General features: G+C 47.6%; 3 protein-coding genes across 5 annotated transcripts; 2 read left to right on the forward strand and 1 right to left on the reverse strand.

The window, feature by feature from the left end:
• The first annotated feature begins 304 nt into the window (after positions 1–304).
• On the forward strand, positions 305–32,798 carry COPG2 (COPI coat complex subunit gamma 2). The gene is made up of 24 exons (XM_063309479.1): positions 305–447; positions 5,104–5,156; positions 7,166–7,246; positions 10,665–10,736; positions 11,219–11,298; positions 12,741–12,816; positions 14,126–14,218; positions 16,385–16,471; positions 17,725–17,882; positions 18,944–19,077; positions 19,361–19,428; positions 20,472–20,660; positions 21,386–21,481; positions 22,851–23,094; positions 23,418–23,493; positions 25,665–25,768; positions 25,882–26,007; positions 27,043–27,105; positions 27,365–27,504; positions 29,448–29,619; positions 30,416–30,513; positions 30,845–30,983; positions 31,687–31,785; positions 32,464–32,798. The coding sequence occupies exons 1-24, from the start codon at positions 411–413 to the stop codon at positions 32,592–32,594; spliced, it is 2,616 nt and encodes an 871-aa protein (XP_063165549.1). The 5' UTR covers positions 305–410; the 3' UTR covers positions 32,595–32,798.
• Positions 32,799–33,995: 1,197 nt separating this feature from the next.
• Positions 33,996–46,576, reverse strand: MEST (mesoderm specific transcript). 2 transcript variants are annotated; one of them, XM_063308489.1, is made up of 12 exons: positions 46,554–46,576; positions 45,612–45,766; positions 44,199–44,278; positions 44,018–44,095; positions 43,433–43,569; positions 42,495–42,553; positions 42,038–42,078; positions 40,880–40,950; positions 40,460–40,561; positions 38,212–38,288; positions 38,043–38,106; positions 33,996–35,384 (listed from the first exon to the last, which is right to left on the reverse strand). In XM_063308489.1, the coding sequence occupies exons 2-12, from the start codon at positions 45,763–45,765 to the stop codon at positions 35,267–35,269; spliced, it is 981 nt and encodes a 326-aa protein (XP_063164559.1). In that variant the 5' UTR covers position 45,766; positions 46,554–46,576; the 3' UTR covers positions 33,996–35,266. The 2 variants fall into 2 exon arrangements, with proteins under 2 accessions (XP_063164559.1, XP_063164560.1); XM_063308490.1 differs by lacking the exon at positions 46,554–46,576 and adding an exon at positions 46,453–46,475.
• A 2,789-nt stretch (positions 46,577–49,365) lies between these two features.
• CEP41 (centrosomal protein 41) lies at positions 49,366–65,326 on the forward strand. Of its 2 annotated transcripts, none has more exons than XM_063308697.1 (11): positions 49,366–49,433; positions 52,690–52,753; positions 54,649–54,696; positions 57,429–57,490; positions 58,348–58,417; positions 59,759–59,900; positions 60,829–60,980; positions 62,149–62,216; positions 63,842–63,956; positions 64,155–64,376; positions 65,132–65,326. In XM_063308697.1, the coding sequence occupies exons 1-11, from the start codon at positions 49,401–49,403 to the stop codon at positions 65,269–65,271; spliced, it is 1,116 nt and encodes a 371-aa protein (XP_063164767.1). In that variant the 5' UTR covers positions 49,366–49,400; the 3' UTR covers positions 65,272–65,326. The 2 variants fall into 2 exon arrangements, with proteins under 2 accessions (XP_063164767.1, XP_063164766.1); XM_063308696.1 differs by having other exon boundaries at positions 49,367–49,433; positions 52,687–52,753.
• Positions 65,327–69,308: the final 3,982 nt, after the last annotated feature.

Genomic DNA, 69,308 nt, shown 5'->3' on the forward strand with positions numbered 1-69,308 from the left:
ACCTTGGCAACTTTAAGATGTCTAGACTTCAACTCCCAGAATTCCCTGGCCAGCCATGGAAATTCTGGGAGTTGAAGTCCAGCATCCATCTTGCTAAGGTTGAGAAATCCTGGCATAAACCAAAGGCCACCTGCAGGGGGCGGCAGTATCTCCACCCAAAAGCCGCTGATCCTGGAGCCGGAGCAAGGGGGCGTGGAAGAAGGGAGCGCGGCTCTCGCGCAGGAGGCGACATGAGGCGCGTGGGTGACGTCACCAGGGAGGCCGGTCCCACCGCCGAGCGTCATCCCCGCGAGCCGCTGCCGCTGCCGTATTGGAAGGTTGGCCGAGCGGCGAAAGGGCGGGATTTCCTGTCCGCGGTACGAGCGTGGAGGCCGGAGGGAGCGGCTAGGAGCGAACCGGCCGCTGCCGCCATGATCAAGAAATTCGACAAGAAGGATGAAGAGTCTGGTGAGAGCCCCTGTCGCGGGCCCGCCGCCCGGCCCGACGTTAAGCGCGGTTGCTAGGCAGAGTCGGGAAGCCCCGCCAGTAGAGGGACGCAAACCCCGTTGCTCCCTGAGCGGGCCGTGGCCCGCCCCGTGGGCGTGGCCAATAAATCCTCTCCTGAGGGGTTCGAAGCAGTTAGCTGATCTGGATGGGCGGGGCCGGCCGGAGGAGGAGAAGGCTGTTCCGGCTTAGCAGCCTCCCCCCCCCGTGTGCTGCCTCTGAACCCCCCTCGCTGCGCACATCTGGAGGGCGCGCCGCAGCTGTTTCGGGGCAATGCAAGGAGGGGGTGCAGGTGGGGCCCTCTGGGCCGAGGGGCTCCTTGGGGCCCAAGTCAGGATGCCTGGGTTGAGCGTTGCAGGTGTTTCTCCTGCGCGTGTCTGAGGCGTATCCCTTAGCAGCTGGCAGTCATCGGGAAGCAGAGTAGAGACGACCCCGAAACAGATGGGAAACGCAACTGGAGGAGCGCCTGTTTGTGCCAGGGGCAAAGGTGCGCCGGGGGAAGCTGGGGCTCCCAGTCCTGGCAAAACTGCGAGGTGAACGGGGCCCGAGGCTGGGTAAAGACCCACAACAAGCCTAGTTGCCTTGAAAATCTAGTAGGAGAAAACTCAGGATCTAAATCAGTGTTTCTCAAACTGGGCAGCTTTAAGATGGGTAGACTTCAACTCCCAGAATTCCCCATGTATCTGAGGCACACGTTTATTTACCATAATTTGTTTGCTGCCTGTGTGTCACAACTTCAGGGCACTTAGGTCCATAACAATAATAACACAACCCTTAAATCACAATAAAAACCAGTATGGCAACATTGTGGCCCCAAAGGCTCCCCCTGGACCTTTCTGCTCTGAAGGCTCCTGGGGAAAGATCGGGGGGGGGGGCTTCCTAACCTTGATGGGGGGACTATTCCAGGCTGAAGCAGATTCTGCTGAGAAGACCTGCTTCGTGGCTCCTGATCTGACCCGTGACGTGTCTTCTTCACCCACACTTATCAAGTGGATAGACTGATGCCTTGTGGGACAGGGGGTCCCAAGGATAATGGGGACCTGAGCCTGCACTTTATCAGCCATAAGCCGCACTTTGAATTCTGTGTGTTGACTCCTTGAAGTTTATGCTGTTAGCAAGCGGCAGAATATATGGAAGAGTTCAGATTTATTTTTATGCCTTGGAGAAAAATCTGACCCTATGTATGTTTCTTTCATAGAAGAATGAACATAAATGCAGTCTGGAGGTAGAACTTGTATCCTGGAGTTGGAAAAGGGCCTTGAGGCCAGTAAGTCCAACCCCCAGCTCAGTGCAGGAATCCAGAGTAAAGCATCTTAGGCAAATGGTTCCCCTCCATTTAAACATATCGACAGAAAAGGAGCCGATCCTCTGTGTCAAACTGCTCTCACTGTTAAGAAGTTTTCTTTCCCAAAAGAATCTACCTTCCTGTAAATTTAACCCGTTCTTCCATGTCCTGCACTCTAGAATAAGGAACAGTAGGTCTTGATCTTCTGCATTACTTCCTTTCAAGTATTTGAAGAATGCTATCATCTCCCCTTCAGTCACCTTTGGTCATGGCTAGAGATGCCTAGTTCCTTCCGTCACTCTTGGTTACAGTTACTTAGGCTGAATCTGTTTCCCTGTAGTTTCAGCCTATTGGTTCTGGCCTTGTCTTTAGGACTTCAAAGAGGAATTTCTGAAAATCAGTCTTCTGATAGTATAACTCTCAGGAATAAGAGGATGTACTTCATATAAATAAAACACTGAATTTTGAAATAGGCCCACCAAGAAAGGTAAATTCTATTCAAATGCTAACGTTCTGTAAAATAAATAAAATGTGATAAGCTTGTATCCCTAATGTACTTTTCCCTTCGAAGGAAAGCAAACAGTAAGGCAGAGGAATGAAAAGTATGGGATAGAAAAAAGGAAGCATAGCTAACACCAGTTTACAACAGTCCTGTGCATGATAACCCTCCACACCTTTCTCTCCTTGCTTCTTCCATGTCCACATATCACTTTATGTGTTACCTTTTGTTCATTAATCTTTTCACCTCTACCTTTCTGAGGGTGAGGATCTCATAACTCCATCCCGCGGTGGCTTTCTCCTCCTTCCCCTTTACCTTCCTTCCTTTATTTTGCAATTCAAAATAACTCTTCATGCTAAAGAAACTTATGGTTATACTTTCACACTGGACCCTATCTTTAGCGTTCTGTCCTCATCAGACTTGGAGGTGGCCAGTGTCATGAGCACTGATGGTGAGCAGGAGGGGGCCCCTATCCAGAGGGGAAAATGCATGCATAGTAGCGAGAATTTGAGCAGTCATTCAAAGAGACACAGAACAGACCCACCTTGACTTTTGGGGTTTATCTGTATGGGTTTTCTCACTCTTCTTCAGTTTGTTAGGATTTTCTGTCTAATGTAGCAGTAATAAAACACTAGAGACTTATTCCTCATCTCAGCGTGGTTCCTGCTTGTTAGGACAGCCAGGCAGATTAAATATCAAAAATACTCTTTATTAAATAGCTGTTTACAATAAATAAGTCCTTAGAATCAAGAAAGAACTGGTTTCAATCAAGTTCAACTGGGCAGCAAGAGGGAACCCGGCAAGATTGCAGGAGGAGACAGCAGCAAGGCGGCGGAGCAGGATTCTCTAACGGAGGCTGGAAGGCCGAGAGAAGCAGGAGCACATGGTGCTACTGGGACTGGAATCGATTGACCTCGAACTAGGCTGGCACTGGAACTCTGGGCGAGGCTGGGCGGAGCTCCCTGGGTACATCTGGGTCCTAGTGATCGGACTGGACTGGACTCAATGACTCCGGCTGGACTGGAGACTCAGAACTGGAGACTTGGAACAAGGCTGAAAACCCGAAGCAAGGCTCAGCTCGGCTGGAGGCACTGGACTAGGCTGAATACTCTGGACTAAGAACTCGGAGCAAGGTTAAACTCAGCTGGAGACTCTGGACTAGACTGGATACTCAGGACTAGGAACTCGGAGCAAGGCTGAGAGCTTGGAGCAAAGCTGGACTCGGCTGGAGGCTCTGGACTAGGCTCTGCATTAAGCATTAAGCATTTCCCACTTCTTGTTTCTCCATGCGTTGTTCCTCTACTTTTAGAAGGATTTAGGTTTTTTTGTTGTTATATTGTTGCTTTTCATTGTTTTAAATATATCTGGATTTAATTTTGATTTTGTTTTATGGCAAACCACCAAAAGATCATAAGCAGTTTAGATTGCAAGCTCTTCAGGGCATGTTTCATCGAGTTTTTTTAGTAGTTTTCAAACATCTTCTTTAACCTCTGGGGATATTTTTTCTGCAGAGGAAAACCTCCATTGCGGTAGGAGGTTTTGAAACATCTAGACCAGGAACAGAAAACTTCAGGGCGCAGAGTTTTAACTTCCTTATCTCGTCTGTACGGTGCTTTCTCAAGGCCCAACCTTTCTTGGCTCTGGCGATACCACTCTGGAGCATATCTGTTGATATGTGGGCCTAACAACACCAAGTGCCTGTGGGTTTTAGGGCCCTCCAGCTTGGGGATTTTCCATCATTGCTTCAGGATGGGGTTGCAGTGCCCCAGATGGAGCTCACGGGCAATTTGGAGGTCTTCTTGGACTCTCTGCTTCTTCCTGAAGAGTAGGTGACACCTGTGACTAGGAGGAGCTTTGGAGATTTACTTCTTGGGCACCAGCTGTGCCCATTCCTGGATCAAGAGGCCCTGCTCACAGACACTCATGTCTTGGTCACCTTGCAGGTAGACTGATGCACACACTGTACATGGGGCTGTCTTTGAAGACCATTTAGAAACTGCAGCTGGTCCAGAATGTGGCAGTGTGGGAAGTTATGGGCATCTTGTCATATACCCATGCAACACCACTGTTCTGTAAGTTGCTCTGTCTCCTTGTGGGCTACCAGGGGCAATTCAAGGTGCTGCTGGTCACTGATAAAGCCCTGTGTGGCCTAGGTTCAGGTTATTTAAAGGACTGCCAATCTTCAATCATTTTTGTGTGTCCCATGAAACCTGACATGATTGTCACACTCTGGATCCCTTCTTTGAAGCTGGATCATCTGGTAGAATCAGAAGGCGACCCTTTTTTGCTGCAGTACCTGGCCTGTGGAACAGCCCCCCCTCCCCCAATATTTGTCTGGTTCTGGTGCAGCTGGCCTTTCATAAGGCATTGAAAATAATAGCTCTTCCCTCAAGCCTTGGGCTAGAAAGTTAACTGAGCCCTGTTCTGGGAGTTGTTGGTGTGACTGTGGATGCCGTCTCAGGCGTGATGGATTTTGGCTTGTTGTTGATGTTTTTCTTCTTTTAATTGGTTGTTTACCACCCAGAGAAATATATCTGGTGGGTGGCCATACAAATGAATCAGTCGAATAAATAAATAATACACCTGCTTTCCCAGAGTCAGTTCAACCCTCATGGTGCCAAGAAAGCCTGTTGTGCCTCATTGCTGTCATGTGCGGCTCCTCTTTCTTGTGCATTTTCACCTTGCAAAGGCGCATCCGTGGTGGTGGGACCCGTTACCCTTTTCTGAGAGGGGATTATCTGGCATTGCTGATAGTATCTAAGGGAACTTCCCAAATCCCTCTGTTTGAAATGTTCGTCTCCTATGATGTCTTCTAGCCCTGTGTTTTCTTCTTCAGGCAGCGGCTCCAACCCTTTCCAGCATTTGGAAAAAAGTGCAATCCTCCAGGAGGTATGGCTGAGTCTTTTACTTTATATTATTATTATTATTATTATTATTAATTTTATTAATTTTATTTATCATATTTATATGGCTGTCCACCTCACATAATGTGGCTGTGGGCAGCGTACAAATAGACCATAAAAAACAATATTAAAAACATTCCAAAAGTACAGAAGTTAATATTATTATGAAAAGGCTAAGAGCGCGTCAGATTATGAACAATGGAGCCACCTCATCAGATCACTGTTCCTTTGCAACCCCCAGGCCTGTTGACACTACCAGGTTTTAAGGGATTTCCAGAAGGTCAGCAGAGATGGGGCCGATCTCATACTTCATTTCTTCAAACCATAATCAAGCATCAGCTCTGAGTTCATGCCCTGAATGTGTTACCAAGGTTGCCAGTCCTAGAAGAAGCCACCATATTTGTATGTAGGACATCTGCTGGTATCTTGCTGAGTCACTTGCTGAGATGGGCAGCTATAGAAATCGAATAAATAAATAAATAAATAAAAATAAAAATCTTACTCCTCAGTCACCATGTTTTCATTAATAAATACAGATAGCTTGGACTGGAAAACATAGAGAACTGGCTATGAGGAATGACGGTCCAGTCTGAAATAGAACTGGTCTAGCTCATTGCCACTAATGTTATATGTTATATATTTAAGAGAGAGAGAGTTATATACGTTATGTGGCCACTTGGGATCTTGACATGACATGAAACCTTGTGATGAAACACGAGTTAAAAGCCTTTAGTAAACATTTTTTTAAAAAATGATACAGAGATGTTATAAAATCACCAGTGGTTCAGAAGTCTAAAGTATTCATAGCAGAGAATTTTCTCAGTGGGGACAGCACTTTGGAAACCCTGCATTATTGGAATTGTGCTGGCTTATCTGTACAGCTAGTTAAATATTTTGGAGCAGGGATCAACAATTGATGCCAAATCCCTGTTTTGCCAGAGGCTCATGGAACAGTGTAAAAGCATAGAGAAACAGATAAATAGACCCCAGCCAAGGCTGCAACAACTCTTTGTTGACTGCCAAATTGAGAAGTTAAATTGTTCCAGGTTTTTCTGACTAACATTTCTCTGCTGTAGTCATCCCTCCCTGAACACTTCAGATAAAATCTTTTTTTGCCCATGGCACGTTGGCTGAGCATTATAGGCTTTTTTAATTTGGATGAAAGAGCGGTTTTGTGATGGGCCACATTTCCCCAAACTGATCATCTCCACCCTCTTCTGAAGAGTGTCAGATTGGAGAAGGAGGGATTGCAGGATGAGAGTTCTCAACTATTCAAAGGATTTTAGAGTTGGAAGAGATCTCAGAGATCATTTAATCCAGTCCCCAGGGCAGGATCTGTTGAAGCATTTCCAACAGATGGTTCTGAACCAGCCTTGGTTAAAAGCCTTCACTGAAGGGGAGCATGCCTCATTATGCGGCAACCTACTCCACTAATTGATAGTTCTTCATGTCAGGAAGTTCTTCCTGATATCTAGGCTGAATCTATTCCCTTAGAGTTCAGCCTGTTGGTTCTGGCCCTGTCCTCAAGAGCAACAAAGAACAAATCCACTCGCTCCTCTATATGACCAACCTTTAGATCAGTGTTTCTCAACCTTGGCAACTTGAAGCTGTGTAGAGCATGCTGTCTGCAGAATTCTGGGAGTTGAAGTCCACACAGCTTCAAGTTGCCATGGTTGAGAAATACTGCTTTAGATATCTGAAAACCAATCTTCTTTTCTGCAAGCTAAACATACTCAACTCCTTTCTCAGTGGACTTGGCTTCCAGTCCCCTTGCCACCTTGATTGCCCTCCTCTGACTTGCTCCAGTTTGCCAATGTCCTTTTCAAACAGTGGGGTCCCAAAGTGGACCCAGGATTCTAAGAGAAGCATCAGCAAGGTGGGTCAATGGCTTCCCATGATTTGGACTCCACGCTTCTGTTTGTACATCCAAAGTAGCATTTACTTTTTAAGTAGCTGCCTGACACTGCTCTGCCTTTATTTTCCATTTCCATCCAGGCTCGTATTTTTAACGAGACTCCCATAAATCCAAGGAGATGTCTGCATATACTTACCAAGATCCTTTACTTGCTGAACCAGGTAAATACAATTGTTTTTGTGCATTACAGCTGTGGTCTGGAGCTTCTCCATCTGGGCCAGCTTGAGAGGAAGAGGTGACAGTTTTGGGTTGTGGAATTATCCCAGGCTCCCTGAAATTAGGGACTGGGACAGTGTTCCCATTTTAAGAGGGGGCACAGGGAATGGGCAGTCTGGGTCTCCTTTCCCCAAGTCTTCTTGTTCTTGGGGGTGTCATTTCCAGTAAGGTCAGACTTGCATGAAGATCAGTGCTTAGAAAGAGGGTTGCAGGGAAGTCCTGATGCAAACAAAAAAAGATTGCTGCGCCCCTCCATTGGCACATTTGCTGACTTTAAAATGGGACCCTGCTCTGTTTTGCTTTTCCTGTGAATCTGCATTCATTTTGTCACTCTCTCCAGTCCATTACAGGTAGTCCTCGACTTAACGTTCAACAATGGCCAGAAGTTATGATGGCCTTGGAATGGGTGCTTTATGGCCTGTAAAGCACTTCTGGGTGTTGCAAAACATCGCATCACCACCACCCCCCGCGATCACATGATCACATTTCGGGGCCTTGGCATCCAGCTCGCATTTACAACCAGTGGCAGTGTCCCATGGTCACATGATCCCATTTTGCAACTTTTTTGCTGTTTTCCAGCAAAAAGTGCCCATCGGGGAAGCTGGATTCGCTTAACCGCCACGGTAAAAGTGGTCATAAAATCAGGTCTGGTCACATGGTGACTTGACTTATTTATTTATTTATTTATTTATCAAATTTTATCGCCGCCCATCTCCCTCCCCAAGGAGGGACTCTGTGTGATTTACAAAAACAAAATTTAAAATACAATACCACCATAAATACTATAAATATAAATAGATAAAAGATATAAAATGTGGTAGAATCCAGATGGCTAAGATTGTACCTCAATCAGTGAGTATCAAGAGCCATTCTAAGACTCTAGCCATCCCCACAATTGACTATTCCTCTCCCCACTCCAGACATGCTGACACAACCAGGCTTTTAGTTGTCTTCGAAAGTCCAGGAGCGAGGGGGCTTGTCTCACCTCTGTGGGAAGAATGTTCCAGAGGGCAGGAACATGCAGAGAGGGCCCGCCTCCTGGACCCTGCCAAATGGAATTCTCTTACAGACAGGGTCCGCAGCATGCCCTCTTTGCATGACCAGGTGGGATGGGTCAATGTGATGGGGATGAGACAGTCCCTCAGGTAACCTGGACCCATGCTTTAAAGGTCATAACCAACACCTTGAATTGGACCCGGAAGCAAACTGGGAGCCAGTGCAGTTCGTGTAGCAAAGGTGTTACATGTGCCACCCTTGGGGCACCTAAAATTGCTCACGCGGCTGCGTTCCGGACCAGTTGAAGGTTCCGGATATTCTTCAAGGGTAGTGCCGTGTAGGGCACGTTACAATAGTCTATATGGGAGATGACAAGCGTGTGAGAGACTGTTCGAAGGGCCTCTCGATCCAGGAAAGGGCGTAACTGGGGCACAACACAAAGTTGAGCAAAGGCCATTCTGGCCACAACTGCCACCTGCTTTTCAAACAGGACCTGGGAGTCCATGAGGACCCCCAAATTACATACCGGGTCTGTCTGGGGCAGTGCAGCCCCATCCAGAACTAAAGGTGACTTCCCAGATACAGAGGAGCCATTAATCCACAGCCACTCTGTCTTCCCAGGGTTCAGCCGAAGCCTGTTGTTCCCCACCCAGGCCCCCACAGTCCCCAGGCGCCTGGAGAGGGTGGCCACAGCATCACTTACCTCACCCAGGATGGAGATGTATAATTGGGTATCATCAGCATACTGATGATACCTCACCCTGTAGTGACAGATGATCTCGCCCAGTGGTTTCATGTAGATGTTGAAGAGGAGCAGGGAGAGCACCAAACCCTGCGGCCCCCCACAGAGGAGGGACCGAGGGTCGGATCTCTTGGTCCGTATCACCACCGACTGGGACTGGCCCTGGAGGAAGGAGGTGAACCAGCACAAAACCACGCTGCCCACCCCCAACTCCCTGAGCCTCCCCAAAAGGATACCATGGTCGATGGTATCGAAAGCCACTGAGAGGTCAGAAAGGGCCAGGATGGATGCACTGCCCACATCCGGCTCCTGCCACAGATCATCCATAAGTGCGACCAATGCCGCTTCTGTCCCATATCCGGGCCTGAAACCCGACTGGAATGGGTAGATAATCCGTTTCATCCAGAACCCTCTGGAGCTGCAACGCCACCACTTTCTCAACCACCTTCCCCAAAAAGGGGAGGTGGGAGACTGGGTGAAAATTGTCCAGAACAGTAGGGTCCAGCAATGGTTTCTTGAGGAGGGGGTGCCCCAGCGCCTCCTTAAAGGCCCCAGTTGGTGGAATCCCTTATGGTGGAAATTCTGGCCCCAATTGTGGTCATAAATCGAGGACTACCTGTATTCCTGTCCAATTGCTCCTTGGAAATGAAGAGGCTGATTGGTTGGAACTGGGATGGTTTGACTGGCTTGCTGCCCCTGGCCTTGTTCCCAAAAGAGAATGGAGCCCCCTTATCCCAGAATGTCCCAGATCTCAGCCTTGCTCATCTTGATAAGAGAGTTCCAAGTGCTTTGTGGATTAGTGTTATACAGAGCACTGTGAAGAACTTGCTGGCAGAGCTTTTAAGTTTTTTCAAAGAAGCCGAAGCTGAAGATTGAAAACGTGTGTTTTTATGTACTTGTCTTCCTTCTTTACTCTTGGGTTTGGAGGGGGCTTTTCCTCCACAAATAGATGTTTCCCCCATTTGGGGGGGAATAAGGACAATCAAGCCGAAAACCCCATCAAGGCAGCACAATACAGTTTTCCTTGGCCTCCGCTCACTTGAACTGAACCCAACTGAAAGAGATTTGGGACAAAAATCCAATTCTTAAATAAGCCTGAGGTGCACCTGGCCCCTCTCGTGTGGCTCAGAAGCTAAACGGGGGAGGGGGGGCTAGGTGGTGCTAGGATGGGAGACCCCGTGGAATTCCCGTTAGTAAGTAAGTGAGACTTCCTTCACCCCGGAAGAAGAAGGCAGTTGGAAACCACTTCTGTACTGCAGCTGAAACTCCCATGTAGATGTGTCCATTCAGTCGCCAGGAGCTGAACTGGACCCAGGGTCATCTCTACCTTTTCCCTAATATTCTTGAAGATTAATGCATATTTCCTTAGCACAGTGGCTCTTAAGCTGGGAGGAATCTGGGCATATCCTGTGGGTAATGGAGCAATTTGTAATTGCTTGTTTGGGAGTTGAGGATCCAGTCTGGGATTGCTGCAGCTGAGATACTCTTGTAAAACAACAGAATCTGTTTGGTTATTTTGTGGGGTCGTGGCATTATTTGAGACCAGGAAAGGAGGCAGTTGGATCGAGCAGCTGAAGACCCACTGCCTTAGCATATGGTGCATGCTGATTGCTTGTCTTCTTTAGGGTGAGCATTTTGGGACCACAGAAGCCACTGAAGCCTTCTTTGCGATGACAAGATTATTTCAGTCCAATGATGTAAGTTATTTCTTTGCTGGGATCATTGTTTTCCTCTTCCTGGACTGCACGCAGCGTCCTTGCGGGTGTTGTTTATTTGAAGTTTCCTTCTTCCCTACAGACTTGCCTCTGTGATTTCAGTCTTTATTGAAAAATCTGCCTTGTGCACAGTTGACTTTCACCACTGAGATGTGCTGAGTGCTGTCTTGGTAATGTTGCCTTGCTGCAAAGCCCCAGGAGAGGCCACTAATGTCCTGGCTCTCTCTGTCTTTGCTTTTGAACCCCCAGAAAAGATGCTTCTTCTGAGTGTCCCTGAATTAACTTAAGTTGGAGGACACTCTGCTGAGAATTTCATACAACTGCCTTCTGTCATTTGTTTCAATTTTAGATGTTTTAAACATGATTCTAAGGCCCCTAGAGAGGTCTTTTGGACTGGAGGGGTAGAATGGCAGCGTTTCAGCAACCTCTTGGGATATTCAACTTTAATTGTGGTCTTTCAACAGCAAACCTTAAGGAGAATGTGTTATCTTACCATCAAAGAGATGGCCAACATTTCAGAGGACGTCATCATTGTCACCAGCAGGTACCTGCTTTTGATTCTGTGGCTAGGGGCATCAATATTTCAGCTGGAATGAAGAATCTGGGAGGGTTCCTTGCCACCCAGCAGCCCATCAATCACATTACAGCATCAGTTCTATCATCTAGGGATTGTTTTCTGCAGGTTGAAACAAGCGTGTTTTTAGCATTCAGTGACTCCTGGAGAGCCAATTATCCTGCATAATGCACATTGCAATCACATCTTGGTCTCCTGGGTACACTTTACATTTTAAAAATCTCCTAAGAAGCCACATTCATCCTGGAAAAGCAGTACTTTCCCCTGTATTAATACTTTAATTAAGCCAACAGAAAATTTGCAGCACAGTATGCAGGCTGGCACACTTGGCATTGGCCTGATAAAAGCGTGGGATTTGTTAGAGGATGCATCTAAGACAGCCCTTCCTAGTCAGGCACATCATCCCTAACTACCAGGTGGATAATGGGAATGGTAGTCGAGTACATTCAAAGCTGGTCACCTTGGGAAAGGCTGAACTTAAATAAATGTAATGTAGGTGACCCAAACATTCGGTGAAAATGGTCATGCCCTGCAGAGCAGGGGAGAATGCTTCCTTCAGCCATCACCATTAGTCTTTGCCCAGACTGAAGAGTGCCATCCCTTTAGCCTTTCCCTGTGGTGCGAATGCTCTTTAACACATGCTTGCGCATCAGCGTTATCTCGTAGGCGGGGATGAGAGATGTCCCTGAGTTGAGATGAATGGTTTGATGACATTATTTGAATTCCTATCAATAATACTTATTATTCTTGCTGTGGTAATTTTTAATCTGCTGTCATGTATTATATGTATGGTAATGCTGTAAGCCACTTACAGTCGTAGCTGCATACAAGCATTTGTAATAAAGAAAATAAATAGTGCAGGGGCTCCTGCCTACGTTTCTCCCAAAGGAAGATGCCTGATGGCTGAACTGCTCCATGCAGGATGAAGTGGAGAGGGGTAACCATATCCATCCATTATCACACGCACACACCCAAACATCATTGGGCCCACTGACATAAGTGGGGATTTGGATCCAGCCTCTGTACCAACTCCATTTCCTAACTTCTACTTCAGAGCAGTGTTTCTCAACCTCAGCTACTTTTAGATGTGCAGACTTCAACTCCCAGAATTCCCCAGCCAGCATGTTGAAGTCCACACATCTTAAAGTTCCTAAGGTTGAGAAACACTGCTTTAGAGTAACAGTTCTAAGCAACCGGTGCTGTAATGGATCCCACAAGTCATCAAGTAATATCACAGGGCAAAAGTCTAGCAGCCACGTTTCATACCAACTGAAGTCTCCAAGCTGCCTTCAAGAACAGCCCCATGCAGGATGCAAAGGAGTAATCTAGCTCCGAGGCACCTAAAGTATGGGTGTCTGAAGCCCAGGCCTCTTGACTTCTGTGTGAATGAGGGCTTTCCTCGTCTGTTCTAGCCTAACTAAAGATATGACAGGGAAAGAAGACGTCTACCGGGGCCCTGCGATTCGAGCGCTCTGTCGGATCACGGATGTGAGTATGGAATTTTCCCATTGTGAAAGAGGGTGATGAAAGGAGGGCTGTTTTTGGAATGCTTGGCTCAAGGAAGAGATTTTTAACACCAGCTGAATGCTGGGGTGTCCAGAAATCTTCTCCCTAGGTTTAGATTTTAGTCTAATGGGTCCTTTTGGCAAGCTTAAAAATAACAGTCTTTCCCAAACTGGCATCTTCTGGCTGTGTTGGGGTAACCTACAGGCTAGCTGGAAGTTGGTCCAACACCTTCTAAGGACACAGGTGGCCACAGAATCATAAAGCCTTAATGGTTGGAAGGGACCTTCCAGACTGTCTAATTCAACTGGTTGCCCAGTGCAGTAATCTGCTCCATAGCATCCCAACGGAGGATTGTGCAATCTCTTTTTACATACTTCCAATGTGGGGGAGGCCCCCACTTCTCAAGACAGCTTGCTCCATTGTTAACGTGTTCTTGATGTCCAACCAAAATCTGCTTCCTTGTTATTTCAACCCCTTGTTTTTTTGCTTTGTACTCTGAACAATTTTGCCCCATCTTCTACATGACTGCCCTTCGGAAACTTGAAAACTGCTATTGTGTTTCCCCGCAATGTTTTTGCTGGGTGACTCGGATTTCCTTTGTGACTGTGTTCTCTAGGTATGATAATCTAGCTAAAATTTTGCATGCTCTGCAGCTGTCAAGAAAGACCAGTTGCTTATGTGTGGCTTGACAAAAGTGAAGGTGTTGCAAATAAGTTGTCTGATCTCTAAGCTCCCACTTCTGCAGCCCATAAGCCAAGTCAATTTGCAGGAAAAATGCAGGAAAATCTGTCTGCCTTAAACATTTTTGCAAGTGTTACCTTTTAAGAAAAAAATCCATTTGATTTTATTTTCGAAAACAACATTGAAAACGAACATTCAGTAGCATTTAAGGATCAGTACCCTAGATTATGAAATGGATGGTGCAGCAGTGATGGTGGGAAGAAATGCAGGTCCCAGAACTGTGACCTGCTGGAACCGTTTAGAGCAGTGTTTCTCAACCCTGGCAACTTTAAGACGTGTGGACTTCAACTCCCAGGATTCCCCAGCCAGCCATGCTGGCTGGGGAATTCTGGGAGTTGAAGTCCACACGTCTTAAAGTTGCCAGGGTTGAGAAACACTGAACTAGAAACTTATCTCTTAAATCAGATGGTTAATAATCTGTGCCCAGATACTCAGTTCTGTCTCGTGGAGTACAAAAGAGCCCCACACAAAGACAATTCCATCTTCTGTTATTTCTGGCCAACACGCCAGTTGGAAGGCTGTCTGACCTCCATTCTTCCTGCTTTCCCAGGGAACGATGCTCCAGGCCATCGAAAGGTACATGAAGCAAGCCATTGTAGACAAAGTCCCCAGCGTCTCCAGTTCAGCCTTGGTGTCGTCCTTGGTAAGTGGAGGGTGCCTGGGGTTTCCTCTGCTTGGTGTTGTTGTTGTGCTCCAGAGTGGTCAGAGAGGTTAGATCCCCAGGCCGCTGCAGCTTCCACGTCTTTTCCTACCCACCTGAAAGGCCCGGCTCTTGTGTCCTTGACTCCCTTCGCGTGGTCTGATCCCAAATGGATGGGTTTTGTAGGAGTCTCAGAAATTGTTCCTCCTTCATAAGATTACTGCCACTTCATTTCTCATTCCAATTATCACACCAGCCCCCTTTGGATCCCCAGCTTTGTGGACCCCTAAACAGGAGAAAAGCAAATCATGAAAGAAACTTGGATTGAACGTTTGTGTAACCCGATTCTTGCAGATCAGGATCTCCCTTCATGCTGCTTCTCACCTTTTGCAAAAAAAGAAAAAAACGTAAACTTTCCTTGGCGCTCTCTCATAAGTGAGAACTTTGGCCATCCACGAAACCAAAAATTAGGTTCTTTTTTCCTTTTCATTTCTCTCTGCTTCATCCAACACTTGTTTACAGGTAGTCCTTGCTTAACAACCATTCGTTTAGTGATGGTTCGGACTTATAACAGTGCTAGAAAAACTGAGTTACAACCGGTCCTTGCATTTACGATCGTTGCAACATCTCTGCGGTCACATGATCAGGATTTGGGCACTTGGCAACTAATTCTCATTTATGACCATTGCAGCATCCCATGGTCACGTGATCACCATTTTTGACCTTCCTGGCCAGCTTCTGGCAAGCAAAATCAATGGGGAATCACGTGATTCATTTAACAAGCACGTGGGTCACTTAACACCCATGGGGATTCGCTTAATGACCACAACAAAAAAGTCGTAAAATCAGGTTGGATTCATTTAATGATCGCTTCGCTTAGCAACAGTTGTGGTTGTTAAGCGAGGACTACCTATACTTTGTCTACCATAGGCAAAACCTATTAGTTGAAAACTGGAACACTAGAGGAGGACTCTGGATGTCTACGAGTGTGGGGGTTTGTTTTTTTCAATTTGTTTTTGTGCCTTCAAGTCAGTGTTGACTCCTGGTGACTACCTGGACTAGTCCCTGAAGTTTTCTTGGCAACTTGTTTTGAATTAGTTGGCCACTGTCTTCTTCCTAGGGCTGAAAGTGACTGGCTCAAGGTCACCCAGCTGGCTTTGTGCCCCAGGCAAGACTAGAGTTTCCCGATTTCTAGCCTGGTGTCTTAACCACTACACCAAACCAGCTCTCAAATGTTTTGTACACCCCTAATATTAATATTTATGTATCCATATGCACTTTCTTCCCTTGCTTCAGGTGCTGGTGGGGAGGGATAATATTCTTCCTTCTAAAACAACCTTCTCATTAAATGTTGAAAAGCTGGGTGCGGGGGCAGACACAAAACCTTAGGTAGCAATTGTAAAAAGCCAGATATTTACATTGGAATGCTGGGTGCACTGGTTCCCAGGGAGGGCATCTCTGAATAGGTGCAGATTCACGTACATGGCCGAGGAGTGGGTTGATGGAAGGTCACTACAGGAACATCAATATTTCTTGCACATGACCCCAAGTATTTTTGTATGAGGAATGGGATGGAATGCTAACTATGGATTCCCCCCCACCAAACATCCTGATTAGGAGCCAATGATGTATATGCAATTGCTGTCTTGGACAGAGATGTGCAAAAGCCCACAACATCCAGAATCCCTTAAACTATTCCTTGTTCCAGAACATTTACTCTAAATAGAAGCATACAGAATTTAGGTCCAAAGCAAGCAAAGGTGCTTTAGATCCAGCAGGGGCACCACGCTAGATCAGAAGCACCTGTGCCTGCTTCGGATTAGAATATTGCATGCCTCTACTTCTGGAAAATACGATCCACTCCTAGGCTCCCTGGATCAGTGTGGTCTGGAAGCAAAATGAACTGTTCTGTTGCTTCCTGGAACAATCTGTTCCTGGAATAGTAGGTTTTGCAGATCCCTAGTTCTGGATGCTAGATACAGGGTCCTCCTGCTTTGGAGATGGAACCAATTCCAGACGTTCTTCCTGCCAATCTTAACCTTCAGCTTCCAGTTTCTTCAACCACGAAAGCATATCATTTGATTAAAATGATCCAGGATGGGTATTAATCGAGAACAGTTTTGACTAGAGTCACAGCCAATATTCTTGATTCTTGGCCATCCTTTCCAGCATATGATGAAGGTCAACTATGATGTGGTCAAGCGGTGGATCAATGAAGCCCAGGAAGCTGCATCTGGTGACAACGTCATGGTGCAGGTATGGATTCCGCCGAGGAGGGAATGGATCAGGGAAGCTTTCCATGCCCAGCCTAAAGGTCGGAACGCTTTTGAGGCCAGCTGTGGAACAGATCCATCTTTTGTCAGCCCACCTTCCCTCGCTTGTTGCCCTGCAGATTGTTGGTCTGCAACTCCCATCATTCCCAGGCAGCTCAGTGTTTGCTAGGAATCGTGCGGGCTGCCATCACCAAGTCGGGAAAGGCAAAGGTGGAGTAGCTGAGTTCAGACGTTTCAGGTCAGTCTCCCTCAGGAGGCATGTGCGGGAAGGTGCTGCCTGCCGAGGCCTCTTTCAGCATTTCTCTGGCCTTGAGCTGACCCCGCTCGCCTCAGCACAGGAAAGACAAACCCCAGTGGCAGCCTCTTACTTCCCCACAGACCCTTCTCCAGCAGGTAGCTCTTGAGGCTTCCTCTAATTCTCTTTCTGCTGCTGGGCATGAGCAAGGAGGCCGACTGCTGAGCAGTCGTCCAAGAGTCCTACAGCCTTGAGAGACCCAAGGCCATCCAGAAAACGTCACAGTTGGGGACCTGTTCCCCATTCATGTTTTATCATTTGCAAGCCACGCAGAGCCACTGAATCTCAAGGTGGAAAGGGGGTTATTTATTTAATTAATTCTGTTTCTGCCTTGCCTTTCTGCTTCCTTGAGCGCTCCAAACAAGGTGTAAAAATATCCGCCTACACAGGCTCCATAAATTCATTTATCCAGATCGTGATGCATCATGGATGGAGTGCCTCCATCAAACATGTGAGCTCAGCTCACCAGCAGTTCTCAGGGACATTTTGGAAGTACTATAGCTCCATAAATCCTTGTTTGTTTGCGCATTCACATCAGCATCGACTCTTGGCAACTGCCTGAACAAGAGCCTACAGTTTTCTTGGCAAGGTTTTTCAGAAGTGGTTTGCCATTGCCTCCTTCCTAGGGCTGAGAGAGAATGACTGGCCCAAGGTCACCCAGCTGGCTTCATGGCCAAGGTGGGACTCAAACTCACAGACTCCCAGTTTCTAGCCTGGTGCCTTAACCCCTACACCAAACCAGCTCTTTCATCAGGATCGTGGTCACACAGAAAGCTTAAATTTCTCAGAGCATCATCTTGACTTTATGGGGACAGATCCTGGTTGCTGACTAATGCACTTTTAATATAAGTTCCAGTAAGCAACTCTGCTTGAATAAATGTATTCTTGAGTCTTGGTCAAATGGATTTATGGTTCCCCCTCCTCTTTCCTCTTGTTGGCAGTACCATGCTCTAGGTTTGCTCTATCATCTTAGGAAGAATGACCGCCTTGCTGTTTCCAAGATGCTGAATAAATTCACCAGATCTGGATTGAAATCCCAATTTGCATACTGCATGTTGATCCGGATTGCCAGCCGGCTGCTGAAGGAGTCTGAGGAGGGGTAAAGGGATCTCGGGGTTGGCCGTGTTTGCAGAAGGGCATCTGGAATGGATCTAGGCTGCATGATAAAGGCCACTGGTTTCATGGCAGTGTGAAGATGGCATGGGCAAAAGTTTGAGGTGCAGCAGAGAAATCAATGAGACTGGGCTTTTCCATAACAGAAATGCAAAAATCGCATCCTCACAGCTGGAATACCGGGAATGTGCTCTGTCTAAACCGGGTATTATTAGATTTACAGCGTGCCTTTATTTTATACAGCTCAAGGTGACGCACATAATCCTCCCGCCTCCTATTTTCCCCACAACAACCCTGTGAGGTGGGCTGGGTTTAGGGAAAGAAACTGGCCCAATATCGCCCAGCTGGCTTATGTGCCTAAAAGAGGAATACAATTCAGCTTTTCCCCACTCCTAGTCCTGTGTCTTTAACCACTCCACCCAGCCAGCTCTCTACTGTTTTTATTGCCCACCTTTAAAAACAAATCAACAATGAGGGCGCCAAACTTACCACCTGGGGAAGGTCTTGAGTCCTCCACCAGTTGCATCTCTCTAGAGGAGGGACTCATAACAGGCTTATTTTATTTTATTTTATTTGTTATTTTATTTGGTGTGCCTTCTGAGTGAGTGTTGACTCCTAGTGACTGTCTGGACTAATTTTCTTGGCAACATTTTTTGGAAGTGGTTCCTTGCCTTCTTCCCGGGGCTGAGAGGGAAACACTGGCCCAGGTCCCCCAGCTGGCTTTGTGCCAAAGGTAGGACTAGAACTCACAATCTCCCTGTTTCTAGCCGGTGCTTTGACCCCGGCACCAAACTGGCTTTACTGACTCTCCTTGAGCAATAGCTAACTTTCTCTTAAATGACAGTTAAGCAAATAGTTGAGTGTTATCAGGACATAGTAGATGCTCGAGGCCTTAGTGCTTTCCTCTCTGGCCAAGAAGCCCCTGAGATAGTAGTTCCAGAACGGGAAGTACCGCACTCAGGACTGGCACCTGTGCAGTCAGCAGAACTGGGATATTGACGGTGATTACGCCCAACCTGTAAAAGCATCTGTGTCTTTTCTCGGCAGGCACGACAACCCCCTGTTCGATTTCATCGAAAGCTGTCTGCGGAACAAGCATGAAATGGTTATTTACGAGGCTGCCTCGGCCATTATCCACCTCCCCGACTGCACAGCCCGGGAACTGGCCCCCGCCGTCTCAGGCGAGTCCCTGGATTAGGCAGAGGAGTCGCTGGTGGGCGGGGCTGCCGATGGCCATGGGAAATTAAAGTCAGGAGTCTTCCAGTTTTGCCCTCCTGAGTTTGAGACCCCGAGAGGTTTAGGCAGAGGTGTGGGATGGGCGTATTCCTTAGCCTGGCTGTGTCACAAGTATGCTATGGATGGGACGTCCATCCCGCTTGATCCCCTCCCCTCCCCTCCCCTCCCCTCCCCTCTCCCGCCGTGTGAATAACTTCAAGGGGCGCGGCCCATTTCCTTTCCTTTCAGTGCTTCAGCTCTTCTGCAGTTCTCCGAAGCCCGTTCTGAGGTATGCTGCTGTCAGGACACTTAATAAGGTGAATGTTCCAGAGGTGCCTCCTACATTCTGGGCAGAACAACCAGAAACGATGGGCTCCTCAGATTGCTTTGATGGGTTTGCTGCCTTTCCATCCCTCCATTTCCCTTGGGGGTTGTCTCCACACTTCCCTTTCCTGCCGGGACCCCTCCTGCGGCAGTTGGAGCCTTTCTTAACTAGGAGCCCTCCAGACCGTACTCCTCAGAACTGCCGACAGGACACCAGGTCGGGAAAGCTGGACGTGTCCTGCGTCGTCGTCGTACTGTAAGGAAACGTAGCAGGACAGCTGTGGCTGCTTAGAATAGGCGCAGAAGGTCCCCCACCCTCCAGTTTGAGTAAATCCTCAGCCTCATCACTCAGCCCTTCTTTAGACTGTTCACAGTTTGACTGATGGCTTCCCATAGCAAGGCCTGGAAGTGGGGAGGACCACAGGAGGTGAAGCCCCTTGAAGCAGTGAAGCCGAGCGATTGGCCAGCTTGATTGAGAACGAGGATTGTGGGAAGGGCATGGGCATGCTGCAGGTCACATGCTTCACCCGACATCCTCTGGAGCGGGTGCACCGCAGGACAGCCTATGATTAAGCAGTTGACTGTCCCATAATCTGGGCCGGTTGTCTTTCCACCAAGCACCACACGCACACCTACCCATCCGTTCCTTCATATGTACCCCTTCTCACGTGTCATCTACCAGCTCACATTCTATCTCCACCCCTTTCATTATTCCTCTCCCTCTCGGTGATCTTGAATTAAAGTTACTGGCATGAGGGAAAGTCACAGGCCTGCTGTCTAGCAAATTGTTGGTGTCCTTCAAAGTCAGCGAGAGAAGACCATTCGTCTTGTTTGCTCCAGTCCAATAGACAAGCAATCAGTTGGCTGTCAAAGACCACGTTGCTTGGTTTTCTCCCCATAATGGCAGCATTTCCTGCTGATGGATCAGCTGACCATGAAGAAAGTTCTCCTTGGGCTACATTTTTTTTTTTGAAGTCGTGGGTTGCCGGTTTCCGATGTCCAGTATTATTGTAAGCCGTTCTGGCTGCTCTTTCAGGTGGCAATGAAGCATCCGTCAGCAGTGACAGCCTGCAACTTGGATCTTGAGAACCTGATCACCGACTCGAACCGCAGCATCGCCACCCTCGCCATCACCACGCTGCTGAAGACGGGGAGCGAGAGCAGCGTGGACCGGCTCATGAAACAGATTTCTTCCTTCGTGTCTGAGATATCAGATGAGTTTAAGGTCAGCCTTCTAGCCCCCTGTCCCTGACCCCCTTTGGCCAGCCAAAATTGATTGGGGTGGGGTTCTGGTGATTCTCAGCCAAGGTTGTGTGGAGCAGGGTTTGCAGAATTTAGGAAAAGAGTGCAGAAGGTTTGATACTGAAAACCCAGGAAGCTGGGACCAGAGTGTTTTGTTTATGCAGTGTACTGTACATCCTGTCCTTTGGGGTCCAGGAAATAGATAGAAGAGTCCCCAGCAGGATCAAGGCAGTTGGTGCCCTGTAAGAAGCCTGCCCTTCGAGTGGAATGGGGCACTGACCAGGCAGGGAGTGCCTGTTTTGGGGTGCTGGAGATGCCATATTCTCTGTTTGCACTGGTAACCATTCTACCCACCTCCCATCTGTACCTTTCCTGCTCTAACTGGGAGAGGCCCATCCCAGTCATACTTTAGAGCAGTGTTTCTCAACCTTGGGAACTTTAAGCTGTGTGGACTTCAACTCTCAGAATTCCCTTAAAGTTTAAAGCTTAAAGTTCCCAAGGTTGAGAAACACTGTCTTAGAGCTAAGGGCTCTGCTTTGTGTTCTGTCCGCCTCTCTCGATCATACAAGATCACCTTCCTCTGCCCCTGCTCCCACCCTGTCGTGATGACCTATGTCACGATGGGCTTTTTCCCACAAGCTATTTAAATTACCTGGTACAGAGAAGCCACTGCTCCTCACTTGGTGTTGTACTGCTCTTGCCTTGCAGGTGGTGGTTGTCCAAGCCATCAGTGCTCTGTGCCAGAAATACCCACGGAAACACAGCGTCATGATGACCTTCCTATCCAACATGCTTCGGGATGATGTAGGTCACCTTGCCAGCCTTACGGGTTCCTACATTCCCTGTTGGGGGAACAAATACCTAGGCTGCTACTTGCAACGTGACTTGCGAGCGCTAAACTTGACAAGCCTAGAGACCCAAGAAGAAAATCTTGAGGAGGGCTTACTGCTTGTCTGTGGATGATACAAGTTAAGTTTGCTGGCAATATTTGCACGCAGAACTAGACAACCCATGACCCGCCGGGTCATTGTTTCAGAGGTATTTCCTTACCAGATTCCTCAATGCCTTCAACAATGGCAGAGCTTCTAATGTATTGGAAAAGCTCTTAAAAATCAGGAAGAGAGGTATCTGCCTTGAAAGTAGCCAAGGTTGAACTGTGTAGCCCAGTCAAACATCAGGGGTTGACCACAGGAAATGTTTTATGATATTTTGTATTATGTCATAAAATGTTTTATGGTAATTTTTTGTATCATAACATGTTTTACAACATTTGCCAAATTTCTATTCCATGGGAGTCATGGGTCCCGGATTTTGGACGCATTCTGTAAGTTAGCCCATTTGAGGTATCTTGGTTCAAAAATTGTTGCCCTACGATGCACCATTTTGCCCAGTTAAAAGTTACGAAGTATCAAACAGACACAAGAGTTTTAGTAGTATATAGATTAGTGTTTCTCAACCTTGGAAACCTTAAGCTGTGTGGACTTCAACTCCCAGAATTCCCCAACCAACCTGGCCGGCTGGGGAATTCTGGGAGTTGAAGTCCACCTATCTTAAAGTTGCTACGGTCGAGAAACCCTGTGCCAGGGTATCTTGCTAAAAGAATTATGTCTGAGGTTTGACTGTCAGAAGCACTTTTAAAATGAAGGTGGAGGACTTTATTTTTAAATCATATTTTCTCCATGTCTTTGCATCTGGGTGCAAGCCTCCAAATCTTTCTAAGAAAGCATGACTTCTGTGAAATGTGCTAGTTTTACATTCAAGTCTTTCAAGGCTTCCAGATTAGTCGGACCTAGTGCACTCGTGAAGGGAAGCCGTATCAAGGTGTCTGTACTGCAGGGCCTGCCCCCAAAGTGAGCCAACTGACTAAGCTCAGATAATTTAAAACCTTCCTGTATCCTTAAGGCAGTTAATGGCACGGCTGCCCATGTCAATTGGTCGGTCCTTCTGCTTCCAATCTGAGCAGAAGGAGCCACTTTCAGTTAAGGTAGAGTCCTTATTAAATAGATCCAGCTTGCCTGCCGCTACCTTAAAAATCAGCCTGAAGCATTGAAGCTTCTGATCAATGTGGAAATACTTGGGAGTGCTGCTGGCAGGTTTTTCTGTGGTGTAAGACAGAAATGAAACCACCTCACGAGCAGGCCAGCCTCCTGCACACGCCTCTGTCTTCCTGCAGGGCGGCTTTGAATACAAGCGAGCAATTGTTGACTGCATCATCGGCATCATCGAAGAGAACCCCGAAAGCAAGGAGTCTGGCCTGGCCCACCTCTGCGAGTTCATCGAAGACTGCGAGCACACCGTGCTGGCCACCAAGATCCTCCACCTGCTCGGCAAGGAGGGGCCCAGGACCCCTTCCCCTTCCAAGTACATCCGCTTCATTTTCAACCGGGTGGTGCTGGAAAATGAAGCCGTTCGGGCTGGTGAGTTGGGGCCGTTTCCTTCCTTCTGCGGCAGCTCTGCTTTGTAGCGAGGGGTGATTGGCTTTGAGACCAAGAAGCAGAAGACCGCTTGTCTGCCGGGCTCAATCCCAAGGCCAGCGTTTCTCAACCTGGGCAACTTTCAGCTGTGTGGACAGCAAGGCTGGCTGGGGAATTCTGGGAGTTGAAGTCCCCACATCTGAAAGTTGCCAAGGCTGGGAAACACCCACGGTCCTTCCCCTTTGTCTTGGAACTCCTTGAATAATCTTGCTCCCCACTTCAAGGTGACCTTTCCCTCTGACCGCAGACTTTGACTTCCCCTGCAGCTGCCGTCAGCGCACTGGCAAAGTTCGGAGCGCAGAATGAGAATCTGCTTCCCAGCATTTTGGTGCTCTTGCAGAGGTGAGTTCAATGCTAAGCCAAAAAAAAAGAAGAAGAAAATTCAAACTTGGTGCTCTTCCAGATTGACTCTCTCTTGTTTGGCTCCTTAAAGCCGGGTTGTTCAGGAATACCTTGGAGTGCCTCTGAAGCCATATATGGGAATGTTTGTCCTTCTTGGCCCTTGTCTGAGCCGGGCTGAGTTACGTGATCGAAAGCCTGTGTGTGATTTCCGCAGAGGAAGGCTGAGGCCTCACTTCAGTTTTTACAGAGAATAAGGATCATCCGCCGTAATGACAGGGCTTCTTTAAAGGTGTTGAGTTGGGGAAGACCATCAGAGTCTCAACAGCGGAGTTGCTGTGCCAGCAGGAGCAGAGCACTTCTCCTTCCTAAGGAACTACAAACCAACTTTCCGTGCACGTGGAAGTAGGGATGCCCAGTTACTCAGATTCAAAGTGAAAAGGGTGCTTTGGACGGGGTAGAGACCCAGTGCTGTAGTGGAGTTCCTGGATCTGCAGGATCCAGTGCTTTTGTCAAAACGGTGATAGCAGCACCACGCCCTTGCAATACTAGCTCCACCTCTTTCATTCATACCTCCATTGCATGAGGTATCCATCAAGTTACAGGATACCTCGACCTACGACCAGTTTTTTTAGCGACTGTTCGAAGTTATGGCGCTGGAAAAAGTGATTTGCGACCAGTCCTTCCACTTAGGACCATTGCAGCATCCCCACAGGCTCATGATCAAAATTTGGGCACTTGGCAACCAGCACATATTGACAATGGTTGCAGCGTCCCAGGGTCATGTGATCACAATTTGTGACCTTCCCAGCCAGCTTCTGACAAGCAAAATCAATGGGGGAAGCCGGATTCGCTTAACAACCATGTGGTTTGCTTAATGACTGTGGCAAAAAAGTTCATAAAATCAGGTACAGTCACGTGATGCCTCACTTAACGACCACATCACTTAGCGACTGAAGTCCTGGTCCCAATTGTAAGTTGAAGACTACCTGTACTTCATGCAACATCATGAACGAAAGGGGCAGAGCCTGAGGTGTGACACTGCTTTTACCATTTTCTCCTCCTTGACGTCCTCACCCACTCCCTATCAATGCCTCTGGCTGGAAGGGAACTGAGCTAAGTTTCCCCAGTCTTGGAATTGGGTTAAGCAGTGAGCTGGCCAAGTTTGCAGGCGATACCAAACTATTCAGGATGGTGAAAACTGAAAGTGACCATGAAGATCTCCAAAAGGATCAGTTTAAACTGGGTAAACAGTCAACCAAATGCAAAAGCAGTTTGATTTAAGTGATGCACATTGGGGCAACTCCCCCCCTAATTTCACAGGTACACTAATGGCATTTGAACTCTCTGTAACAGACCAGGAGAAAGGTCTGGGTCATAGTGGAAAGGTCAAAGAAGGCATGAATTCAGTATGTGGCAGCTGTAAATGAGGCAGTTCCCTGCTAGGGGTCATTCAAAAAGGGATGGAAAACAAAACAGCCAACGTTGTAATCATCTTACACAAATTGATGGCAGTCTCCATCTGGCGTACCCTGTGCAGAGCTGGTTGCTGCATTGAAGAAGGCTATAAGAGCCGGAGAAAGTGCAGAGAAGGGTAAACCAAGCTGATTCGGGGGCTCACTATAATATACCTTGGAAAAAAAGGCAACTGAATGGGAACATGACCCACATCTATAAAATCATTCCTCGTGTGGAGAAAAGTGGGCAGGGATCATCCATTGAAGCTGATGGAAAGAAAACACTTTTAAATCACAGAATTGCCCTGCGGAATTCATTCCCACAAGGCGTAATTTGGATGGCTTTCTGATTCTCTAAGAAGCCTTCCTGTGGTTTGGCCGGGAGGCTGGGGTTTTCAGTGATAACAGAAAATCTTGCACCGGGCTGTCTTCATAGCCATCTCCTGAATCTTCATCAGGCTGGGAACTGACTCTTATGTACTGCTAGTGGTAGTGGGAGAAAGCAGTATATGTGAGCAGCCAGCGAGGGAACACTTGTCCTGATTCAGGGCGGGGGGCATAGGTATGTGTGTTTGTGTATTTTAAATCCTTAACCTTGCAGGCAGAATGGCTGCCCGTACGTTACATTTTAAATCTGCTCCTTTCTGACGACCAAGAAGCTTCCGATCAATACTGGTCTCGTAGCTTCCTTCTCTTCCTTCCTTCTCCTCCACGCAGGTGTGTGATGGATAGTGACGATGAGGTCCGGGACCGAGCCACCTTCTACCTGAACGTGCTGCAGCAAAGGCAGCTGGCTTTGAACGCTGCTTACATCTTCAATGGTGGGTGGCCCAGGCAGCCATGCCTGGGGTTCCCCCATGCATCAGTCCCATCCACCCTGTCCCCACTTCTGAGCTCCTGCTGGTTTCAATGCTGAGTTCTGTGTCTTGGGCAGGTCTGACCGTCTCCATTCCTGGGATGGAAAAGGCCCTGCACCAGTACACACTGGAGCCTTCAGACAAGCCTTTCGACATGAGGTCCGTGCCACTGGCCACTGCCCCCGTCTTTGAGCAGAAAGCAGGTACTGGTCTAGACAGTTGTCAGGCTGAGGCAAGTGTTCTTAAACTTGGGTGCCATGGACCCCTTTTGAGAGGCTGCTGAAACCTACAGATCCCTTCTCTGTAGCACAGTGTTTCTCAACCTTGGCAACTTTAAGACAGGTGGACTTCAACTCCCAGAATTCCCCAGCCAGCCATGCTGTCTGGGGAATTCTGGGAGTTGAAGTCTACCTGTCTTAAAGTTGCCAAGGCATAAAATAAAAGTATAAAATACATAGATACAGATTAATACTATGTATGTATGTACATTTTATTTTATGCATTTAAATACTTAGTCTCCAAAATACAAAACCAGTTATGCTCAAATATCAAAGTTATCAGAATATTTTTTAAAATAACTCAGTTAATTTTAGATGGTGAGATTTGTTGAAATTAATAAGCTTGATTAATTGATTAAGTGCATTGAATGATGTTCAGCTCCAGGTAACTAGCTTTGCTGTGTTTTATCTCCTGACAAAAGGCTCGAGTGGGACGAAGGTTTATAGGATGTTCACACATTGCTTGGACATCTCAGCCCAAGCAGCAGTAAGGTTGGGAGGCCAGAAAGTACACATGGTTGATTAAGTTGGTTTCTAGCCCCTGGAGACCTGGCCTCGTAGCCGGTCATAGGGCTTCTCTTTGCTGCTCCCCCACCAAAGGTGAGCAGGGGCTCAGGCAGAAGAGCTGAAACCAGAACATCTGCTGTAGGGGAAGGGGGTTAAAAAGTCAAGATGGTGCTCGCGATGATGCGGTCGAAGTTCTGCCGCTTTTTACGTGTGGCGGTGAAGGACAGACCTTCCACTGCATAGTTGCGACTACCATCTTGGCTTGTTTTACCAACCCACTATGGCTGTTCCTGGCAGAAAGTCTTCAGCAACTAGCGGGTCTCAAGGAAATCCTTAGGTGTGTTCACGCCAACGCTCTTGTACGTATGGAATTGTGAGATTTTCTCTTTGCATCCGGTTGTCTTGGACTTCTTGGTCAGAAATGTTAATGGCCGCTTGTCTTTCTAATTTCAGAGATTTCCCTGGTGGCCAACAAACCTGAAAAGGTGGCTCCTTCACGACAGGACATATTCCAGGGTAATGATGATTACTCTATCCCACCACAATCACAATCAGCGATTTACATGTTTGAAAACCTGCGACAAGATGTGTCCCCACAGAGCAGTGTTTCTCAACCTCGGGAACTTAAAGATGTTTGGCTGGCTGGGGGAATTCTGGGAGTTGAAGTCCACACATCTTTAAGTTCCCGAGGTTGAGAAACACTGCCATAGAGATTAAAGACACCTTGTTCATCTGCAAGTCTGACCCTGAACTGAACCCCTTTCTTCCCATTTAGAGCAATTGGCAGCCATTCCAGAATTCAAGAATTTGGGCCCGCTTTTCAAGTCGTCTGAGGCAGCGCAGTTAACAGAGGCCGAGACCGAGTATTTTGTTTGCTGCATTAAGCACGTCTTCTCGAATCATGTTGTCTTCCAGGTAAAAAAAAAAAAAGGACAGAAGAGTGAACATTGGGGATGTGGGCAGAGTAAATTGATCAGAAGGACTTGAAGCTAGTTAAGGTCAGTTTGTCGCTGCCTCGTAGAGTGAGAATTAAAGAAAAATCGGGCCCTCTATAGACAGTGGGATGGGTTTGTGAATACTGAAGACGATAAAGCTCCGGTTGAGTACAAGAATGAATCATCAAAGGTCATCTACTGTGGATCAGAGATCCAGAGAGTCTGTTAGCATCTTTCAAAACTAACTAGTTCCCCCCCTCCACCTCATCCCAATTTAAATTCTACATCAGATGGAGGAAGCTGTAGTTCACAAAAGTCTCTACCTCTTAATGTAAGTGGTTAGTCTTAAAAGGTACTTCCACGCTCCTCCTGATTTTTGGCTGTCACAGACTAACAGGGCTCTCCTCCTGCGATGTTTATTGTGAATTGCTTTTCACAGTTTGATCCCAAGTCCTTTCGCCTCCTTTTATTACATGCTGATGCATGAAATGAGACATCTACACTGAGGATTGTGAAAAAGGGCGATCATTTAGTAAAGCAGTTATCTTGTCTGTGCAATGGAAATTGGCCTGGGCAGGGTGGGTGGGTGGGAATGCTGTAGAGCAGTGTTTCTCAACCTTGGAGACTACAAATGTGTGGACTTCAACTCCCAGAGTTCCCCAGCCAGCATGGGGAGTTGAGGTCCACACATCTTCAAGTTGCCAAGGTTGAGAAAGACTTTTGCACAATTCACTGAGCTACAATGTGGTTCATGCTGCGCTCATTACAAAGGGGAGGAACTAAGTGCAGTCTGACAGTTGCTTGCAGTGACTTTAATTGCCAGCCAGTTCTTGCATTCTTTGCAACTTTAAAGCACTTTTTCAATGCCAAATTAAGTCTATTGTGTGAATGCAAGACTGGCTGGGGAATTCTGAGAGTTGAAGTCCACACATCTTAAAGTCGCCAAGGCTGAGGACCTCTGCTGTAGAGAGTAAGGAAGATTACCTTGATGGAGACTTGCAAACCAAAGCAACAAGGGGTAAAACATATCTTAAGTCCACAAGAGACAGAAAATATTCAGAAGCAGCTCAGGCAGACACCTCATTCACAGGAGTATAAGAAGTTGGAGACGGTCCAGCACAATCAGACTTCCAATAGAAGAGAGCATCTGTAGCTCAGGGTTGAACTGTGGAGTCCTCGGTGGTCTCTGAGCCTGGTTGTTGGCTTGCAGACGTTTCAGGACCCAACTTGATAACCGCATCAGTGCTGGTGAGGGTGCAGTTTGCTCCCTGTTTATATGCAGCAGCTTGCCCTGCCAGTTTATAAGCAGGCAACAAACCCCACCCTCCTTTGCACTGATGGTGTTCCCTGGTTGGGTCCTGAAACGTCTGCAAGCCAACAACCAGGCTCAGAGAGCACCAAGAGCTCCAGACTTGCAAGATTGTTACTACAGCCAGTCTCAACGTAGTTTTAGCCTTCAGGTGGAGTTGATTTCCTGGCCTGGGCTCTCGAGTGGGGCTGACCAATGCAGGGCCATGTGAAGATCCAGTAGCCATGCAGCACTTGCACAAAGCCCTCCGTAGAACCCCCCCATCGCTTGAGTGTGGGACACCCAACAGCAGCCCCAGAGCCCCTTTGCTTTGGCGGGTACCCTTTCAGCGGTGACCATGAGACTCTGCCAAGCAAGGGGCGGGAGGCGTCTTGATTGAGAGTTGGAACCAGAGATGTCCGCAGGTGGGGTCAACACACAACGCACAGTAGAAAGGGGCAGGGCTTCAGTCACATGGATGCAGCCACCGTCTTGACTTTTTGACAGGCCCACACACCCACCCCTGGTCTGTGTTGAGAGTTCCTGCTTCTAAAACTGACGTTACCCTTGCTCTGGATGACGGGCAGGCTGGAAGTCCACACCATCCCAGAAGCAGATGCTCTCCTGTCTTTCAGTTTGATTGCACAAACACCCTCAACGACCAGTTACTGGAAAAGGTGACAGTTCAGATGGAGCCTTCCGAGGCCTACGAAGTCCTCCGCTGCATCCCGGCTCCCAGCCTGCCCTACAACCAGCCAGGCATGTGCTACACTCTGGTGCGGCTGCCTCTGGACGACCCAACTGCAGGTACTGCCAGAAAAGCGTTTCCGTTTCAGATGTTGTGCCAGGTCTTTGTCCCCACCCCCGTGGGGTCGGTCTCTGTCCTGCAGGTCACATTCCCCCTCCATTCCTCCCTCTCAGCTTTCTTGGCTGATTCTGAGAAACACACAGGAATTTCCACCCACCCACCCACCCACCCAGTTCAGTAGCTCAAAGAGCAGATCTAGCCTGACATACTGTCTCAATACAGCCACGATATTTTGTGCCACATACAAATAAAGAGGAGCAATCATATCTTGCCCAGCGTGCAGCTCTTGGGCAGTGCTTGGTTAGTTCATGGTTCCGTGGAATGTCTGAACCAAGAAAATGAATTACTTCAGTTGACAAGTTAAGTGGGAAGAGTAAATGCAGCTTGCGGCGAGACCTGCTGTCCAGTTTCCTCGCACCGATTTTTCTGCGTTCTAGATTTATGCCTGCCTTATGGAGCAGCTGCTTTAGACTGGCAAACAGAAGTCGAGGAGCTTCTGGTTTGTCCAAGGCACTGTTTCTCAACCCTGGCAACTTTAAGATATGCGGACTTCAACTCCCAGAATTCCCCAGCCAGCTTGGCTGGCTGGGGAATTCTGAGTTGGAGTCCGCATATCTTAAAGTTGCCAGGGTTGAGAAATACTGTACCAGGGCTGGCAATGACTCCGGATTTTAGTTCTTTGGTGGCCTGGTGGGTTTTCCATCCTGGCTGTGTCCTCAAGGGGGAGTGGCAGGCTTTGCCCAGACCAGGCCATCTTCCTAATTGTCCTCCTTTGCACCTCTGCCCCCGTTCTAGTTGCTTGTACTTTCAGCTGCACAATGAAATTCACAGTTCGGGACTGCGACCCCAACACCGGCGTGCCTGACGATGATGGCTATGACGACGAATACGTGGTAAGCCCCGGGGAATTCTGCTGTGAGCTGGGGCAGGGTTTTGATGCCACAGTTGCAGCCACCACCTTGACTTTTTTGACACCCCCCTGGCAGACACTCCTGATTATATCCCTTTCTCTAGCTTTGGTGTAGATTCCGGTGTTGGCAAGAGAGTAGGCAGACAGCGGGGGGGTCCCCCTTCGTGCCCAGCCGGTGCGCCCCTGGCTCGATTCCAAAGCTTGCTGGCCACCTTGTAGGCTGCTGTTGCATGTGGGGTGCCACGTCCTATGCCTCCCCCTGCCATTCAGATTCCACCCCCTTGTGTAATGCCCTGTGCGGTTCCCTTCCACAGCTGGAAGATCTGGAACTTACTCTCTCTGACCACATCCAGAGGATCCTGAAGCCCAACTTCGCCGCCGCCTGGGAGGAAGTGGGGGATGACTATGAGAAAGAGGAAACCTTCGCTCTCAGCACCATTAAAAGCTTGGACGGTGAGATGATCGCTGCCCTCTTCGTTTTTGTTTTTTGCTTTTAAACCAGGGATGAGTTTCAGGGAAGACGACATAGCCAGCTCTGCCCATTAAACCCCGCTTCTTGGCTATATTAACGTCTGTGACAGTCATTTACTTGGCCACTCTCTATATATTTATCTTGTATTGTTTAAGTTGTTTTATGTTTTTTTTAATGGTGGTACATCGCCCAGAGTTGCTTGTTGAGATGGTCAGCTATAGAAATCAAATAAATAAACAAACCATTTTAAAAAAACACAACAGGATTCTCGGTCATCTTGGAGCCTAGAGAATCTTATCTCCAAAATAGTCAGAAGATCCCTGAGTGCAGGGCAGTCTCTGCTGCAGCGTTTCTCAACCTTGGCAACGTTAAGACGTGTGGACTTCAACTCCCAGAATTCCCCAGCCAGCCTTGCTGGCTGGGGAATTCTGGGAGTTGAAGTCCACATGTCTTGTCACCGAGGTTAAGAAACACTGCTCTGCTGTCTTGAGGTAAAGGAAATCCAAGATGGTGCTTGTGGCTCCCAACAGGGAAATGGGGTGCCGCTACCTGCCAGTACAGTGCAGACATCTTCCTTGTCAGGGGCTGCTTGGTCAACCCTACAAAACATTCCTGTGGATCGAACCGTATCCGTGGAACAGTTGAGGCCTAACCCCAGCTCCTTTCAAAATCCTCTGAATGTAGAAGCCGTGAACAACATTGTGAAGTTTCTCGGCATGCAGCCCTGCGAGAGATCAGATAAAGTGCCAGAGAACAAGAATTCCCACACCCTCTATCTGGCTGGTAAGAACCTGTCGGGAAGGCAGGGCCATGAGATCAAAGCTTCCTGTAGGTACGGCTGGGTTCCAGTGGTGTCTCCTCCTCCTCTCTCTCTCTCTCTCTCTCTCTCTCTCACACACACACACACACACACACACACGCCAAGAAAGGAGCAGCTTTGGAGTTAGAACTGTGGGTAACTGTCACTCGCCCCTCAATGATCACACCCACCTTAAAGATTTCGTGTGATGGGAAACCAAGGTTGCTGATAGCTGGAAAGCCTGACTCCGGTTTATGCTAGTGTTTTATTCCGCGGACACCGAGAGCAGGATGGAATGAAATCTGATGCTGAAATGAGTTATAATTTCACACCTGATCACTAGAAGATCAGTTAGAAGGGAAAAACAAGCCACTGTTCTAATTAGAAGAGTTAAAACAGTGGCTTGTTTTTCTCTTCCTTCTCCACTCATTTTTTTGGTGGGGAGGGGGAGGGAAACCTACCATTTTTTTCTCCTTATAGTTCTTAGAATATTCTCATACCCACTTAAAAAGGGTTCCTCCGCCCCTTGGCTGAGCAATTACAGGCGAGTAAGTCTGTCTGTGCTTTGTTTGGGAGGACCAAGAGTGGGCATAGGGTGGTATCAGCTCATTTCTCCTGGATTCTTGAGCCCTGGAGCATCTTCTGTCATTTGCTCCCCCCAGGCATGTTCAGAGGCGGCTTAGATGTCCTGGTGAGGGCCCGGCTTGCTCTTGGAGACGGAGTGACCATGCAGGTGACCGTCCGGAGCATCGTGGAAACCCCTGTGGATGTCATCTTGGCTTCCGTGGGCTGACGGCCGTAACATCTGTCCTGAAGTTGCCCAGTCCTTACTCCTCTTCTGTTCTGCAAGGCACAACAGGGGATCTGCGGTGCTGCGGATTTTGTCTGGCGATTCCCTTTTCCTGTTGTCTGTGTTTAAAGGAAGTGGGGCGTGCCTGTCCTCTTCCTTTTGCTGGGGGCAGGGCGACAGCACTCTGCCCCTTCTTCGCTCCTGTATAAATTATTACCTCTGCTGCGAGTAAGTTTAGAGGTGGTTGTGTGTTGTTTTTTTTAAAGAACAGTTTCTTGAGTGGATTTTTATTAGTCACAAATAAGTGGGCTATTTCAGCACTCCCAGATGTTTTCACTGGTCTGAATAATAAAACATGTTCTATACACTGCATGGCCAGCTTTATGCCACCCTCTCCTCTACTGCCCGAGTGCAGATGGTTGCAGCCGCCGCCTTCAAATTCTCATCTCCAGAAAGTCAACTCTTACCTTCCACAAGCTCAGGAGAACCTTCTGGCCTGGCCTTAGTTAAAGGAGAGACGAAGGTGTGGGGCGCAGACCAGGAGTAGGCAATTCTCACTGGCTGTGTTCACATAGTGCACATGCATCAACCATCGCATGCACGCACTCTCTCTCTCATGAGGCTCAGCTGTAACTTTGCAACAGAAGGCACAAAATGGCCAGGTTTGTGTTTTTTCCAAGTCTGCCCAGCTGCTGTCAGCACCCACACAGGCAGATCTGAAGGGGCTTTATCCATCCCCTGGTCCTTTTCCCCCCTTTTAACCCTTCCTGTGTGGGAGCAGGTGGTGAAACTACAGAGGAGGGAGGCATTTGAGTTCCTAGAGAGACCCCATTTCCTACTCCTGAGATGACGTTCTAAGGGACAACCCAGACAAGCCCAAGGCGAAATCTGATCGCGCTCTAGTAAGTCCAGCGTGAGATCCAAGGGGACCTTGGCATTTGCAACAAGGTGTTTGTCCTGCTCTCCCCCATTGCTCAGACATGCTGCACAAAGATGACCACCTGCTAACATTTTAACCCCAGTAATCCCAATGCAGAGAGCAGGATTAAAGCAGTGTTTCTCCACCTCAAGCTGCTGAGTTGAGTAACGCTGGATTAAAGCATCATCCAATTGGAAAAGTCTGCACACTTCTGCAAGAAAGCCACAATAAATCTGCCATTCTGCTCTGCTCATCTCCCCAAAAAGATGGGGCGAATTCCATCAGGAAGATGCTCTCTTCCCTCCCCCCACCCCCAGGGCAAAAGCAGCCTTCCTCCACCATGAGGAAAGAGAGGGTTTGGGATGTAATTGTGTAATGTAATTGTGTCCAAAAACCACAGGGCACGGATAATTTTTCCCCCTCTCTCTTGGAACACAAGATCATAAATAGGAAGTCAATGCCAGGAGACATAGGAGGGATTTAAAAAAATGTCTTTATATAATGCATAGTTGCACTCTGAAATTTACAGTTTAAATGGACTGAAAAGGAGACTAGCCAAACTTACAGAGGAGGAAGCTATCAAGAGTGCTGTCTCTTGAAGGCCACAGATTACCCCCATGGACAAGACCTACCTGGAAGATCAGCTGCTGAGAAGGGGCGGGGAAGGAGAGCGACTGCCCCCCGTCCATCTTGTGAGCTTCCAGGATGCATCTGTTGGACCATCACGAGGTGCAGAATGCTATGCTTGGTGGGCCTTTGGTCTGATCTAGCCTCGGGGCTCTTACGTGAGAAGCAAGACCAGCATTTAGAAGAGCTCAAGGAGAATGGCCCACAAGATGCGGTGGCCACTAGTTTAGATAGTTGAAAGGGGGACTAGACCAATCCCTAGAGGCAGGCCCATCAATGGCTACTAGCTTTGATGATGGGGGCTGCCTCCAGATACAAGTAGTCCTCAACTTACGACCATTCGTTTAGTGACCCAAGTTACAATGATGCTGAAAAAAGTTACTTGTGACTGGTCCTCGCGCTTACCGTCGCAGCATCCCCACAGTTACATCATCAAAATTTGGGCGCTTGGCAACCAGCATGTATTTTCGATGGTTGCAGCATCCTGGGGTCATGTGATTGCCATTTGCAACCTTCCCAGCCAGCTTCCAACAAATCAATGGGGGAAGTCAGATTCACTTAATGACATGATTTGCTTAACAACCATGGCAAAAAGGTCGTAAAACCCCATGATGCTTCACTTAACCACATTGCTTAGCAACTGAAGTTCTGGTCCTAATTGTGGTCGTAAGTCGAGGACTACCTATATTGAGTCAGTCCACCTCTGCAAGCTAGGTACACAGGAGCAACAAAGGGAGAGGAGGCCTGCGTTGATCTCCTATTTGTGGTCTTCCCAGATGCATCTGCTGGGCTCCAGGCAAGACAGAACGTTGGTTAAATGAGTCTCAGCCCGATCCAGCAGGGCTATTCTCATTGCTCTCTTGCCTATTCATATTGTCCTCCTATCACTGCATCCTCCAGAGGGGGAGCTCCCTGCAAGCTCCCTCAGGTGCCGCCACCATCACCACCACCACCATTGGTCCTTTTGTTAGATCCTGTAAGTTTACTTGCCAAACCAAGAATTGCCACAAGGTTTGGTTCGTTGCCGTCCACAGTTTTTGTCAGCAGTTCCCACGCTCAGCCTACTGCTCCAGAGTACAAAAACTTCTCAGGAACAAAGGGGCGGTCTTCCATCCATCTTGCTTGTGGCTCAGAAAGAGTTGATGAAGTTTAAGTAGGCATTCAAAAAACCCTGGGGGTCCTCCAGCTGCGGGTAGTGGCTGATGTGATCGTCCAGCACAGTCACTGTGGACATTGGAAGCACCTGCCTGTCGAAAAACAGCTGTAGTTTGGGAGTGCTCCCTCCAAGGGCCATGGGGACAAAGGGAACTAGCACCATGTCAAGACCGTTAGGAGGAGGAGCCTACATAGCTTCTGCCTGGGTGCCTTCAGGTGCTACTTGTTTTAGCAAGGATGGAACCTGCCATTCCTGGGTAGCCCAGAACAAGCTTAAGGGTATTTCTTGCTTATTGTTTGGTGGACTCATTTACTGAAGGCACTGCACATGGTAGAGTCCTTTCTGGATTTGGGGATTGATGCTCAACATATTACCTGCTGGAAACTTCCTTGCGAAGACACAGAGAGCAAAGTTCTCCCTCGATTTATTCTATCTTTCAGCTCGCAGCCCCAGTCATGTGGCAGTATCATAAAGCCTTTATAAATCAGTGGTGTGACTGCAGCTGGAATACTGCATGCAGTTCTGGTCACACCACCTCAAAATAATGTAGTGGAGCTAGAGAAGGCTCAGAGGAGGGCAACTAGGACATTCAAGGAGTTGGGATGGCTTCCCTTTGAGGTAAGATTGTGACATTTTGGGCTTTTTAGGCTAGAAAGGAGGCAAATGGGAGGGGACATGATGCATGTGTACAAAATTATGCATGGTACGGATAAAGTGGACAAGGAAAAGCTATTTCCCCTTCCCTAAATAGCAGGACAGAGGTCACCCAATGAAATTGAAACCTGGAAGAATCAGGACAAAAGGAAAAGTGTAATTCAACTCTGAAATTCACTACTGCAAGATGTGCTGTCTGCCAGCCTGGTTGGCTGGACCAATTCATGGAAGTCCTGAGATCAATGGCTATTAGCCAAATGGCAGTGGAATTACCTCTGGAGGACATCTGCTGTGAGACTAGAGGGCTTCCTTGGGCAGCTGGTTGGCCACCGTGAGAACAAACTGCTGGACCAGATAGGGCACAGCTTATGTTCTTTTGAGTGGACAGCTACACAAGCCAATTAAATAATGAAATCACTAATATTTTCAGATTGGCAAGCAGACTGCCAGCAGTCCCCATGAGAACTGCACTACAAGCTGCTTCTCTACCTCAGAATCAGCTATCGGCGGACCGAGTCTGCTCAGATCCAACACATCTTCACATCTAAAAGCTTTGCTCCAAGTAAAACCTGCTAAAGATACTGGATGTCTGTTTTACTGTTTGCCCACTAGGTGGAGATGGAGACTCAGAGGGCAGCCTGGAATTCAGAGTGGCCACAGCGCATTGGCCAAGAGTGTCTTAAAACAGCCGCACCTCTGCCTGGGCTTGCGCAGAAGCAACGGCACAAGCTCAGGAAAGAAATGCCTCATTTGTGTTCCCTACAAGTACGGTGTGCGACAGCACAACTTTGGCCCTCAGCACAGCCCTACCTTCCATCAATTTGGTCTAGAACCCTCTTTTGGCTGCGCACAGCCACACAGGCCTGACCTCAATGGATGAAAGAAGCAAGTCCAAGTCATTTCTGGCTGATGGAGCGTCTGCTTGCACACTCAAAAAAATTTAAGAAATCCCCAGAAGACACAAATCAAAAGGCACCTTTTCTAAGTAACTAATTTTATTAATAGGCATCAGCTTTTGTCAGCAGCAGCTCACTTCACCATATGCAATGTAGTGACCAGACCAGTGTTTCTCCACCCGGACAACTTTAAGGCATGTGGACTTCAACTCCCAGAATTCCCCAGCCAGCTTTGATGTGAAAATTAAATTGGAATGAGGTGCGGGGGGGGGGGGGGGGAGGAGGGGAAGACAGGGTAGTTATCCAGATGCGGGTTCCATGTGAGACAGAGGACAAGCACCACAGCAATGAACCACCAAAATGTCTTAAATCCTACATTGGTTTAATCACCCCACTGCATCTGATGAAGCATGCTACAGCCCCCCAAAGCTGATGTCTTTTAATAAAGTTGTTACATCGGAAAAGATGCTTCTAGGTTCCTCCTGATTTGGGGCTACCACAGACTGACACGGCTCTCCTCCCACAACGTCAGGAAAACTCAGTAATAATCCAAAGTGTGGAATTAGGTCTTCACCCATGCTTATACTAGCATTGTTCTAGTAAGGCAAAGTAAGAGCAGAGATACTGTTTGGACCGCTACCCCATGCCACCTTCTCAGCTGCACCGGTCAGTCTAGCCCAACCAAACCCCATTTTATCCTAGGCATGCTCACACTATTCAGTGCAAGCTAGGATACGGTTCGAGAGACTGCCCTGCCAGCCAACAGACCACGGTCTGCATTCCCCCAACCAGGAGGTAGGTGTAGTGTATTCAGGATGCGTGCTTAAAAGAACAAAAAAACAATGGATGGAGAGATGGGTGGACCTGGGGAAAGCCAAGATGGTTTGGAGGGACAGAAAAGTATGGAGAGATGTGGTAAATGGTGTGGGCGTAAACCACTTTTAGCTGGTTCGTTTCCTTTTTTAATCTCCTGCCTTTAATTTTGGGGGCTTCCTATTTCTCGCTCGTCTGTGCTTTTCATCAGGTAGCTTATTCAGAAAGGGAACGATTTATGGATGTGCAGGCACAGACAGAGGTGTGGATGTATGTCCCTGATGCTCAAAGGCTCTGTTTTGCTTCAGCTCAAGAAAGGGGTGAAGCCATATTGTTTGTGAGGCCTTGAAATGTTATTGGGGGACCTTCTGGCCTCCCCAGCTTACTTGTAAAGCTGAAGAAATTCTGGGTAAGGATTCACAGGATCCAGCGGTCCATAAATCAGATGCACTGGAAGAGAGAAAGGACGACAAGTTGAAGCGAAGATGCAAATGAAGTCCAAGATCTACCCGCTCTTATGCAGCCCATCAATCCCAAGGAGCCGTTCCTACTCACAGGGGACCGAGGTTGATTTAAGAGCGCCCACCCAACGTTCTCGGTGCTGCATCCGCTGGTTGATGTACTGTAAAAGGCTGAAAAGCAAAATTAAAGGGTGAACCTTTGTTTGGAGCCCAAGGTCGAAATCAGTTTCGTGAATACCTGAAGTGTCTGGCCTCAAGCACACCTGGGAAGCTGGGGAGTGCAAATGGACAACTGTCAGGGGCATCTGAAGGGAGTCAAAACAAGTCAAGATGGTGGCGGGCTTCCTGTGGGGAATGGCAGACTCAGCGGTATTGGTTTTTTAAGCAGCGCTGACGGCGCAGCATTTTCTGGGCACGGGCTGAGTCCCTGCAGCCTGAAGAATTCTCCAGATGAGGAGAATCCAGGAAATCATCCCTTTTGTTCTCTGGACAGCATTTTCTTGCCGGGGAATCGTGGAACGGAGTCCCTGCGATCAATCCATGATTGAGAATGCTGGGAGGCACTGGTCTCATCAAGTTCAGGGCTGCACCGAAGCCGTAAAACGGACACTAAATCTTACCACCCCATTTCTAAAATACCAAGGGTTTTTTTTGTTTATTTGTTACCAAAGAGAGGCCTTTTGCAACAAAGAAATGTGAAGCTCTTGGTGATTTTCATTATTTTCGGAATTTACTAATTTGGAAAGTTGGCCTTTTTAATATTTAAATTCTAATATTGGAATTTGAAGATATTTTGCTGTTGCCATTTTCTTAATGTTTTGAGGATTATAAAAGATTTATCTACTTCATGGAATCTGCAGAGTTGAATCTGGAGCTATCTGCCTCTGCTTTCCTGGGAGAGTGGCTCTCGTTTACATCTTTTTTCTCCTGATAACACACGGTGGAGAGACATGGAAGAAATGAAAGCGATCTTTAAAGAACTGTTATCCTGGTGTCACCCAAGCCCTGGATCGTCTCCTAAAACTTGTGGAGCCTAAAGCCTACCAACTTGAAAAAGACAAGAGTGAAAAGTACTTTGAGAGTAGTGCTCCTTCTTTAAAGAAGAAAACGAGGATTAACATTTCCAAGTCAAAAAGTAAAGGGAGAAAAATTGGACTGCGGAGAGTTAACTCTGATTCTGAAGAAAGAAGAGTTTCGGGGGCAAAGGGAGAGAGACGACCGGCTGTGTTCCTGGAAAATCAAGACCAAGAATCAAGGCTGGCTGCTGAATTTGAGACTTGTAAGGAGAAAGCTGTGTGTGTAATACTGTGAGGTTTCTCCATCCTTACAAATACTGAGATACGTAAATGCCTTAGTCTATTTTGAGGTTGGATAATTGTTTAAATGTGTTTATCAGGATGGTCTCTTAAAGGTTTAGACTGATGTTTTTTGATTTGGGGATAATGATTTTACCTTGGGTAAAAGGACCTTAACCAAATGTAGATAATTTATCTTTTGTTATTTTAGCAGGCAGAGAGGAGTAAAATCTTAGTGAAGTAGGATAATATTTGAGTATTTGCTTTTTAGGCGAATACTTATGTTAGTAAAGGTTTTTTATTTAAATTAGAGTAAGAGATTGATAATAGTTGTATATATCTTTGTTGTAGAAAGTCGGACACCACCACATAATAGTCTTCTCTGTATTTTTGCACTTTTTTAGTTTTCTTTTTTCTCGTAGTATTCTTTGTTTCATTCTTTTTAGTTTTTTGTGTTTTATGTATATGTTGGAAAAATTAATAAGGCTTTATAAAAAAAACTCAAGATGGTGGCATGACTGTGTGACTGAAGCTTTGCCCCCTTTTTACAGGCATCAGGGCTTCAATTATGCAGTCACGGCCACTGTCTGACTTTTTTGACTGCCCCCCAACACACACCCCTGGATGCTCTGTGGCTGGCCACAGGCTACTAGTTTTAAACTATGTATAATACTGAAGGCTGGTGGACTGAAATGTACATATAATAAATGAAAGGAGGTAGGTGGCAGCACTAGCCAATCAGGACTGATCACTAAAATAGCTAACTAGGGTGAAACGTGGGTTAGTACTTGGATAGGAGACCACTAGGAAATGCCAGGGCTTGAAGCTCGACTGGGAAGTTAAAACAAATCTCAGAAAAAAACACTTCTGCAGCTGTTGCCAAGAAAATGACACAGTTCTGTCCATGAACTCACCAGAAACTTGGTTTGACTCAAAGATTTTGTTCAGAAAAGAAGCAACTCGTTCGCAAAGGCAGATCCATGGAGCATAAGCATCAAAAAAGCCCACACATCCACTAGCTCTGCGTTTTGGGATCTAGCGTCCTACCTGTCCACCACGAGGTTTCCATCATTTGTTCGCATGACCGTCCACATGTCCCAGTATTCTGCCTCCGAAGGCTGGGTGTATGGGCCAAAGACTGCCGCGAGGCTGGAGGGATTCAAGACGAGACGGATCAGAATGGACAGGCTTTCGCAGCCTGAAAGCATCCAGCCGATGCTCTTGATGGACAGTTCCACAATTCAAATTGCTCTTGTTGTGCTTAAATACATTCCTTTTTTTAGGACTCTAGGGAGATCCTTTGAGGACCCTCATTCTAGAACAGTGTTTCTTGAAGTTGGCCACTTGAAGACCTGTCGACTTCAACTCCCAGAATCCCCCAGCCAGCCATGCTTCAAGAAGTGGCCAAGTTCAAGAAAAAACTGTTCTAGAAGGACCAGAATCCAAAGATTTAAAATGCAAACTCACCCTTTGGCGAAGAAGAAATAGTTTGTTAGCCGAGTAATAATGGGTGATAGCAGACCGCCATCTTTGAGAATCTTAAAAGGGGGAGAGAAAAAAATCAAGGCAGCAAAGTTGAAGGGAAACACATCAGCTGCTAGCATAAAAAAAAATCCTTTCCAAAATTAAGATTCCTACTGCAGCACAGTTGAAGATCCACGTTTTTAAGGTGGCACGTTTTGCCGCATTATTTCTCCACACATCTCCAAATATCAGAGCACAGAAAGATCAAGAGACAGGCCTTTCTAGCAAGACTGGTCCAGTTCAGAATGAAAGGATATAATTTGGTTTACAGATGGGATTTTTCAACAAATTTAATCCTCACTTTCCACTCCTCTTTTTTCCCCCCTCTTCTCAATGTTGCCTTTTCTGCTGAATGAGTATCAAGTGTAAGGAATTTTTTTTTGGAATTCTCAGAAATTCAAGTGGGAACTTTCCGTTGTGGAAAGCTTTATCTGCTGAATTTCCTGCTTATGTTATTTACAAATGTACAAAATGCACAACAGAGGCGTAAAACTGAATAGATCAAGCTTTCCAGAAAGATGTACTAGATGAAAACTACATTGTATAAGACTACTTGTTTAAAATAAGCCAGGAAATTACTGGGTTTCATTTGTTTTTGATAAAGAAATAGATAGGACAATTATTTGAACTCTAAAGCTACATATACAGCCTATAAACAAACAATTCAAAATCAGAGTTTCCATTAAATCAAGGAGTTTTAAATAAGGCACCAAGCCTAACCACAAATATTTGAGAAAAATTTAAGAATGCAACTATAATGTATAAATAAATTTCATTGGTAAGTATTTTAAGAAGCAGCATTTGTGTGGGAAAAAAATGCTCAGGGAGAACATTCAGGAAGTGAAAATTGTGAACTTCTATTGCGACTCTTTCCCTCCTCATACACACAGTATCTTATTGTGGTCTTTCTACTTAATCTGCTTTTTTAAAATAAAAGCTGACTGTTGCAAGAAAGAAAATTCAGTGCCAAAGCTTGCAGACATAACACAGACAAAGCGGAATTTGTTTGGCTACTGGATGATCCAAAAAAGGAAACGAAAATGTAATTCCAACCCAGAGATCTTAAATTGAACTTGGCATTTTTCTGCAGGAGCAAATTACCTTCTGGATGAATCTGGGATAATGGGTTTCTGGAAAAATACCTGCAAGTTTCAAAAAGGAATTTAAGTAAGACATTGGTCGTGACACTTTTCCATGTCATGAACACAGTTTTTATCCAGTTTTGCTCAGATCAAGTATGGCAGTGGATGTGGCCAAAACAGAGGATGGAGCATCGGTCAGCGGTAAAAAAAGCATATCCCAAAAGTTCTAGATTTAGTCCTTGGCACAACGGCACTGAATTGGGGTGGGGGGCAAAATAGGCAAGTTGGTGGATTGATGCACGTGCGATACCTGTAAAAGGGGGCGGGGCTTGGATCGTAATACCACCTCAGCCCTCTTGCCTGCTTGACTTCCCCCACGGATGCCGCTGCCCCAGATGAGACTGAACCAGCCATCTTACATTTCAAGCAACGTTTCAACGGAAATGGGTGGGAGATCTTTGCCGTAAGCCACTCACCTCCATTTGACAGACACAGACTATTGATGAGGACGCATCCGGTTTCATTGTGTTCGTACCTGAAGGCAGAGAAAACGGCATAAGGTAGAGCAAAACAGAACAACTCGCCGAACGGACTCAGGTGCTTCTGGAGAAGTTCTAGGAACGCCCTGCATTTTTTAACCGCAATAAAAGCCATCAACTCTAAGGGCTAGCTGGATTCCAGGTATATCTTAACCCTACACTAAGGATTCAGTCTCTTACCATAATGTTGACATACAATATAATACAGGTCATCCTTGTTTAGTGACTGCAATTGGGACCGGCAACTCGATCATTAAGCAAAGCGGTTGCTAAGTGAACCCACAACTGTGCTTAAGATCTGAATTCAGCTTTCCTAGGCTTTACAGCAGTGTTTCTCAATCTCAGCAACTTGAAGATGGGTGAACTTCAACTTCCAGAATTCCCCAGCCAGCATGGCTGGCTGGGGAATTCTGGGAGTTAAAGTCCACCCATCTTCAAGTTGCTGAGGTTGAGGAACACTTTTACACAACACACTGAGCTACAATGTGGTTCAAGTTGCACTCCTGGGGCTGGGGAATTCTAGGAGTTGAAATCCATACATCTTAAAGTTGCTGAGATTGAGAAACACTACTTTACACATCTATGAAGGTCATAAATGCAAGGACTGGTTTTCATCACCATCGTAACTGCGAATGGTCACTAAACGAGGCAGGCACTAAACGAGGACAACCTGTATAGTGACCATGCTTACAAAACTAAGGACCAAGCCCAACCTGCAACATAAACATTTGCTTGAGCATCTGCACGGACCCCAAATGCGGCACCAAAGGAGAATGCCAGCCACGGCCCAGCAAAACCTCAGAAAGATTCCTGACAGTTTAGATCCTTGGGAAAGGGGTGGACGATTAAGGCAAGGCCTGAGGGCTTCCATACACCTGTAGAGCAGTTCTTGCGCGACGGTGTCTCCATAGTCATGTGAAAGGAGGTTGATTCGTTGATTGAGAAGGCCCAAGTGGCGCAACAGCCCTTCCACGATGCTGGCTTGTTCAAAGATGGAGTACTGATGAGGCCGCTGTTTGCAATGCAAAGGAAGAACGAGCACCAAATGCAGAGCGGTGTCAGCCCTGTTATCTTGGTGGCAAACGCCTACCCAGACTCTACCCCCCAGGTTACAAGTGGGCACTCTTGGCTTCAGCAATGCCCCTTGGCAAGGGCCAAACGCAGCCAAGCAGCAGGCCCAGCAGAGGTGGCCACAGTCAAGATGGCAGCTGCAGAAACACCACTGAAGCCCATGCTTTGTGCATAAAGGGGCAGGGCTTCCATGGTGTGGTCCCAGCAGCCATCTTGACTTGTTTGTCCCCTCAGAGACAGCCGTGATGCCAAGCGAGGCGTTTCCCTTGCTTTTGCATGCATGAACTGGGTTTTCCTCCCACCCCAAGATCTGCCTTCCCTTTTGTTCTGTTTTTGAAAAAAGGACGTTAAGAAAGAAAACCGCCCAGCCTCCTTCAAAACGTACTCACTGGCTTGTCACTGAAGCCAAACCCGATGAAGTCCAGCGCAATCACCCGGTGAAATCGCTGGGTGAGCCCTTCCCAAATCTGCAGGCGAGGCAAGAAAGAAAAGGAGAGAGAGCCCCCATCAGTCCCCCGGCGTCTCTACAGCCTCGCCTCCCCACACGCAGTGTTTCCGCCACCCCCTCACCTTGTACCAGTCGTAACTCGAGGTCGGAAAGCCGTGCAGGAGAACCACGATGTCTGAACTCCCAACAGCCCCAGGGGAGTCTTCGGGGGAAAGAGAACAATGGTTCAGCCGTTCGGCTTTCCCGAATTTATCTTTATTAGCAAGCAAGCAAGCAAAAAGGAGAGGGCAGCACCCTGAAGATGCAACGCCAGGGATGAATCTCTGCACGACGCCCCTCACGCATCAGCCGGAAGCAGTCAAGCCGTCCAACACTGGGGACAGATTTGGTCACCACCCAAGCACAATGCTCTTAAACTTGCAAAAAGAAAGGGTGCCCCTTTGTGGTTAAAAGAATGTGAATCCTGGGCAAGTTTCTTCCAAGGCATGTCACTGGATTGCTACTTCTGCCTCTGCTGTATGTTAAACCACAAACCAGCTTTAACTAGCTACAAGTAGTCCTCGCTTATCAACCACAATTGGGACCAGAATTTTGGTTGCTAAACAAAGCGGTCATTAAGCAAATCTAACCCGATTCTACCACCTTTTTTGTGTTGGTCATTAAGTGAATCACCGTGGGTGTTAAGCAAACCATGTGGTCATCATGTTCCACACTGATTATGCTTGCCAGAAGAGGCTGGGAAGGTAAAAAATGATGATCATGTGACCATGGGATGCTGTGACAGTCATAAATGCAAACTGGTTGCCAAGCACCCAAATCGTGATCACGTGACCGTGGGGATGCTACAACAGTCATAAGTGTGAGGACCGGTTGTAAGTCGGGTTTTTAGCACCGTTGTAAGTCTGAACCATCACTAAATGAATGGTTGTTAAGCAAGGACTACCTGTAATGTTTACTACCTTTATAACATGCCAATTCACTTCTATATCCAACTGTGACTTCGAAAGCCCAAATTGACCCAGGATCAAAAAATTTAAGAATCGCCTTTTTAAACAAGTCCTCTTCCACTGAGCTCTGCGGTGCTTTGAATTCAGTTTGGAGGTGTTTCAAAAGACCCAGAAGTGCCAAACACAGCTCCTCTCTGCAGCCAATTGAAGTGCACACCTCTGCTTTAGGGCTGTGCAGCTGCAGAAGCCTCACTGGAAAATGCCATGGCTGCTTTAAACCGATGCCAGCAGGGCCCGAGTTTGGGCTCCTACGTCTTTTGAAGCACCCTTCTGAATCAAACTCAGGGTGCCGCATCACCACTGAATTACGGCATTTGGCCCCCGTGTTGCTAGCCTTCCAATGGGCTGCAGATTTCTTTCAATGCTCTTCCTGAAAGTCGTTCTTCATAGAACTGTCTTTTATTAATTCTGTGCCCCTCCTGTTATATTATTTAGGATCCCTGCCTCATTTCTATAGCACATGGCCTCACGTGCCCCCTGGAAAAAGCGGCTGAATATTTAAGGAGCTGAGAAATGCATCTATGAAACCTCTGAAAAAGATGTTCTGGGTTTTGTAGGTGAAGAAACTCCCCGAAGACCGCCACGCACGCAGCGCCGGAGACAGCTTGGGAGGTGGGATGTGCAGGTAAACGGCAACCAGGGGGACCATCAGCAGACCCACTTGAATCCACCACTCTCTCATTCTGGAAAGAGCCGGGAGAGGGGAGAAAAAAAGAAGATAAACCAACTCCAACGCGGGTCCCTAACGGGCACCTGGAGTAGCAAGGTTCAAAGGAGACAATGGCAGGGTTTTCTCAACCAGGCATCCGGTTTCCATCATTGAAACAGCAAAAAATGCCTTCTAGGAATACGATTCGACCCCTTCCGGAGACGAAACCGAAACCTTTGCAAGGAAACAGCTCCGGGGGTTGGGTCCCCACTTCTCCACCCACCCAGCACGAATCCTTTCCGGTGGGCTGGGACTACAACGTCCAGCACACCCCAGGAAATGCGAATGAGTTCTGGAACATCCCCTCTTCCTTTTTTTTAAATTAGGAGCTCCCCTAAAGAAAAAAAAAATCTTTTCCTGAACACTGTAAGTGTGCAAACCTACACTGCTTTCCCCCCCACCCAGAAAAGCCTCGCAAAGTGCAAGCCTACCATGCCAAGGAGCAAGCCCCAAATCTTACAGAGCCTTTTCCACTCAACCTCCTAGGGGGCAACCTCAAAGAGGCCATTTCCCTGGGAGGGGGGTGTAGCCCCCCTTCTCTTCTCCAGCAAATGCAACACAACCCATTTTCTTCTTTTGTTTGCAAGGTCCCCCCTTCAAAAATAATCTCTTTTCCTCCTTCCTTCCCCCTAAAAATGGGGGAAAGCAAACCTCCCGCACCCGAGACCCCTTCCTTGCAGAGAAAAACACGGGAGGGGTACTATTTTCACTCCCCCCCGCTACCCCTATCCTGGGGAGGGCGCACATGCGCTCTCGCTCACCTGGGCTACAGCCTGGAAGAACGCGGGCAGGCGTGTGGGGGAAGGCGCATGCGCATCCCAGCCCGGCTTGCCCCGCCCCTGGAGGGCTTCCGCGAGCCGGGCGGGTTCCGCGATTGCCCTCTTGCAGCGGGCAGGAGAGTTTTGCAAGCGCTGCAGAAGCGCGGGCGAGGGGTGGGCGGCTGCGGAGAGCGGAAAGGGGAGGGGGTGTTTGCGATGAATTGGGGAGGTCCGGCTGGATCGTCCTCCAATCTGGCGCCCGGCTGGCTGCGGAATTCGGGCAGGACGTCCTCCTTTGCAGGGCGCCGGATCCTACTTTTGATCCAGCGTATGCGCGTAGGTGGATTTATGTATGTATGTATGTACGTAGGCCGGTTGCAGCGTTTTTAAAAGGCTCGGTGGGTGTTGTGCCTGCTTGAGGGGGAACGCGTTTTGCAGAATATTTCAGGATCTTTTATTCATGCGCTTTAATCGGTGCTTCCCTGACCTCCGGGTACAGGTGTAATAAAGCCTATCCTAAGACGTAGTATTCTCTTTAAGAGTTGCAGCTGATGAAATGTGGGGATGTTAATAAAACGTACAAATGCACGTATATATGTATGTTAACATTGGCGTTGGCAAAAGCTACCTTTATTTAGCCCAGCCTTTCTCCACCTTTTGACCCTGGAGGCGCCCTTGAAATATTTTTCAGGCCTCGGGGAACCCCTCCACAGTCAGGCTCAAATGCAGGCCAGAAGTTACAAAATTATGATACTCGTTTCATGGGTAGGCCCGTAGATATGCATTGACAGTGTTCTTAAACTAAAAGAATGAAAGTTACCTGTTTAAGGTGGAGTTGTCCGAATTTGAAATATTTTTTTTAAATAAATCGTGATCTCCCAGGGAACCCCTAGGGACCTCTCGCAGAATCCTGGTTGAGAAACCCTGAATTAGCTTCCCTGCCCATCCAGATCCATAATATCTAATAACTCTAGAATGATGGATCAGCTTTCACATAACCTGCTTCCTGATCCTCCGGGTGTCCCTGGGGAAGGGAGCAGTGACAAAATGTGTGTTGTGAATGTCACACTGCAAACCGTGTGACTTACACACTTCTCTCCAACATTGGAGTTGGGTAGCTAATACATTTAAATATATACGTGTGAGTGAGTGGGACCCAGGTAGAGAAGGGAAATACAGTTATATTTTAACAGCTTCCAGAGTGAGAGCAGATGATAAAAAGAGTGCTAAACCTGCGTGTGCTCAACCATGCTCTGTTGAATAAACGAAAATTTGTTAGCTTCACACAACATGCCAACATAAGCCATGATTTGCACACCCGAGTGGCCCAGTTCACCAGACACACTAACTTAAACCCACCAATCCCCATTGACCGCATTTGCCTCAAATTAGCTAACAATAGATGCCCAATACAAGCCACCACAATGTCATGCACATAATTTGTGGGATGATGGCATTATGCATGCAGCATTCCTTGCCCGATCACCTTGTAGTCTGCTAGATTGTGTAAATCAAGTCTGTATGGTCAGTTTATGGTTGTTTGAATGCAAATCCAGCATGCTGAGTTAACTGAAAGACGGGGTGGTTCAGTTAATCATGGGTAAGCGTCACTTACAAACACAGCTGCTTGATGGTTTTACACCAGTGTTTCTCAACCTCAGCAACTTTCAGATGGGTGGACTTCAACTCCCAGGATTCCCCAACCAGCATGGCTGGCTGGGGAATTCTGGAAGTTGAAGTCTACCCATCCTCAAGTTGCTGAGGTTGAGAAACACTTTTACCCAACACACTGAGCTACAAAGTGGTTGATGTTGCACTTCTTACACAGGGGAGGAACTGAGTGCGATCTGACAGTTGCTTGGAGTGACTTCATTTCCAGCCAGTTCTGACAATCTCTTAACCTTAAAGCACTTTTGCAGTGCCAAATTAAATCTATTGTGTGAATGCAGCCCTCTAGGACTTTATTTCTTCAAAAGAAATGTAGCCCAGCCTATAATTTAATTTGAAATGGTAGGATCCCCTTAGACTGAGAGAAAACAGCCTTTGGAAGCTGGGGAGGTTTTGTATACAATTGCTCTTAAGAGGAGGGTCATCTGAAATGCAAGGTAATCGTTTGTGATTTATAAATGTAAATCCAACACGTGGTTTGGAATGTAATATTAATACTTTGGGTTGAAAATGAGATAATTTGAGCCCAACACCCTGGACGGGGATGGTGGCCCAGGAGAAATGCCTTGGGAACATTCACACAACCTGGCACCCTCCAGATGGTTTGGGATTCCAACTCCCAGAATGAGGTTCCAGCACACGCAGAGGGTATCACTGGGGAAACATCAAGGTCCACTGAGTTCAATACAGTGCACCCACAAAAAGTGAGTTGCACCCGACACAGCACTTGTGAGCTCAGGAAGGACGGGGGAAGCGCGTCTGAACGCGCGTGGGAACAAAGGCACTACTTGTATGCTGCGGCTCCGCCCCTCCAGTGCAGACCCCGCGGCGGAAGGACACCAATGTGGAATAGCGAGAGCCCCCGCTACGTCACAATCCCGCCTCGGCGGCGCTCGAAAAAAGCAGGCGCGCGGAGGCGTCCTGCGTCACCCGGGGAAACCACGGACGCCCGGGGAGTCCAACGCGCACGCGCGCCTGGAATGCCGAACCGGGACTTTTAAACTCGGCGGCGGGGGGCGGGGGGCGACTGGGCCGAGCGCTCGGGGGAGGGGAGAGAGCGCGGACTGGCGCGCGGCTCGGCCAATCGAAGCGGCGGGCCGGCCTCGGGCCCGGCGCGGATTGGTGGGGCGCGGCGCGGGCCGGCCTCGGGGCGGGCGAGCGCGAAGCTGACAGTTGGGCAGGATGTCGGCGAGGAGGCGCATCGGGGACCCGGAGGTGAGGGGGTCGCCGGGGGGCCGTCCCGCTCCGCGGCTCCCCAAAGGCTTGAGGGGAGGCCCCGCACGCTCCCGCGCTCAGTTGGGGTCCCTGAGGGGGTCCCCCAAAGCAGGCCTACCCTGAGAACGCCGCGGGGCCCAGCACTGACGGTCGGGAGCCCCCCTCCCCGCAGGCCTCGTCTCTGGGGCGGGGTCCCCGCTGTCCGGAGGGAGGTGGGGTGGGTCGGTCAAACGCGGGGCTGTTTTCCTGGTTTTATGGGTTTCCACTGCCTCTGGGAGGATGAAAGCCATCAAGGTCGTGGCTGGAATGTAAAGCAGCCCCCTGCCAGTTGGATGGGGAGCGCCACGTAGTTTTTTATCTATATATGGATGTATTTCGTTAGATGTAGCCCACTCTAGGAGCTCGAGACCTCTAAGTAGCGCCCCCTGCTATTTTTCCCACCACAACAACCCTGTGAGGTAGGCTGGGAGTCCCACGGGGAGCTTCTGTGGTCGAGGGGGGAACCTGGACCTGGGCCTCCCTGCCAGGACCTTCAGCAGTGCACCACCTTGACCCAAGGGTTGTCTGAAAAGCTGTGTTTTAACCACTTTCTCCCTGGTTCTATAGAGCCTCCCTGTTCAAAAGCAATATACACCTTTCTCCTGGAAGGTCAACTTAAGATAGCTTTTGCCAAGAGAGTGCCTTCTGGACATATTGGATATCCTTCCCTGTTCTCCCTTGGCCAGTGCAGTGGCCATGCAGAATTGGGTAATACTGTCTTCCAATGTATCTAGAGAGCACCCTGTTGGAGAAGCTGGCCTTGGAACAGCAAAGGGGCTGCTCTTTTCACAGCTGACCTGGCCTGGCATATGAGCTTCGCAAAGGCATAGGCAGATTTCCACAGGCAGCAAATCCTAGTGGCTGACTTAATTCATTTTGGGGATTCATAAAACACCAGCAATATGTTTGGCCACAAAAATAAAATTGACCATGATTGAAATTAACCAACCATAGCAGACTGTGTGACTCCAGCTCCTGCATCTTGAACTGACTGAGTTCCATGTGTTGTGCAAACCCTGCTATTCTTTTGGATGGGGCATCTGCTATGTATATTTTAGGAAGTCTCTGGGGTGGTTTTAGTGCCATTGCCACTATTTAGTCTTGCCTATTTTAGTGCCCCAAAGAGGAGCTTAGTTCAGATTTTTCGACCTTAACCTGAAACTCTTACTGTTTCCATAGCATCATAGCGAGGGTTGAGTCCTTCGATTTCCACTGCAGATTCCCATTCAGAATAGAAGCTGATTAGGTCCTGCAGCTCACCTGTTTTGGCTGAAAAGCCTGGGTTTGCTGAACTGGGGAAGACCTTTCTCCACCCGAGGCTGGGTTGAGCAAAGGGAGGGATGATAGCTTGCTTCTGGACCCTGGACTGAAATGTCTTAGCTTTGGAGTCTCTTCTGAAGGTGTGACCCTGTGCTTATTCTTTGCTCTGGCTTGCTCATTCCATTCAGATTCTGCCCTTACAGTCCACTCCTTTTATTAATTATTTCATTAAGCTGTGAATTCTGTCCTCCAGAAATTGGATGGTGGTAGAGCCTTCTGAGCCTGAAATTTTTAAGCAGAGAGTAGCCTAGCCCATCTCCAAGCTGGTACCTTTCAGATGTGTTTAAATTTAGCTCCCACAGCTGTGACAACAGTTATAGTTCAATACATTTGGCAGGGACAGCACCAAGTTAGTGTAGGTGGAGTGAGGTCAGGTACCTGCCTGTGAGAGGGACTGGAGTTTTCCTGTTTTCTGGGAATGCCATTATGCATGCTGGCTGGGATCACAAAACTCGATGGATTGCTAAATTAACCATATTTTTAGTTGATACAATATGCTGAGCCAGAAACTAACCAAATGGGCAGGTATGCCCAATATATAAGCCACAAAAAAGGATTAACTCTAATAAGTTTAGCAGGTTGCAAAAATGTAGTCTGTTAACTGACTTGGGTAAGCGTATACTGTGAAACTAGATTTCTTTAAGCAAATTACAGCAGGTTTGTTTCATTGATCATGTTAACCCAAAGCAATCAAGCTACATAGTGACATAATTTAATGTGTGAATTACAGCTGTCTCTCATTCAGTGGTTTTTGGAGGAAAGCAGGGTATGAGGTGACAGAGGATTATAGGCAGAAATGTCTGAGGCTGCAGCCAAGGATCCATTTCCATTGTTGTGTCAAAATGTTCCCTTTTCCCTCCATCACATCTCCTGGCCAGTGAAGTCAAATTAGGGCAGGGTCTGCACGTGCCATCATTTTTCAATTACAGCTGCCCTTGTGGATCATGTATTGTTTTTCTTCACTGCATTTTTGTTTCAGTTAAAGGGAACGTGACCTTTCCTGGCTTAAGAGAAGCTAATGGGAATGTTATCCTTATTAACTAGGGTTATTAAAACATATTCTTCTTAATATATTAAACTGTGTTGATGGGCTGTTTGTATTTATGCTCTTGCACTTGTAATGCTGTTTCTCCCCTCCCTGCCCACAACAGAGCCTCAGGGTTTCTGGCTGTAATAAAAGGTGAATCACTCCACATGCCTGCTTCACACATCTGGTTTTAGGGTTCCATGAGAACTTGATGGGGGTTCCATGAAAAACTGAAGGGGAAAAAAGGCTACTCGAATGCAGCCAATTTGCTGTCACTGGAGCTTTTCTTCTTGATCAGGGTGTCTGGGTTGGGGTTTTTTTAAAGATAGCAGGTTCCACAGCCCGAAAATATTTGGAAATCCCAGCTTTAGATGATAGTCGAACACTGAGAGGCACCATTATACATCTGGGTCTCCCAGGAGTACAATGCACATACATGAGAAAATGACAGTGTGACCCAAAAGTCAGGTTCACCCATTTAAAAAAATATTTTTAAATAAATAAGTAACCATTCAAAAGGAAAAAAATCCTGGCAAATGAAGCCAAACACAAGCTAGATTATGGCTTAGTGCAATGTGTGAGCTCACTGTAGGCTTTCTTTTTTTTTTTTCATTGACATGCTGGAACTAAGGGAATTGGGGAGGGACAGCAGATATTGCTCCCTGTAGGAAGAGAATCTTAGGGTGCGACTGAGGTCAGAGGATGGATGTGTATATCGGCTTTGGGGGTCCCAATGCCGTGCATTTTCAAGTCTGGTGGTTCTGTACTCTTTGTTTTCAATAGTTCATACCACAACCATATTACTTTTCTCCCCTTCTTGTGTAATTTTCTGATAGTTTTCTTTCTACTTTATTCCCCACCACAAAGCAGTTTTTGACCAAAAGGATCCCACAGAATCCTAAATACCAGCATGTAAAAACTCGCCTTGACACCGGTAAGTTAAACTCTGCTTATGTTGGGGATAAAAAAGGTTTGAAGGGAAAGCAAAGTGCCTAAGAGTGTATCACTTGCTACATCCAAGCAGTGGGCTTTGTACGTGTGAGAAGGTGTGACCTCACCCAGAGTCTGTATGCACTGTGAGATCAGAGTATGAGGGCACAATGGGCACTGGGACTTGGTTGCCCTTAAGAACTTACTAAATCTGTTAGCAAGCTGGCACATTGATGGCAGCATTGAGAGAACACTTGTATAAATAGCTACCTCTTGGGTCATGTCTGAGGCATAAGCTCTGCCTCTAGGCAATCAGGAATGGAGATGTTAGCAGATTCTTTATGAAGAATCTGAAAGACACAATTGTGTTTGAGCACTGGGGGAATAACATCTGCAGATATGGATGCATGCTAGGATAGTTCTTTCTCAACTTTTGAGGGGAGAGCAAGGGTTCTAGGTAACTCAGATATCCCAGAGCAAAGGCAGAACTATGGGTTGGACATACCCCACCCCAAAGCAGGAAATGTACACATTTAAGTTCATGGGTGTGTGCGTGTGTTGATTGGCTAGTGGTGTATATATCAACAGTCAAAAGTACTGTTTATCTCGTTTGGTGGTTTGTCCACGTAGCTCAGTATTCTCTCTTCTGTGTAGCAGGTCCTTGCCAAAAGATTCAGGCTGATGCTTGTTCATTTGTATGACTTATTCAGTTCTGCCAGCTCAGAGCTTTGAAACAGACATAGAACTTGGGAAATGTGGTGTCCTAAAGAACCCTTTTCTAAGGTCCTGGAATCTCTACACGCCTTCAGAAAATACTCTTCACTTTCCTGCAATAGATCACCTTCACTCTGTTTTCACTGACAGTGTTAAATGAGTACAATCTTAACACTTAAAAAAAAATTGACAGCTCTTTTCCTTCTATGGGAGTCAGAGATACCTAATAACGTTTTCATACATCTGGAACAGTGCAACCAGGTTAACTCCCGCTGACCTGTTTGCACATCATACTGAGCTTTGATTTACTTAAGCATGTTGGTTGAGTAAGCCATAGTTCGGCTTCTGACCAAATTTGATGTCAGAAGCCAGATTTACTAACTGTAATGGCTAGTTTGTACAATATGTAATGTCAAAACTAAACTAGCTGCACTGAACTTTAGAGTGATGTGTGAACCTTCTCTTAACACCATTTAACCATCTGTTCCTTTGTCAGTTATGAGCCCATCAAGCCTTCCTCCCAAAATCTAGCTTGCTTTGGTTTATGGTTCCTCCTCACTCACATCTTTCCTTGCCAGTGGGAGGCCTTCTGTCATCCTAAAGTAGGGATGGGGAAATCGTGGCTCCCCCGGCGTTGCTGAAGTGCAGTGGAACCAAAGGTCACTGTAATGCAGAACATCCTTGAGAGTCACAAGTTCCATCTCCCTGTTCTAAAAACCATTCAAAGGCATCCTTAATTAATATGAGCGAATGATCTTTCCATTCCAAGAAGCAGCCCTCTTTGAAGATACTGGCACTTGATATCTAACTACCCTTTTCCTGCACACACCAGGTAAAAATAAATAACCTGGTTACAAGCCCAGCCTTGGGCCCGTTTTTGTCAACCTAATTAATATAATGTATTATTGAGAGGACAAACATAGGCAGGGGAAAAATGGCTTTTCTTCCGAGATCCTTGGAGAAGGAGAGGAATACGCCTGAAATAAAATAAATACTTCAAAGCAAACCAAAGCTAGAGTCAGCTGTTTTTGGATGCTTCTGATTTTCCAGCTCTGCTAATCCTGTTAATTACATGTAAACAAATAGCTTGGAATAAACAGATAGTTGAGCTGAGTTCTTAGTTAAGACTTTCATCTCTTTGTTTGTAGTGTTGAAAGACCTTACTGAGTGTCTCTTCTCCCATAGGTAGCAGTATGACCAAATACACTGAAAAACTGGAAGAGATCAAGAGAAGTGAGTACTGTGTGTTACAGCAAGAGCTCAGGTGTCCGTAATCAGCTCGCTCAAGGTCATAGATTAGGCTGATAGTGGCAACAGTGGTACATACAGGTAAACCTGTGTGGCAGGTTTACCTGAACTCAGGACACCATGACTGATAGTGGTAGTGGATTCCTATACTGAGGAGGGGTTGGACTGGAGGATCTCTAGAGGCTGTCTTGTTCTGTGAGTGCATCCCATCCAGAGGGGGAAAGAGTCAGAATACCAAGATGGCATTTTTGCTTTCACTGGCACAGGATGGCTTGGAGCAGTGTCTCAGCCGTTTGCAGGAGTGTGAACTTCAAATCCCTGAATCCCGTAGCCAGCACAGCCATTGATGAGTATTTGGGGAGTTGAAGGCCACACACTTGGAAGTCACCAAGTTTGGGAAACACTGGTGGACCATCCATAAAAAGAAAGGGATTGTTTTTTCTTCTTTCCCCTCATTCTCATTAATTCCCTTTCCTCCTGAGCTTCCACGGGTGCCATGAAGACCCATCTCAATATGAGTTCAGTAATCTTCCAAGAATAATTTAACTACTGTGTTTCAGTATAATGATCTGGCCACACGTTCATTAATTAAGACCAGAATGTTCCCCCACCCCAAATGCTCATATTTCCTGCATCATTAATTTGGGTGTGTCTATTTTGTGCATGGGAACAGACTTGATGAACCAGGGATTGGCACTTGGTACCCTCTATCTCAGTGTTTCTCAACTTTAGCAACTTTAAGACGGGGGGACTTCAACTCCCAGAATTCCCCAGCCAATATGCTGGGGAGTTGAAGTCCACCCAACTTAAAGCATGCTGGCTGAGGAATTCTGGGAGTTGAAGTCCACACGTCTTAAAGTTGCTAAAGTTGAGAAACACTGCTGTATGTGTTTTGAGCACAATTCCTTCAGTCTCTTGCCCCTGGCAATGTTGGCTGGCTCTGATGGAATCTGAAACATCTGGGAGGTGCTAAATTGCCTGCTTTGATTTTAGAAGTACTGAGTCATCAAGAAGAGCTTCAGGTGCACTCCTTACGTTTCTTTTTCTTTAAGTGTTTTTCCTCTGCTGTTCATCGTGACTGCTTTGCTTTGTTCAGCTGGAAAGAGTTTGTTTCATAACATCCTTCTATTAATGGATCGCTTTTGAGTCCTGAAATATTAGCAGTGGTCTTGTTGTGACACTGTCACAATACTTCCTGTGTTTCTGTCCTTTTTGCTTTGAACTCTCTGTTCCACAGGCCTAGTATCTCTTTTGTGTTAGACTTGCATTGTGTTTAAATTCTGCTTTAGGAAGCTTAGGTGCCAAAGTGTGCTCTTTGGCCCTGGGGTGAATAGCACCTTGTGTGTGGCTTAGGTAATTTAGATTTCTCATGGACAGATGAGACCAGTTGGAGGCAATCTGAAAAGCCCACACAGGGTTGCTTCTGTCTCCCTCCTGTAACTTGAGTGAAGCCGTGAGAAGGCTAGAAAATCAAAACTGAGGAGCCAGTAGATGCAGTCCTCATTTGCCTTTCTAACACACGGAAGCAAGAAAGAACCACCCAGATTATTTCTCTTTGCAAAACTGGCATTGCTGCTTGTCTGAGGAGGATAAGCATTTTGAAATAGGCATTGCATCTTGGATTTAAAATGTCGGAAAACTCAGATGGACCTTCTGAATTATCTCCAGGTAGACCGCTGGTGATTTAGGAGGAAATGAGGCTTTTGTGCTGCTGGGGTGGTAGAAATTGTAGTGGGCATATCAGGAAAGCATCAGGTTTGGGAGATACCTGTTATCATTGCTAAAATAATGGAGACAGGTGGCCAAGGATGCAAATTGTATACATGGTTAAAGGTTAGGAAGCTATTGCTAAATGTATCATTGTGCTTGCTTGCTTGCTTTTTTATGCGACTTTTCACAGTAAAATACCTTGGGCTGATCATGATGGGGAAATCATTCATCTTTGCTTTCAGGCTAGTCTAGTTTCAGGCAATGGTAGTTTTTTTCAGTATTGCGAAGAACTGCTTCTGTAGACAGTGAAAATAATAGCGAGGTAATTATGCTTGTTTTCTTGGCTTGTGTTATCTGGGAATGTATGGTTCATATTCATCAAGCCTCCGGTTGCTAGCCTAGGGAGAGCTTGGGTCATGCTAAATTGTGGGAGTGGGGAGAAATTCCTTAAAAGAGCTTTGAACTTTGCTCCAAAAGGATGAAATCAAGAGGAGACAGAGTGTTGGCCTTGAAGCTGCCTAAAACCTAGTTTTCTTTTACGGCATCTTGTGGGCTAGTCACCCTCTAGGCTCCCTCTCCTCATCTGTAAAATGGAAAGAAGATACAAAGAGCAGAAACAGACATTTCTTCTGGACAGCTGGGATGAAGTGAAGGGCAGGAGTGTCCATTGCTTTTACCAGAGCCCACAGAAAACTTGATGCTCTGCTGCTGAGGGCATTTGGCCAACCACAGAGGCACTTTCAAATGACTGCTGTGGTTTAGGTTTTCTTGAACTGGATGAGGAGTGGAGAACTGAGTCAAGATTAGAGATATAAAGACTCTGCTGTGGGAAATCCCAAACTGGGCTAAAGTTTATCTGTTGGAATTCTATGTATTTCGGAAACCAAGACTGGTTGGTTTCACATGTAATATGTGACATGAATCCTGCCCTGAAATTCCAGGTTTTTCTAAATTAAAGGCTGTGGTCATCTGCCAGAGTTTGCTAACAGAATGCTTCTTTTTTGTAGACTACAGATACAAGAAAGATGAGCTCTTCAAGAGACTAAAAGTGACTACCTTTGCCCAGCTGGTAAGTCCCATTCTCAGCCCATGTGTATTAAATGCTCCCCTCTCTTACAGCTCTGCCCATCTCTGTGGGGCTGAGTGGGGCTTGTACAGAAAGCAGGGGGAACTCTGTCTGCCTTTTGAAAGGCTTTCCCCATCTTGATGGCCTCAGGTCTATGGTCATGCAACTTCTAGAGCAGTGCTTCCCAAACCTGGGTAAATTACCCAAAATTGAGTAAAAGTGGTTTGTTTGTTTGTTTTTGTTTTTGTTTTGTTTTGGTAACAACACGTGAACGCATTACCCAATCACAACAGAGACATTTAAACTGACTTAAAGTGTTTTACCTACATTGGGTAAAAAGGACTTTCTGATAAGCAGTTTTGGGTAATGAAGGAAAAAATTTGGGAAGCCTGTTCTAGAGTATCCAGCTGCCAAGCCTGCCAGCTTCTGTTCTGGATTCCACTGAATTCACAGCAGTTCTGAAGCTTCCCATTATTCATGAGCCTGTAAGATGTTTGCCTACAGCTCACCAAGCTACCCATTTTAAGAATTAGACACCCATCGCTTCACCTACTAGAAACAAGAAGGATTTAATTTGGCCCATAAGGCCTCAGGCTGATTACTAAAATAGGTTTGGGAGACCAAATCCTAGAATACGTGGCACATCAATAAAGCCACATCCATGGAGGAATCCCAGTTTATCTTACCTAGAGCTGACTTGGGTCAGCTTCTCCCAATCTAGCACCCTCCAAGTGAGAGGAACTGGAGTGCCCACCCTTCCCACTCAGTGGCTGTGATGTCTGAGTGGGCCCCAGACTGGAGAGGACTGCCTGGGTCAATGTCATCTACTAGACTGATTCTGTCCTTTCTTCCTCCTGCAGGTGATTCAGGTTGCCTCTCTGTCAGATGGAAACTTGAAAGGGCCACCTGAAGAAAGCCAAAAGCTTGATGGTAATGTCATGGGATTTTAATTCACTTGTTTTTTAAAGATTCCTGAAATGAAAGGGGGTTGGGCAGAAGCTTACTGTCTTCTTCTATTTTATGATCATTATTTTTGTAGTGTTCTTTGGCATTTTAACTGTATGCCATCCTGAGTTGCATACCAAAAGGCAGCTATATATATATTGATTACATAAACAAAATGGTTGCTCTGCGTCGTCAGGCTGGAGGCCCATCTGAGTCCCCACTGGCTCTTTGGACCCATTGCGGATCTTCTGCTTGAGATCCTTTTAAATGGGATCCCAAAGATCAAATCTGAGGGTCTCTGCGTGCAAAACTCTGCTCTACCTCTTAGCAAATGGCTGTGTAATGATTAATATAGCACCTGAATGGTTATATAATCAGTTAAACACCCACCTCCCTCTTGGTAAGCCACAGCAATGTTTCTGGTAGTACTTCTGGGCATAAGGCTTTTGACTATTGATACTGACCCTTGGAAACTTTGAGGGAAAGTTTTGAAAATCTTGGCTTGGGGAAGAAAATATATCCTGGAAAACCAATGTTCAGCTAGAGGAGAAAATTGTTCCCATAACTCTGAAGACTCTACTATAAGCTCAGAAGGCTGGAATGTTTAAGACTCTTTGAAAACAAGGTGGCACTTCTTTATGTATTTTCTCTTTTTTTATTATAGTCCTACTTTTTTCTTGCTTCTTCTTACTTTTTTTCTTTTTCCTTCTGTCTTTTCTCTTTCTTTAAGAAGAGTTTGTATTAGATTTTACTATTATAATCAGTTCTTAATAAAATTGTATCAAAAAAAGAAAAGAAAACAAGGTGATTGGGAGGAGCCATGCTCAGAGTGTATGAGATCATCCAGGTCCAGAGGAGAGTGCGTAGGGTGAAGTTTTATTCCCTTTCTCCGTATGCTGGGACTAATAGTCACCCAGTGAAGCTGATCAGAAGGAGATTCAGAAGAGACAAAGGAAAACTCTTTTGCGTAGTGTAGAATAACCTGGGGAATCCGATCTCACAAGATAAGGGGTTGGCTGCTAACGTGGATGCCTTTAAAAGGGGATTGGATACATTCATGGAGGATGGGTCTTCAAGGACCCCTAGTCTTGAAGACTCCATATGATCTCTGGGCTGGGGGCTGCCTGCCTGCAGATTCCTGTGGCAAGGGAGCAATGGTGGGAAAGGGAAAAAAGGCCACTGCCGCCTCCTTGCAAGCACTCCAGGACCACCCTCCTGGCTGCTGGGAGAAGCAGACTGCTCAGCCGGCCCAGGCCTCAGCAGTGCTTGCAATCCCTCAGCAGGAGCCCGAGGATTACACATACCCTTCGCCTGCCCCTTTTTCAGAAGGCGATGCTGCTCCTGTCGAGACCAACCCCGAGGTGGCAGAGACCAACGGCAAAAGCAGCCCCGAGGAGAAGCCGGCCAGTCCCATCCTGTTCATAGACAGCTCCGGAGCCGGGGAGTCATATCGCTCCACCTTGCAGAGGTATCGGACAGCTTGTCTCCCGTCCCCCCTTCCTTTCACCTCCTCTCCAGGTGGGGATTCCCTTAACTCCTCGCAAGGAAGCGCTTGCTAAACTGCGATGCTTTGGTTCTTAGGCAAAACCCAGTTAGAAGGGAGAGACTGACCATAGCATGCGGCATTTTGAAGAACAGAGGAAACGAACCTCGGTTCTAGCAGCTTTTCTAGGCCATGATTGGCTCAGGCAGGTTTCCTTGGGGAGGGAGCCAAGGGATAAGGGGCTGCAGCCATAGAGACTCCTTCCCCCTTGTCCTAGCTTGGCACCCCTGCATTTCCCCCCACCAATATTATTTGCAAGGAAGTGAACTGCCTAATGTCTGCTGCTTTGGGCAAGGGGTGGCCTTGTCACTAGTCGGAGGATATCCACATGCATTTGATTCTCCGTTGGGAAAACAACATGGTAGATGGATTTGATACTGGATGATCTTAGTCTGAGCCTGCAGGGTTTGAGCTTCTATTCCAGTGTTTCTCAACCTTGGGGACTTGAAGACGTGTGGACTTCAACTCCCAGAATTCCCCAGCCAGCTATCCTATGCTGTCTGGGGAATTCTGGGAGTTGAAGTCCAGACGTCTTAAAGTCGCCAAGGTTGAGAAACACTTTCTGCCATTCCTCCGTGAACTGAAAGAGGCACACTTAGTTTTCAGTCCCTAATCCTGATCTTTGCAACAATCCTTTGAAGTAGGCAGGACACTGGAATTATTAGCCCTTGGAGTATGATCTCCCAGACCTGTGATTCAGAGGGGTTCTGCATCTCCACGGGACCTTTTCTCTCTTCCCTGCTGACCTCCTGAGCAACCTTCTGTCTGATACTGGTTGCTGCAGAAGCCCAGCAGCTGAGGTCCACCGACAGAGCCCCGTTCCAGGGCTCATAATGCCTCTGCTTTCTCCCAGCGTCATCAGTGGGGTTGGCGAGCTGGACCTGGGGAAAGAGGACCCAAAGAAGACAGAGGCGGTTCCAGACAACGGACCGTACCCCGACTGCCCCTACCTGCTGCTCGACGTGCGAGAGCGAGACGCATATGACCAGTGCCACCTTGTAGGAGGTGAGGCAGGGCACGGAAGCCACGAAGGCACTCACTGCATCCCCTTGACGGCACTTTGTGGTAGGACAGACACAGGTTTGATTTCCTGATGGAAGGGACAGCCTTCCTAGCAACAGACATGGGAATCCTGACCAGCCAGGCTGTTCATCCCTGTGTTAGAAACCCTACCGGGGGGGGGCAGGGGGGATTTTGTGCTTTGCGTTCCTGCAGCCCTTTCCTGTCTTTCAAGGTGAAGAGCGCTACTGCTTTGTGCTCAGATGTCTATTTGTGCATTTCTATGGTCACCCATCCCCAACTACGTGGGCAGTGTGCAAAAGACAAAACTCATAATTAATACAAAATAGCACATTAAAACATACTGAGCAGTAATATAACTTTTATGACATAGGAGGAGGTTCACTCCTGTGAATTCAGACTTTTCCCTTTTCTGCATCTTAGCTAATAGATTTGAAAGAAAGGGGGGAACTACAGATATTCCTCAACTTATGACCACAATTGGGACCGGAATTTCCGTTGTAAGTTGTTGCAGTCATAAGTCGAGTCACCATGTGATCAGACCTGATTTTACAACCGCGATTGTTAAGTGAATCCAGCTTCCCCAATGGGCATTTTTTTTGCTGGAAAATGGCAAAAAAGTCGCAGAACACGATCACGTCACTTCGGGATGCTGCACCCGGTCATAAATGTGAGCCAATTGCCAAGCATCCAAAATGCAATCATTTGACCACAGGGGGGGTATGCACAGTTTTGCGATGCTCAGAAGTGCTTTACAGGCCATAAAGCACCCATTCCAAGGCCTTCGTAACTTCAGACTGTCGTTAAACAAATGGTCGTAAGTCGAGGACTATCTCTAAAGGCTGAGAACTTCTTGGTCCCCAAGAGATATTCTCTGGGCACCACTGCTGCGCTTTGGAGGCAGATGGGCTGCTCAGCATCCTTTTCAGGCTTCTACCTCTTTAAGCCATCCTTTTGGGCCTATCTCTGAAGCTCCTGCAGACAGTATTTCCTTGAGGCAAAGGATGAGAACTCAAATGCCAGATTCTTGGCCTCTTTAGCTACAGAAGCTTGTAATCCATCTCCCTAGGAGCCTGTTGTTGTGAACCCATCCCCTGTTGTTTGAGCAAGGTTCCTTTGCTCCCTTTTCTAGAGCATTTTTCTTGCCTTTCAGCTTACTCCTATCCCATTGCTACTCTGTCCCGAACGATGAATCCCTACACAAACAGCATTTTGGAATATGTATCCTTTATTATGTGGAAAGGTGCAACCGACCAGGCTTTTCTGCAGGATTTCTATATTAAAATGCAAAGCTCGGTCAGAGACAACGACCTGAAAAGAGCAACTGTTTTACAGTTAGAAATTTGCAAAAAGTATGGTGGTGACAGGCTTTGCAGCAAACTGAAGTCTGACACTTGGCCGTCTTGTTCTTCCTCCAGTATGGTTTTGGAATCTTAAGATGCCAGTTCTTATGTATAAAAGGTCAATATGACTTGGGTCCCAAAGGCGTCTATGTGCTGAATCAGCCTGTCCAAACCAAACTGGCAGAAAGGGAATGCTGTGGGTTCCCTCCACCCCACAGAACTAGCTGTAAGCCACTTAGAGTCTGTGACCACAGCAGAAGACATATTTTGTAAATAAATCAATAAGTAAACTCCGTGGAGGAAAAATATGGGGGAATATTCATGTGGGGAGAGTGGTTATCAGATCTACAAGGTGATGCCCTTTGCAAAGCATTCTAGAAAAGGTTATTTATTAGATTTATATGGCTGCCCATCTCAAATACACGAGATGCACATAGCTTGTCCTTCAACAGGTGACCACTTTGTGGCACTACAGATTTTACCCAAACGTATCCCCACCACCACTTCCCTTCTCTGCAGTGTTCCCTCCATCTCGCTGTCCCCCTAGGGCACCTCCAGACATGTGGACTTCAGTCCTCATAACTCCCCAGCCAGTATGCTGGGAGATAATCAGCCCAGGTTGGGGAAGACCCTGGGTATCTCCTTGTGCAGTCGAGGAGGGAGGGAATATAGAAATCAGCTGTCAGCTCTGCAAACTAGACCAGACTAGGAAACCAAAGTTATGAATGCTAATACTACCTTTATTATGAGGTTACAGTAACGCAATCTTGTAAGTCTGAATACACTTCCCCCCTCCCTCCCTCTATCTTCATGAGAACTAAGGAGGGGCTTGGCTGAGACACTTACTCAGGTTAAAGTTCTGGCCCAGACTTAGGTTCCTTTTATCTGATGGTTGTCTTGGTTGCAGCTCTTCCTCCTGTTACTCGAGGTTCTTCCTGCTGCCCTTGACATCACCATGTGTTGCTCCATCCCGTCCATTGCATGGAATCCCAGTCCTTGCTTGTGATCTTGCTGCTCCTAAAGACAAAAAGGCTTTAAAACAGTGTTTCTCAACCTTGGCAACTTTAAGATGTGTGGACTTCAACTCCCAGAATTCCTCAGACAGCATGGCTGGCTGGGGAATTCTGGGAGTTGAAGTCCACACATCTTAAAGTTGCCAAGGTTGAGAAACACTGCCTTAAAATATCCTAGGGTGTTGCGTAATTTAGTGCACGTCTGAACAGGACCTTTGGACTTTGTTTCCTTTTTATGGCTGACAATAACAAATGTAGGTCAGCCTCTGGACCTAACCAGTTTCCTTCCCCTGGCCAGTTTCCTTTGAAGCCATCAGCATCGGGTCCAGCCCCTGTTCCTGAGAGTCTGATGCCACTTCTCTGCTGATGCTGCAAGAGGAGCAGAAATAGATTCCCCTCCATTCCTGGAGGGCAGGCTGGGGAAAGGCTGCTCCTCCATCTTGCTCTGCTCCCCGTGACACTTTTGCTCCTTGACCTCGCCACCCCCTAGAAAAATGCTCATGGGAAGATTATCATCCTCTATGACGACGACGAGAGGGTGGCCAGCCAAGCAGCCACCACCATGTGCGAGAGGGGCTTCGAGAATCTGTTCATGCTTTCTGGAGGTAGGAAGGCTCGGAATCCTGGATCAGCCTCCCCGGCCCTTGTCCTTTTCAGGGGTGATCCCCTGAGCACTGGGAAAGGCAAAGACGACGTTAGGACTGGCCCTCATGATTTCTTCCTGGTACCCGGAGAGAGTCTGGCTGTTCCGGCCTGAGGCCGTCCTGCCAGCTTGTCATCCTCGCTTTTCTCCTGTCTCCTAGGTCTCCGAGTCGTTGCTCAGAAGATCCCTGAAGGCCTGGTGACTGGCTCCTTTCCCGCCTCTTGCCTGATGGCCAGTCAGCAGCCCGGGAGTGCCCGGAAAAAAGCCACCCCCCGGCAGCCGCCCCCCCCGCCCGCCGAGAACAAGTGGAGATTTACAGCAGAGGATCTACAAAAGATACAGTACTACCTAGAAGAGGAGCAGCTCCCCAGCGATCCTGCCAGTAAGGCCCCTCTTGGTCCCCTACAGCTGAAAGGCCCAGCGCTCCCCTCCAGCAAGGCTGTTCTTGGGGAACGCTGCACTGGGCTTCAGAGGTTCAAGTCGGGCTGTGCAGGGCTCTGGATTAAAAGGGCAACTCGTGATTCAGAGCATGCACAGGAACCTGCATGCACAAATGCCAGCCCAAGAAAAGACACGGCTGCTGTCCTGGGTTCCCAGCAGATGGTACGGGCATGCCCATGCCTGCTCCAGAGCACCCCATTGCCCTTGGAATTGGGACTCTTGCACAGCCCTAGTTACAAGGCACTCTGGTTCGACCAGTCTGGGTCCTGCCACTGTAGCCAGCACGTTGGGGCTGCAGTTCACCTTAGCCCGGAGGCAGTTCCGCCATGGCCACACTGACGGAACAAAAGGGGTGACGTTCAGCATGTTGTGGCAGCTGTCAGTTTGGGAGGGCTACCCCGTTCTCAGTCATCAGAGAGGGAGGAAGTCTGGTGGCATCTTTTCTGACTCACCGATTTTATTCCCAGGTGTTGGCTGTCATGAGAAAGATTTGGCATCTGATGAAATGAGCTGCAGCTCAGTAGCTGATGCCTTGGAATAAAATGGGTGTGTTGGAAAAGGGGCTGTCACGCACCTCCTCCTGTTTTTTGGCCACCATAAACTAACTCGGCTCTCCTGCTAGAATCCCTTCTTGCGGAGGTGCTCAGCGGGCATGTGCCCTGATTGCCTTTGCTCTCTTCCATTCCCTGTTCCCAGGCCGCCTCGCCCGCGGATCTTCAGCACGGGACTGCAAAGCTGTTGCCGTGAAGAGCAGCCAGAACCTCCCCGGTGCCGCGCTGGCCCTGACCACCCGCTCCCTCAGCAGCAGCAGCCTGCAGAGCCGGCCCTGGCGGTAGCCAGCGCCTTTTCCATGAATAAAAGAGAGCCCGTTTCCTGGGCCCTTTGACCAGACAGGCCGGGCCATCTTTCGCTTTTAGGAAGGTAGTGTGCGTGGGGGGGGGGCAGTGGGCTGGACCACCAGCCGGAGCTGTTCCAGCTGAGGCTTGTGTCAGGGCATCACCCCTTTCCCCTCCCAAAGATAAAGGAGAAAAGGTGCGTTTTAATGCTACTGGCAACAAGGACACATCTGGAGAGACACACAGAAAAAGGAGGACTGGACCAGACTAGAGAAAAATTAGCTGGGAGGTGGGAAGCCCAGTAGCAAATGCCATTGGACCAGCGCGTGTGTTTGAGCAGGCAGAGAATTTCGGAGTGAAGCAGACAGGGTCCAGAGGAGAGGCCACTCGAGCCTTTCACGTGGAAGCTTCCCCAGAGTCCTTCCACGTGGTTCTTGGATATAACAGAAAGAGAGTGAAACCCATCCCTCCCTGGTTGGATGCTTGCCCCCAAAGCTAGCTGGGAATTATAAACAGGATGAGGGTCAAGAAAGTCAAGGTAAGGTGGCTGTGACTGTGCAGTTGAAGCACCACCCTTTTGTTTATGCCCATCGCAGACACACACACAAAGCGGGCAGGGCTTTGATTGCACAGCCATGTTCCCCTTCTTGACTTTTTTGACCCCAGTGCCCCTGAATGAAAGAATGAGGTGGGGTAGTGGGGAGGAATCTTGGGCAATCAGGCATGGAAGAGGGTTTTTGTGGAAGAGCATTTAAAAAGTTTAAATCCTTTTTCAGTGAAGCCTCCGCTGTTTCTAAAAGTAAGTGGTGGCGCCAGGAGCCATTGGCCCCCACCTTACCGCCTTGCTCTTTGTACTGCCTGATTTTCCAGGAGGGGCCCACCATGGTGATGGAATGGCCCATTCCTCCCACACACCCCATCCCCATCCTGGGTGATTCCCTGTCATCCTTGCAAGGTAGACAATGGAAAGCCTTGGCACCAGAAAAGACTGTGGCCAGCTTGTACCACCAGAAGAACTCTTGTGTTGTGTGGCACCACTTCCTCCCCAGCCAGCAGAATGGAGCTGGAAGGCATCGGGCCAGGACGGCTGCTGTGGGTGGCCACGGGGGGTGGGGGTGGCTGGGGGAGCGCGTGGTGGTTCTGGCTTCCTTGTCCTTTGATGGGCCAAACTGCTCAGCATGCTGGGAAGGGCAGAAGCAATCTCTGGCTGCTTCCTTTTCTGCAAGGGAAAGTGGCATCACAGGCCGCATCCCGGAGCAGCTGGAGATCACAGAGTGGGTGGGGGAAACAGGTGCTGCTCCTCCGCAGTTGCACTCTGCCTCTGAAGACGGAAGAAGCCGCGCTTCAGAGATCAATTCCAAGTTGAGTTGCGCAGTCCTTTCCCGTCCCACCTCTCCTCCCCTGACACTTGTGACCTGCAGCATCTGCTGCTGAGTTGGGGGACGGAAAGAGCCAGAGAGCCCGGTTGCTTCACGCATCACCTGGCTTGTCCGTGGGAGTAGCCCTCTGGGGTGCAAGCCGGCCAGTGGCCTTGGTGGGGCAGCAAAGCAAAGGCTCTCGCTTGCAAAGGAGCCACCGCGGCCTGGGTCAGACCCTCTCTCCCCCTGCCTGCCGGGAAGGGCTTCCCAGGCATGGGACCCTGGCCACATCTTATCAGTATTTGGCTGATGCTGGAGTGGCTTTTTTGTGGCTCAGAATCCCAGCCAAAAGAGCCCCACTCGGTGTTACGGGCATCTGTGCTTGAGACCACTGTTGCTGTGGTTCGGATCCTGCTTCACGCCGTCTTTGCTGTCCACCTGCTCAGCTGAGCTCTTTCCATATTCCACCTCTCCCACCCCCAGCCTAGAAGCTGGCCTGTCCTCCCCCCCCCCCCGCCCCACACAACACCCAGTCCCTGGCACTTGCTGTGAAGGGCCAGGCGTACAACCTTTTGTTGCTGGAATGATTCCCTTCACTTAACCCATCTGGAGCTGACAATGTACATCAGCTTAGATGAAAAACTGGAGTGCCGGCTCCCAGCTAAAAGGCTTTTCCTGAATTAAGAGTCGCACAGTGCAATTGTCCAGATAGATTCTCCTGAGAAAAAGATAGGCTGTTGGATATCCCGGGAAATCTCTGCCTCCCACCAGCACCAAATGCTCTTGGACTGGAAAACTGTCTTTTGCCTTGGCCACTGCTGGAACGCTGCCCATGTTTAACTAAGCCAAACTTGCTGTGTTTCAACCTCCCCCGTAAGGTCCTCTTAGGGCAGTGTATCTCAACCTCGGCAACTTGAAGATGTGGACTTCAACTCCCAGAATTTCCCAGCCACCATGGCTGGCTGGCTGGCAGGGGAATTCTGGGAGCTGAAGTCCACAAATCTTCAGGTTGCTCAGGTTGAGAAACCCTGTCTTAGGAAGCTTTTTATAGAGGTGATGAGCAAGAGGTAGATCAAAGTTGGGAGGTTGCACAGTGGCAGCGCCTCTTCAGTGCCCTTGGTTGTACCTGAAAATCACAGGCTCTGATTCTCCAGGATCTCCTCCAAAAGCAGTTCCAGAGACACAGACTGGCTGGGAAAACCCCACCTTCGTAGCCCAGGGCCCAAACTCAGAGGAGGAACTCTACTACCACCACTGCCGCCATCCCACTTCCTGCAAGGGGCACAGAGCGCTTGCCAGCCTCCGAGAGCAGTACTGTAGTCCTTTCAGCTTTGCCCTTCAGAAAAAAGTTTTCTGGAAAAGGATTGAAGAGGCTGGCAGCTTCCGATCCTTTTATCTTTCCTCATGGCCTCCAATCTGAGCAGTATCCCTGGGTTTTTCCTTTTTGTACAGATTTTTAAAGACGTCTATTTTTATATTAACTTAATAATGTGTGGTTTAAAAAGAAATAATTAAGGCCACGGTTTGTAGGGTTTTGTTTTGGGTGTTGTTGGGGTGGTGGGTTTTTTGTTTTTTGTTGTTTGGCCACATACCTGATTTTGTGCTGCTTTTCCTGGGTTGCAGCCCCAGAATCCCTTCTCTTGTTTGTGGGATTTTATAGCAAGCACTGGGAAGCTGACCACAAATTATTTACCCCTCAGTTATCATAGGGCAGGGTCTGCTTGGAGACAGCACCCATGAATTATTGCCTGCTTCTTCTACACAGTTGTCCTTTTCGATCAGTGTTTCTCAACCTCGGCAACTTTAAGCTGGGTGGACATCAACTCCCAGAATTCCCCAGCCAGCAATTCCTTAGCCATGCTGGCTGGGGAATTCTGGAAGTTGAAGTCCACTCAGCTTAAAGTTTCCATGGTTGAGAAACACTGCTTTAGATTTTTGGTTGAGCAAATGCTTCACAGATAGATGAGCAGCTGGTTTTAATGGCATCACAGGCCTAGGGCTTCTGTGTTGTGGCCGGCTCCTTTCACAAGGCGGGGCAGGTCTATCAGCTGTGGCTGAGTCCTAATGAAGCCAAGTTCAAGGAAGTCCCCACCCAACCCCGAGATTCCTCTTTCCAGATTCCTTATCATGCCACCCTTCTATTCTTATCCAGTAGTGATTCCTTGGCAGTTTGAGACGAGGTTTACGTAAATGTCATGTATTTATTATGAACAGGTTGGTGGCTTGTGGTTGGATGCTGTTTTTTTGTACTGCTTCCTCCTTGTTTGTAAATGTGATCCTGCTCCACACCAGTCTGTAATTGTTAAGGTGAACTAGAGTCAACTTGTGTTTTTCTCTCAGCTTCGAGTTCTGGTGTGCCTGGTAGTGTTTTTTAAATGTGCATTATTTAATGTAAATTGTTAGTACAGGTAGAAGCATCACTGATCAGGGCCTGACAGCAGTAAAGCTGTGGACTAGCAGTGCAAGGAAAAAGTCCCCCAAGACACTCCAGAGCAAATTTTAGGATTGTTGGGAGGCTGAGGAAGTCTGATCTGAAAAATTGGATACAACGCTCTTGCTCGGCTAGCAAAGGTAAATGGCTCTTCACACTCAGCCAATGTACTTTTTTCATAATTCCTTGGGAAAAGACGAAGACTGGTTGAAATCAACGTAGTGTTTGTAATAGAGATAAGCGCCTTG

The sequence above is a fragment of the Candoia aspera genome, chromosome 7, assembly GCF_035149785.1.
Source record: "Candoia aspera isolate rCanAsp1 chromosome 7, rCanAsp1.hap2, whole genome shotgun sequence".
NCBI classification, from domain to species: Eukaryota; Metazoa; Chordata; class Lepidosauria; order Squamata; family Boidae; genus Candoia; species Candoia aspera.

Excerpts from the sequence above, each read along its gene's own strand:
- COPG2 (XM_063309479.1), top strand. The coding sequence starts at position 411 with ATGATCAAGAAATTCGACAAGAAGGATGAAGAGTCTG. Across the intron at positions 23,095-23,417 it reads AAATGAAGCCGTTCGGGCTG|CTGCCGTCAGCGCACTGGCA; the intron begins GTGAGTTGGGGC and ends CTTCCCCTGCAG. Across the intron at positions 30,514-30,844 it reads GCTATGACGACGAATACGTG|CTGGAAGATCTGGAACTTAC; the intron begins GTAAGCCCCGGG and ends TCCCTTCCACAG.
- MEST (XM_063308489.1), bottom strand. The coding sequence starts at position 45,765 with ATGAGAGAGTGGTGGATTCAAGTGGGTCTGCTGATGGTCCCCCTGGTT. Across the intron at positions 43,570-44,017 it reads TTGGCTTCAGTGACAAGCCA|CGGCCTCATCAGTACTCCAT; the intron begins GTGAGTACGTTT and ends CATTGCAAACAG. Across the intron at positions 42,554-43,432 it reads GCGCAAGAACTGCTCTACAG|GTACGAACACAATGAAACCG; the intron begins GTGTATGGAAGC and ends CTCTGCCTTCAG.
- CEP41 (XM_063308696.1), top strand. The coding sequence starts at position 49,401 with ATGTCGGCGAGGAGGCGCATCGGGGACCCGGAG. Across the intron at positions 58,418-59,758 it reads AGAAAGCCAAAAGCTTGATG|AAGGCGATGCTGCTCCTGTC; the intron begins GTAATGTCATGG and ends CCCCTTTTTCAG. Across the intron at positions 59,901-60,828 it reads TATCGCTCCACCTTGCAGAG|CGTCATCAGTGGGGTTGGCG; the intron begins GTATCGGACAGC and ends GCTTTCTCCCAG.